At 41.7% G+C, this 63,838-nt stretch overlaps 1 protein-coding gene across 1 annotated transcript; it reads left to right on the forward strand.

Moving 5' to 3' along the window:
• The first annotated feature begins 213 nt into the window (after nucleotides 1-213).
• olfm3a (olfactomedin 3a) lies at nucleotides 214-29,746 on the forward strand. The gene is made up of 6 exons (XM_071414986.1): nucleotides 214-575; nucleotides 15,364-15,507; nucleotides 21,486-21,641; nucleotides 26,303-26,522; nucleotides 27,639-27,745; nucleotides 28,153-29,746. The coding sequence occupies exons 1-6, from the start codon at nucleotides 507-509 to the stop codon at nucleotides 28,828-28,830; spliced, it is 1,374 nt and encodes a 457-aa protein (XP_071271087.1). The 5' UTR covers nucleotides 214-506; the 3' UTR covers nucleotides 28,831-29,746.
• Nucleotides 29,747-63,838: the final 34,092 nt, after the last annotated feature.

Genomic DNA, 63,838 nt, shown 5'->3' on the forward strand with positions numbered 1-63,838 from the left:
ACAGTCAACGCACATATTGTCTTGCTACAAGTGGTGTCATGTTTTGGTAGTGAAAGCTCCAACACATACTAGCCTATCACAGAGGAAGGTGTGTGTTTTGTAACTGTTGCCTGTTCTAATCTGTTGCCTATTCTCCGGGCACTGCGTGGGGAGTGGCAGGTCTTGGCACTGATCAACATCAATAAAAAAGTATTCCCAACACCCACACCAAATGATGTCATATCCGTTGTGCGACTCCCCTACAGCCTCGTCCTGTCTCGTTCCCTGGCATAAACTTTTCTCTGTGGTGTCACTGGTGTGTGTTGATCAGACCGGCGCGTTGGCTCTGCTTCACACAAGAGTCTTCGGAGCGTTGGGAATGAACGCGGATCTATCCGTCTTGTTCCATTGGAGCGCTCTGAACGGCGGTGGGCACAGCCAATACAGGCAGCGACGCGGACGCATTCCTGCAACGAGGGCTGCGCGTGAATAAAGCGAGAAAAGTGCAACTGTTCCCGATAGACAGAATGCGTGCTCTATTTAGTGTCCTGTACCCGGTGATTTCAATCACGGTCTTCGGATTATATCCGTCAATGGTGAGTTTCCCTCATTATTTTTGTCATGCGGTCTTTGCATGTTTCAGTGTCTGTGTTTCAGGATCTGCTGTCTTGTTCACAATTGCACCTGTATTAACATAGCATTGTGTAATTGAGGTAAAGAAAATACATCAAAACTGTTGCAAATGAGTTGATGTCCTCAATTATGCATTCTGCGTTTAATGGCATTCGATTTGTTTTTGGCTTTGCCTGCAATAACTGGAGAAACAGTGTCTGAAAATATTCAAAATATGTGACCATTCATAATATGAGTAAGTCGAGAAAATCTTTGTTTTAGAGTGATTGAGAATTATGGAATAACTCGCATTTGAGTCTCCTGAATGTTTGGAGAAAACAGTAGGCTCAAGCAGTGCATCCCTTTATGATGTTATGCATCAGAGCGCACCGGAGACAAACTTTACAGTGATAAAAAAAGCTTACTGCGGTATTTAAATACATCTCAAGAATTGAGGCATATATCCATTATGTATGCTACATCTAAACCAATCAACTGCCACAGTTTATGTATCTAGCTTTCCGTGAATTCCACATTAGGCTGCTCTATTGTCATCCCTTTCCCAGAGCATTTTGTTAGTAAACAAATACTTGCTTTGATAGTGAATCTGTGTAGTCTATGGAAGCTGTTTTCTTGTTTTATGTCGCATCTAAACCTTCACACACCATTCCCCTTGGGGCGTATTCAAGTCTTGGATTTTAGGTAAAAGAGTGACAGTTTGTTTTATCCCCTTCATGGATCATCTCTGTTAAAACTTCGGGCGAATAAGAAACGCGCTTGAACTATCGGGCACATGTTTGCCTGATCCTGTCTGTATGATGATGATAGGTGTGGAACGGTGTGGAGCTGTCCACTACTTCGTAGTGCTGAAACCATTCCCTCAACAATAGGGGGCGCGGGCGGTGAGTTCTATTTCATGTCGATTCCTGATCTCATTGAAAAATATCTATATTTTCTGCATCTCTAGAGCACCAATTTAATTTTCAACTGAGACACGTCTATGTATTACTCCATACATACATGTATGTTCCCATTAAACTATCATTTTATTCATAGCCTAATACAAGTGACTGTTAACTTTTGGATAGATTAAGGTACTGTATATAAGCCTTACTCAAACAAACATTTTCTGAAATATGCACCATGGGCCACGTTTTAATATGCCACTTAATATGGGCCTGTATATTAGTAAAAAAAAACATGGCGGAATTTACAGCAGGCCTAGTTGAATCATTTGATCGCAATTTTGTGACAGTCAGACCATTCTTTACCAAACCTCTAGCATCATTAAACAACCCAGGGTAATTTGATGATCTTCACCATCCTATGGCACCCCGCAGTGTGCCTAAGTCGATCCCGACACCCACAGAGAATTAAATATAGGCCTAAATATATTCATTCCCTTGTGATTGTGCGCCAGGCAACTAATTGTAATGTCGCTGATAAGGGTTGACAGATTCATGATTAAAACGATGCTGGGGAATTTGTGTTTTGATTGCAAATGATATTACCCACCTGGAGGACATATCGATAGCGGGTGATGGGACTTGATTAAAGATTGAAGGGGGCTAATATGCACGAGCGATGCACGCACTTGCATAAACACACACACACACACACACACACACACACACACACACACACACACACACACACACACACACACACACACACACACACACACACACACACACACACACACACACACACACACACACACACACACACACACACACACACACACACACACACAGCTGTCAGTGTCTCTCCGTATGTCTCTGTTTTCAAATGTTAATTGACTTATTAGCTGCACAATGTATTGAGACTAGAATACATCTTATTTAGGTGTAAGGCTGAATGAGATACATGTCTCTCGTGGTACATTAAATCTGTAGATAGGATCAGATGATTGTGTTTTGTCCCTTGAATGTATTTATTAGATATGACATTGGGTTCCTTCATTACACCACAATGTGAGAACATTATTTCATTTGAAAATTGAATGTGCAACTACGAAGGGACAGAAACTTGCCAACAGATGGTGATATTTTCCACAAAAAAAATGGATTATCTTCTGTTCCCTCGTAGACATGAAATATTCATTGTTCAGTTCAGGAGGCTTGGCTTGGCAAAGACTTCCATTCAAGCTGAATATGAGATGAGGATGCAGTCGAACAGAGAGGACAGGATACACCCACCTTAGGGATGAAAACCCTTGACATGCATCTCTCTCAGTCTCTTTCTCATGTCTCTCTCTGTCTCTCTGTATATGTCTTTCTGTCGGTCTGTTTCTGCCTCTCTGTCTCTCTTGCTCCCCCACTCCTATCTCTCTGTGAGTCAGCACCACAGCTCTCCATTTTCTTCTGAATTAAAGATGACACGCCTAACGATGTGACAACAAATCAAAACAAACCCACAGCAACACAGCGACAACAGTGTAAACACAACCATTAGTTATAATACATGTCAGTTTTCTCTGGGTCCTTGTCTTCAAAGCTCAGGGGTATTGGATCGGAAATAAAGAAAATAGTGCATTAGTTTGTTACACTGGGGATGGTATGCACTTAGCGTTGTTTACTCTTTATCCATTTCTTAGCCCTCTTTGTATTAGAGTTCTAACAAGATGAGAGTGACAAGCTAGTTGGGAATTTACCCAACATCTTTCACTGTGATGCTTTTTGACAATGTGAAAACTGGCCCTAATCACTGCTGTCTTTGTAGTGTGTGATGATGTGTGTGGGGTTGTTGTTGAAAATAAAAATCAAGCAATGCAGGGGATCACAGAAAGACATGTAGTATCCCCTCAGTGTCTCCCACTACATCTATCCATATTACTATCCATATTACTATCCATATTACTATCCATATTACTATCCATATTACTATCCATATTACTATCCATATTACTATCCATATTACTATCCATATTACTATCCATATTACTATCCATATTACTCACACAATTAAATAGATATACACTCCAGTCCATTGACAAATATGTGAAAATGATCCAATTCAAGGAAGTGGTATCACTCTCTAAATTAAAAATGTCACTTAATTCGACATAAGACTTTCTTTAGATTGCAGCTGTACATCCATCTGTGCGATTATGACTCTACGGACAATTCCAGACACAAACAGTCATCACATTATTACGGACACAGGCAGTACGTTCAGACCACCACCGACATAGCTATCTTATGTCTCTCTTCTTCCACACCCCCACTGTCAGACTATCACAGGCATAGCTATCCCTCTCTTCTCTCCTCCGTCCCTCCGTCCCTTATTAATTACAGTAATTGTGGCCCTGAGGGGTGATGCAGACAGTCCCCATATCAGACACATATCACTGCACAACACACAGGAGAGTGTGTGTGTGTGTGTGTGTGTGTGTGTGTGTGTGTGTGTGTGTGTGTGTGTGTGTGTGTGTGTGTGTGTGTGTGTGTGTGTGTGTGTGTGTGTGTGTGTGTGTGTGTGTGTGTGTGTGTGTGTGTGTGTGTGTGGGTGCGTGTGCGTGTGCGATGCAGACAGTCCACATATCAGACACATATCACTGCACACTACCAAAGGCCTATAACAGAGAAGAATAGATTAAAAGTTTTGGTCTCAGTAGACTTCCACTGTGCAGTAACAGCAAGCAAGATAATTATGTGGCAGGCTTGTCAATAGCTATCACTCAATATCACTCAATATCTCTTTGTGTTTCTTGTTACCATCATCATTAAATGCCACTAAATGTTAGTTGATTGTTTCCGGAAGGTTTACGTAGGTTGAACGTCTGTATGTGTGCTGTCTAAATGTACTGTACCTATTTATCAAGAAGTACTGCAGGTATTATGCAAAATCCTAATCCATGCAGAAAAGGGCAGTAAATAGTTCAGCTAGGTAATAGGATAGGAAAATGTCTCCACTTACCTGATGCTAATTTGAAGAGTCGTAACATATCACTCCAGAGTGTTAATACCATTAGTCAATTTCAGTCCTTTTATTGATTATCTTGCTTGTAACACCATGGATGCAGCAAATCTTGATAATACATTCTTTCACTTTACGTAAACCAGCCCTTATAAACATAACCACATAATGAGCCTCTATGGATGAATGAATGAATGAATGAATGAATCTTTTATTTTAAAGTCAAATCACCTTATTGGCGACCCATCCCTTATGGGATCAATTGACACATTAACGAACATTACAATGGTGCGTACAACGAGACCTCTGGTGTACTGCACAGTGCGCACCGCGTTAAAATAATAACAAATATCAACATGATAACAAGTAATGTTAGCCAAGCAATAACAATAACCTTCAAGCCTTCAAACTAAGAGATAATATTTGATCGCTCGCTCATTATCTTCCATTCATTGTGATTAAGACAAACACTGTGGCTGGCTGTTTCAAGTGATCCATTGCAGTACATTCACAGCAGGAAGATGTGAGTGTGAGAAGGATAATGATGTGGAGTAAAAAGAGGATGTCCGTGGAAGAATGTTTGAGACTGTGTGCTGCAGTATCTCTTATACACTCTCTCTCCATATATTCTTCTCTCTCTCTTTCTCTTTCTTTCTTTCTTTCTTTCTTTCTTTCTTTCTTTCTCTCTCTCTCTCTCTCCCTCTCTCTCTCTCTCTCTCTCTCTCTCTTTCTCTCTCTCTCTCTATACTTCTCTCTTTCTCTCTCTCCATATATTCCTCTCTCTCTCTCTCCATATTTTTTCTCTCTCTCTCTTTCTCTCCGTATATATCTCTCTTTTTCTTTCTCTCTCTCTCTTTCTCTCTCTCCATATATTTCTCTTTCTCTCTCCATATACTTCTCTCTCTCCATATATTTTTCTCTTTCTTTCTCTCTCTCTCTTTCTTTCTCTCTCTCCATATATTGATCCCTCATTCTCTCTTTCTTTCTCTCTGCATATATTTCTCTCTTTTTCTCTCTCTCTTTTTCTCTCTTTCCATATATTTCTCTTTCTCTCTCTTTTTCTCTTTATCTCTCCATATACTTCTCTCTCTCTGCATATATTTTTCTCTTTCTCTCTCTCTCTCTTTCTTTCTCTCTTTCTCCATATATTTATCCCTCTCTCTCTCTCTCTCTTTCTTTCTCTCTGCATATATTTCTCTCTTTCTCTCTCACCATATATTTATCTTTCTTTCTTTCTCTATCTTTCTTTCTCTCTCTTTCTCTCTCCATATATTTTTCTCTCTCTTATGTTTCTCTCTCTCTCTTTCTCTCTGCATATATTTCTCTCTTTCTCTCTCACCATATATTTATCTTTCTTTCTTTCTCTATCTTTCTTTCTCTCTCTCTCTCTCCATATATTTCTCTCTTTCTCTCTCTCTCTTTCTTTCTCTCTCCATATATTTCTCTCTATTTCTCTCTCTCCATATATTTCTCTCTCTTTCTCTTTCTCTTTCTCTCTCTTTCTCTTTCTCTTTCTCTGTCTCTATATATTTCTCTCTCTCTCTCCAAATTTTCTTCACTCTCTCTCTCTCTCTCTCTCTCTCTCTCTCTCTCTCTCTCTCTCTCTCTCTCTCTCTCTCTCTCTTCTCTTTCTTTCTCTCTCTCTCTCAATGTCTCTCTCTCTCTCTCGTTGACTCACACACCTTCTTCCCCGTCAGCACCAACACCAATCAGTCATGAATCAAAGCCTCCCTAACATCTCTCTTCCCTGTATATCTCTCATGTTCGCAGTGCTACACTGGTTGTTGTTGTTATGTTTGCAGGTCACCATTTGTCATTTTGAACCGTGGCTGACTTAAATGTCTGTCTCTATCTAGTTATGGAGATCTGTGCAGGCACACACATACACACACACACACAGCAACTCCGACTTCATCTTATCCACCATTAGAGCAGAAATGTTAACTCGTTTAAGGAGTATGATCATCAATTCCAAGACAGACATGTGCATTCCACTTCAGTTGCTCACAATATCTCATAGGTTTTATAGAGACAGTTTGATCGATTTAAGGTAAATGAATAGCGATGTGGGCTATTTTGTTGGCTTGTTTGTTCATCATCCTTTATACTGATAGGCCAGAGCTAGTTTAGTTTGTCATACTGTGTGTGTGTGTGTGTGTGTGTGTGTGTGTGTGTGTGTGTGTGTGTGTGTGTGTGTGTGTGTGTGTGTGTGTGTGTGTGTGTGTGTGTGTGTGTGTGTGTGTGTGTGTGTGTGTGTGTGTGTGTGTGTGTTTGATGCACACAGTCCCAATATCAGACATGTGTGTGTGCATGTGTGGGTGTGGATGAACGTGTGTGTGTGTTCAATCATTTTATCTCGGTTGCATCGTAGGGTTAACTTCAGACCACTACAATTCTAACTGAATGGATCTCAACCTCACTATCAACTGTCTGTGCATTTGTTTTTACCCTGCTGCGGGCGGTTAGGTGTTGAAGTTAGCTCTGCTTCAGGACACGTCTTGCATATTAAAGCTCCATTCAAACTGTACATCAAAGCAACACGGTTATGGGACAGAGTTCACACAAGTTTCATGCACAGTATTAAAAAACATTAATAGCAACATTTTTGTCTCACATACAACACTGTACAGTGTACAGTACCTGTCCAGCCAATACACAGTACAATCAAAATCTAATACAATTTTATTTGTCGCATGCTTCGTAAACAACAGGTGTGGACTAACTTTGAAATGCTTACTTACGGGTCCTTCCCAACAATGTAGAGAGAAGAAAATAGAGAAATAATATAAATGTAAAACACGTAATAATAAAGTAATAGTAGATACACAATGAGTAATGATAACTAGGGGTACCAGTACCGAGTCCATGTGCAGGAGTATGAGGTAATTGAGGTATAAACACTACAAATACAAAGTATGTGGACACCCCTTCAAATGAGTGGATTTAGCTATTTCATCCACACCCGTTGCTGACAGGTGTAAAATTGAGCACACAGCCATGCAATCTCCAAAGACAGACATTGGCAGTAGAATGGCCTTACTGAAGAACTCATTGACTTTTAAAGTGGCACCGTCATCGGATGCCACCTTTCCAACAAGTCAGTTCGTCAGATTTATGCCCTACTAGAGCTGCCCTGGTCAACTGTAAGTGCTGTTATTGTGAAGTGGAAAGGTCTAGGTGCAACAACGGCTCAGCCGCGAAGTGGTAGGCCACACTAGCTCACAGAACTGGACCGGCGAGTGCTGAAGCGCGTAGAGCTTAAAAATCGTCTGTCCTCGCCTCGGTTGTGACAGTCACTACCGAGTTCCAAACTGCCTCTGGAAGCAACGTCAGTTCGTCAGGAGCTTCATACAATGGGTTTCCATGGCCAAGCAGCCGCACACAAGCCTAAGACCACCATGCGCTATGCCAAACGTCGGCTGTAGTGGTGTAAAGCTCGCCGCCATTAGACTCTGGAGCATTGGAAAAGCGTTCTCTGGAGTAATGAATCATGCTTCACCATGTGGCAGTCCGACGGACGAATCTGGGTTTGGCGAATGCCAGGACAACACTGCCTTTTCATGGTTCGGGCTAGGCCCCTTAGTGAAGGGAAATCTTAACGCTACAGCATACAATGACATTCCAGATGATTCTGTACTTCCAACTTTGTGGCAACAGTTTGAGGAAGGCCCTTTCCTGTTTCAGCATGACAATGTCCCCGTGCACAAAGTGAGGTCCATACAGAAATGGTTTGTCGAGATTGGTGTGGAAGGACTTGACTGGCCTGCTCAGAGCCCTGACCTCAACCCCGTGGAACACCTTTGGGATGAATTGGAACACTGACTGCGAGCCAGGCCTAATCGCCCAACATCAGTGCCCGACTTCACTAATGCTCTTGTGGCTGAATGGAAGCAAGTCCCTGCAGCAATGTTCCAACATCTAGTGGAAAGCCTTCCCAGAAGAGAGGAGGCTGTTATAGCAGCAAAGTGGGGACCAACTCCCTATTAATATTCATGATTATGGAATGAGATTTTCGAAGAGCAGGTGTCTACATAATTTTGGTCATGTAGTGTATGTACATATAACTAGGAATAAAGTAACAGATAATAAACAGTAGCAGCAGCAGATGTGATTATTCAAAAAAGTGCAAAGAGGGTGACTTTCAGCCTCCCGAGGAGGAAGATGCATTGTTGTGCCCTGTTGAACTCTGTGTTGGTGTGTTTGGCCCATGATAGATCATTAGTGATTTGGACACCGAGGAACTTGAAGCTTTCGACCCGCTAAACTACAGCCCCATTGATGTGAATGGAGGCATGCTCTGCCCTCCATTTAATGGTGTCCATGATCAGCTGCTTTGTCTTGCTGACGTTGAGGGAGAGGTTGTTGTCCTGGCACCACACTGCCAGGTCTCTGACCTCCTTCTATAGGTGTTCTCGTCGTCGGTGATCAGGCCTACCAACGTTGTGTCTTTGGCAAACTTAATGATGGCCATGCAGTCGTGGGTGAACAGGGAGTACAGGAGGGGACTAAGCACTCACTTCTGAGAGGCCCCTGTGTTGAGGGTCAGCATGGCAGATGTGTTGTTAGCTACTCTCACCACCTGGGGGTGTCCCGTCAGGAAGTCCAGTATCCAGTTGCAGAGGGAGGTGTTTAGTCCCAGGGTCCATAGCTTAGTGATGAGCTTGGAGAGTGCAATGGTGTTGAACGCTGAGCTGTATTCAATGAACAGCATTCTCACGTAGGTGTTCCTTTTGTCCAAGTGGGAAAGGGCAGTGTGAAGTGGAGTAAATATTGCGTCCTCTGTGGATCTGTTGGGGCGGTATGCGAATTGGAGTGGGTCCAGGGTGTCTGGGGTGTTTGGTGGTGTTGTGAGCCATGACCAACCTTTCAAACCATTTCATCGCTACAGAACTGAGTGCTACGGGGCGATAGTCATTTAGACAGGTTACCTTGGTGTTCTTGGGCACAGGGACTATGGTGGTCTGCTTGAAACATGTAGGTATTACAGACTGGGTCAGGGAGAGGTTAAAAATGTCAGTGAAGGCACTTGCCAGCTGGACAACGCATGCCCTGGGGCCTTGTGAATGTTAACCAGTTTTAAGGTCTTACTCACGTCAGCTATGGAGAGCATGATCACACAGCCGACCGGAACAGCTGGTGCTCTCACGCATGGTTCAGTGTTGCTTGCCACGAGGGGAGCATAGAGGGCATTTAGCTTGTCTTGTAGGCTCGCGTCACAGGGCATCTCTAGCCTTTAGGTCAGTGCGGATGTTGCCTGTAATCCATGGCTTCTGGTTGGGATATGTAGTACCCTCACTGTGGGGATGACGTTGTCAATGCACTTATTAATGAATCTTGGCCATGTTCTGTTATAATCTCCACCCGGCACAGCCAGAATAGGACTGGCCACCCCTCATAGCCTGGTTCCTCTCTAGGTTTCTTCCAAAGTTTTGGCCTTTCTAGGGAGTTTTTCCTAGCCACCGTGCTTCTACACCTGCATTGCTTGCTGTTTGGGGTTTTAGGCTGGGTTTCTGTACAGCACTTTGAGATATCAGCTGATGTAAGAAGGGCTATATAAATACATTTGATTTGATGAATCCAGTGACTGATGTGGTAAACTCTTCAATGCCATCGGATGAGTCCCAGAACATATAACAGTAGGTGCTAGCGAAACATTCCTATAGCTTTGCATCCGCTTCATCTGACCACTTCTGTATAGAGCCCATCACTGGTACTTCCTGTTTGAGTTTTTGCTTGTAAGCAGGAATCAGTAGGATAGAGTTATGGTCAAATTTACCAAATGGAGGGCGAGGGAGAGTTTTGTATGCATCTCTGTGTGTGGAGTAGAGGTGATCTAAAGTTTTCTCACAGGTGACAAGTTGGTAGAAATGAGAAAAAATGGATTTCAGTTTTCCTGCATTAACATTTTCTTGTTAGCATATGGCCCTATAGAGCTTGTTGTGTGTGGTCTTAGTTCCAGCATTGGTTTGTCGTGGTAAATAGACAGCTACGAAAATTATGGATGAAAACTCACTTGGTAAATAGTTTGGTCTACAGCTTATTATGAGGTATTCTATCTCAGACGAGCAGAACCTCGAGACTTCCTTAATATTGGAGATCGCGAACCAGCTGTTGATAACAAAGAAACACACACCACCCCCCTTGAGCTTACCCGACGCTGCCATTCTGTCCTTCCGATGCACAGAAAAACCAGCTAGAATATTATTCATGTCCTTGTTCAGCCGTTACCGAGAAACATAGGAGATTACAGTTCTCCAGGTCCCGTTGATGGGATAGTTTCGAACTGAGCTTTTACAGTTTGTTCTCCAGTGATTGTACATTCACGAATAGAACAGGTAGTAGAGGTGGATTATTTACTCCGTAGTTTCATCAGGGTACGCGCACGTCGGCCTCTGTATCGCTGTCTCTTTCTCTTCCGAGTGTTGGGGATTAGGGCCTATGGTTCCAGGTCTCTGTAAGTTAGATAGAGAAGCATCTGCTACAAGGCTACATTGGTTTCACACAGAGATACACTCCAAAGGCTGGTCATTAATCATTCTCACAAAATACCATTCAGTGGAGCCATGGAGCCATCCCCAGTGGACCAGCACTGTTTTACCCCCTGCACAAGCATCTGTGGTTGTGTATTTCTCTCCCCCTTCTCTCTTTCCCTCTCTCTCTCTATTTCTCTTTAACCTCCTCTCTCACAGTCGTTCTCACCACACATCTCATGTTTGACACTCTCTCCATTTTTTCTCTCTCTCTCTTTCTCTCTCTCTCTCTCTCCCTCTCTAACCCGCTCTCTCCCATACCTTCGCTCTCACCACACATCTCATGTGGTGAAATTTGAAATTGTGTTTTTTACATTGGATAAAAGCAGAGACTCAGAGCTAGAAAATTGTATATCATACACTGCAGTTGAGGAGCAATGGGAAGGTAATTCTGCTTTGAAAACTTCTTATGGAAAGGGGGCAGCATTTTCACGTTTGGATGAAAAGCGTGCCCAGAGTAAACGGCCTGCTACTGAGTCCCAGTTGCTAATATATGTATATCATTAGTGTTTTTCGATAGAAAACACTCTCAGTTTCTAAAACTGTTTGAATGATGTCTGAGTATAACAGAACTCATATGGCAGGCAAAAACCTGAGAAAAAATCTAACCAGGAAGTGGGAAATCTGAGGTTGGTCGTGTTTCAACTCAGCCCCTATTGAAGATACAGGGGGATATGGTTCATGTTGCACTTCCTAAGGCTTCCACTAGATGTCAACAGTCTTTAGAACCTTCTCTGATGCTTCTACTGTGAAGTGGGGCCGAATGAGAGGGGAACGAGTCAGAGGTCTGCCAGCAGCCACGAGCTGGTCATGTGCATTCACATGAGAGGTAGCTCCCGTTCCATTTGCTTTTCTGAAGACAAAGGAATTCTCTGGTTGGAACATTATTGAAGATTTATGTTAAAAACATTCTAAAGATTGATTCTATACTTAGTTTGACATGTTTCTACGACCTGTAATATAACTTTTTGGACTTTTCGTCCGTACTTTCCGCTGGACTTGCACGCGCGTCGTGAGTTTGGATTTGTTAACCAAACGCGCTAACAAAAGGAGGTATTTGGACATAAATGATGAACTTTATGGAACAAACCAAACATTTATTGTGGAACTGGGATTCCTGGGAGTGCATTCTGACGAAGATCATCAAAGGTAAGTTAATATTTATAATGCTATTTCTGACATGTTGACTCCAACATGGCGGATATCTTCTTGGGTTGTGTTGGTCTCTGAGTGCCGTACTCAGATTATTGCATGGTTTGCTTTATCCGTAAAGTTTTTTTGAAATCTGACACAGCGGTTGCATTAAGGAGAAGCATATCTTTAAATCTGTGAATAACACTTGTATCTTTTATCAAATTCACGGGATGTTTTGGAGGCAAAGCCAAATGTAAACTGAGGTATAAATATGAACTTGATCGAACAAAACATACATGTATTGTGTAACATGTTGTCCCGGGAGTGTCATCTGATGAAGAATATCAAAGGTTAGTGATTCATTTTATCAATATTTCAGCTTTTTGTGACTCCTCTCTTTGGTTGGAAAATCGCTGTATGCTTTCTGTGACTAGTTGCTGACCTAACATAATGATATGTTCTGCTTTCGCCGAAAAGCTTTTTTGATATCGAACACTGTGGTTGGATTAACGAGAATTTTATTGTTAAAATGGTGTCTAATACTTGTATGTTTGAGAAAATAGAATTATGAGATTTCTGTTGATTGAATTTGGCGCCCTGCAATTTCATTGGCTGTTGGCGAGACGTTTCGCCAGCGGAACGGGGTTATTAATATGCATATCCTAGCTTCTGGGCCTGAGTAGCAGGCAGTTTACTTTGGGTACGCTTTTCATCCGGATGTGAAAATGCTGCCCCCTAGCCCAAAGTTAATCAACTTCTAACCCCACTTTTGAGAAAATGGCCCGGGATTGTTTTTAGTATACACTCATCAAGCATCATTCACACCCTCTGAAGTCTTTTCCCCACCCATCTCTTTAAGGATTCACAGTGTAGTAACCAACCAAAGATTAACAACCAAGACTAAAAATTGTAAAGTAGTAGCAAAAGATAGTAATATAAATAAACTGTATATAGTCTTTGGTATATAGACTTTGGTGCAGGTCATGTTGTTCTTCACATTACCGTCTCTGGTAAACACACACGATATCAAATAAAATCTAAGTTGATTTGTCACATGCACAGGATACAGAAGGTGTAAACGGTAGAGTGAAATGGTTACTTGAATAGTGGAGTCTTTTGTTTAGACATTTAGCTAGCTATCTAAACAATGAGCCATAATCCAACTCTAATACCACATTCAAAACAACTGGGAACTAGGAAATCTCCAACTTCCGACTTCAGTGTGTTCAAAACAACTTGGAACTCAGAAAAAAACTAGCTCTGACTGGGAAAAATCGATTTATCGTTCATCCAACTCGGAATTCCAACTCGGGAACATGGGCCGCTTTCTAGTGCTCTGACTTTCTGACCTGAAAATCACTGACGTCATGATTTGACCTGGTATTTTTCAGAGTTCCCAGTTGTTTTGAACGTGGCAATACACCCATACATGAATCTGCAGGTAGCTAAAGCTAACCAACTAGGTTTTATATTAACTAGCTAACTAACATTAGGCTATAACTAGCAATGCACATGACTTCCTGAGATACTAATAATATTACTACACAGATCATACACGTAACATTAGCTAGCGAGCCAGCCAGCTAACATTAGCTAGCTAGCTAACAGTACACTTTTGAACTTGCAATGACTACTTTCTGACTAAATTAGAAATGTATAATACTGAAAATGTAGCTGGACTCTTACCTGCATACATGGATGAACGCTTCTCCCTCTCTGTCATGGATGCCATGGTTGCCCTTAATATAAAGATGTAATCCAGAGACAGGTGTTTTATACAACAGCCGTCTTTCTGTGTTCTCTTTTTGGACTCTCTCCGCATTTACCTAAATCAAGGATTTCCTAATTGTCTGATTCATTTTCAGTCAGAGAGAATCAGCATTGCACGATCATCCTCCAGAAAGTAGTCCATCACAAATGTTGTTGTTTTTAAGCTTGTCAATAGCTTTTTTTAAGCTTGTCAATAGCGCTATAAACTTCAGCGCAGCAACGTTGAGAGTAGAAGCAAAACGTTTTCAGTTCTTCATTATATCTTAACAAATAGTCGAAAGGATTATCCACACTCATTTTATAGAGAGATGCATGCTACACAACAGAACAATCCGAACTCATCTCTTGGCATGTCCAGCCCATCCATTATCTCAGCCAATCATAGCTAGCGGGAAGGTACTTGTATTTTTCCATGGATAAACCAACTAGGCTCATAATTTTCTTTGTATGTACAGATGGCATACACGTTTGTTATTAAGGCACATGAAAGTTCACATGTTCCAGAAGGCATTTCTGCAACAACAAGTTAAAATGCCTCTCCTGTGAAGTAGTGACGTGTGGCATACGCCAAGTTTCTTGAAATGGGTCACTCATGTTCGACTCTCCATCTCTCTCCCTTTCATTTTCTCTGTTCCTGGCTCTCTCTCTTTCTATCTCTCTCTCTCTGAAGTGAAACAGCAACAGAAATATGAGTTTATAGTTCAGCCTTGAATGGGAAGGTTGTCAGAGAGTTGCACTTTTAAAGGAATGGAGAAAAATAAAACACGTAGCGGTGTGATTGGCTGTATTCAAGGCTCTGGTTACAGAGGCAGAAAGAACTTGTTTGAATATAGAGTGGCCTTGATGACAGCTTTGCACACTATTGTCATTCTCTGAACCAGCTTCACCTGGAATGCAAAGGGTGGCTACTTTGAAAAATCTTAAATCTTAAATATATTTTGATTTGTTTAACACTTTTTTGCGTACTACATGATTCTACAAAAGTGTTATTTCATAGTTGTGATGTCTTCACTATTATTCTACAATGTAGAAAATAGTAAAAATAAAGAAAATCCCTTGAATGAGTAGGTGTGTCCAAACTTTTGAATGGTATTGTATATATCTGTCACTTTATATCAGTGGTTCCCAACCTTTTTCGGTTACTGTACAACCAACTGAATTTTGCTCTTCTGGAGTACCCCTGATGTACCCGCTCATGTGCATTTTGCCAGTAAGCCTATGGTCTCATGAGTCTTCTCAAGTACCACCTGTGGATAGGCCCCCCCAGGAGTCCTTGTTCCCCTGGTTGGAACCACTGCTTTCTATCACTAGCTATATGATAATCTAGCTACCAGCTCACATTGAAAAATGTTGTCTGTCGTCCAACGGCATTTACCCACATCAAGGATTCCCTTCACCAATATTTTCCTGTGTGTGCGTGTAGACAATTGGGCCTAAGGAGGGTTGGCAGGTGTACAGCTCTGCCCAGGATGCCGATGGTCGGTGTATCTGCACGGTGGTGGCACCTGAACAGAACCTCTGCTCCAGAGATGCCAAGGGAAGACAGCTCCGCCAGCTACTGGAGAAGGTACCCCGCAAACATGCATGCACTCATGCACTCACTCACTCACTCACTCACTCACTCAATCACACACACACACACACACACACACACACACACACACACACACACACACACACACACACACACACACACACACACACACACACACACACACACACACACACACACACACACACACACACACACACACACACACACACACACACACACACACACACACACACACACACACACTAATACAAACTACCCCTTAGTCTTTTTTATCGTCCTCCCTTTGTCTCTCTCCCTCTCTCTTTCTCTCTCGCTCACCTTTTCTCTCTCCCTCCCTTTCTCTCCCTCTCTCTTTCTCGTTCTCCCTCCGTCTCTCTCCCTCTCTCTTTCTCGTTCTCCCTCCGTCTGTCTCTCTCCCTCTCTCTTTCTCTCGGTCCTCTGCTTTCACCCTTTTAGCTCTTTCCAGGAATCAGCTGACCTTCATCGGATGTGTCAGATGAACACATAACACCTACCATAGAATGAACACACAACACCTACCATAGAATGAACACACAACACCTACTATACAATTAATATAGGTGTGTGTGTTCAAAACGGTGTGATTAGTAATGCTTATTTAGAACGTCCAGTTTTCATTGACACAACAGTCAGCATTTGAGCTGGCCATACTGTTTTTTCACAAAAGCATTTTGCACAAACACAGTCCTTACAAAGTTATGTCCTGAATGTGACCAGTTTATTTTTGGATGCAATGTTCAGACATTCACAGAAGTATCTACAGCATAACACAATCATCCAAACTGGAAAATGTGGGCTAAATTAGTCCTAGCACTAACTGAGGAAAGATTGATGTAACTCAAGGCAGAACATACCTCAATTCTGTTGTTAGAAAATAAAACTTGTTTGAAAATAATTAGAAATTGACAAGTTGAAACATACTGTAGCCTATTGATAATTAGCAAGCAGCGAGTGTTAACTGTCCTGTTGCGTAACAATCACATTTTGGAACAGTGAGTGCATTCTGACATCATGTGCATAAAACAACTCACGCTGGGGGCGACCGTTAGAGATATTTGGATCTCACGCATGAAAAGGTTAAAACAAAAACCTCAGAAACGACTTTCTATCCCTGGATTCAAACATGCAATGTTCGGCAAGATGCTTGCCCATCCTCCATCCCTGTCCACAACGCCCTAGCAAAACCGAAACCTACTTGAAGGTAACAGCGCTCACTGTTGCCCCTAGTGGACAGTTTCCAACTCATCTCCCGACATCCTCAGACATGGATGGACGTTGAATACTGACTTGTATTACAGGTGACCTGGCTGCAATTAACATACAACACCTACCATATAATTAACGCACAACACCTATCATAGAATCAACACACAACACCTAACATAGAATCACCTAGAAGCAAAGTTACAGCACTCGGCAACATCTTAGGAACACCTGTTGTGATAGGGTTAAAAGTCACGGTACACTACAAAGGGAGTTTTATCTTTTTACAGTGAAAGATCCCTTATAAAAGATGCTGTGTGTATTAAGTGCTGGAACCCAGTATACACAGTTATCTTCTTCACTCTGAAGTGATCTATCATACACATTACTGGACCTCTGCGATGCCAGCGCATAAGTAGAGTGATTTAAGAGAATGTCATTTATACCTGTGTGTGTGTGATGAATGGCTAGGTTGTTAATCATATGGGAGGAGAAGCTAATCGTATTATTAATATGCAGATGTAGGCATCATTTTGTATCTGTTGCTGTCTGTTGAGGAGGATCGTGTTGTTAACTTGTGATTCATGTTTTTCAATGCTTCAACATGGTATAAATATAAGAAAAGTAAGGCACAGATGGATAAATTCTTGAATATTATTATTTAATTTTTTTCAACATCCATTTCATGTGTAGGGATATATGTTTAAATAGAGTTTTCAAACAGGTCTGAATTCCAACTTTTCCTGAGATGTGTGTATGTACTTTCACATACATGACAGTTTTTTTTTTTTACAATCGCTAACATCCTTTTGTCCAATCTGTCGTCACATTTCCAAAACTCTAAACACAATTAGCACAACATCCATCTGTTGTACACCATCCCATTAACACAAGTCATGTTGTTTTCACAGAATATGCAGTCAATTAACAGGTTTCTAAAATGCTTATATTTTCTTTACATACAAGCTTACCCAATACCAAAATGATGGATCTTTCTTGTCTTATTTACAAATGCTTGCACACAGCATGCCAGAAATGAAAACCTAATGTTCAAAACCTTAAATATAGTATAAAGCCTCTACTTCTGCAACAACAGCAGCTCAAAAGCTGTATTGAAACAGCTGATAAGCATTTTTGAATGAACAGATCATTGAAACATTGAAATATCTGATTTACTGTAAGTTGTGTAAAATACACCAACCACAGCTGATTCCAATCTCAATCGGAGACATAGCAAGGTGTTTGGAGTTCTTTCAATTACATGGACATACACAGTTAAAAAGGGGACTCTTTGGATTGATTTTGTTCAATGTGGATACAGAACAACACAGAGGAGCAGAGAGAGAAAAAATAATGTCTGGACAAGGAAGAGGCGTAGTTGGACCAGGGAGAGAAGTAGCTGGACCAGGCAGAGGAGTAGTTGGACCATGACAAGGGAAAAGGAGAGGTAGGGGGAGAGGAGTAAGAATGCGTGGTGGTGTTCAAAGGAGAGTAAGAGCTGTTGTCACTGATGAAATAAGAGCCACCATCATAGACCATGTGATAAACCATGGTCTATCACTGAGAGAGACTGGTGAAAGAGTCCAGTCTAATAGCATGGTCTATCACTGAGAGAGACTGGTGAAAGAGTCCAGCCTAATTCCATGGTCTATCACTGAGAGAGGCTGGTGAAAGAGTCCAGTCTAATACCATGGTCTATCACTGAGAGAGGCTGGTGAAAGAGTCCAGCCTAATACCATGGTCTATCACTGAGAGACTGGTGAAAGAGTCCAGCCTAATACCATGGTCTATCATTGAGAGAGGCAGGTGAAAGAGTCCCGCCTAATACCATGGTCTATCACTGAGAGAGGCTGGTGAAAGAGTCCAGCCTAATACCATGGTCTATCACTGAGAGAGACTGGTGAAAGAGTCCAGCCTAATTCCATGGTCTATCACTGAGAGAGGCTGGTGAAAGAGTCAAACCTAATACCATGGTCTATCACTGAAGGAGACTGGTGAAAGAGTCCAGCCTAATACCATGGTCTATCACTGAGAGAGGCTGGTGAAAGAGTCCAGCCTAATACCTTGGTCTATCACTGAGAGAGGCTGGTGAAAGAGTCCAGCTTAATACCATGGTCTATCACTGAGAGAGGCTGGTGAAAGAGTTCAGCCTAATATCATGGTCTATCACTGAGAGAGGCTGGTGAAAGAGTCCAGCCTAATACCATGGTCTATCACTGAGAGACTGGTGAAAGAGTCCAGCCTAATACCATGGTCTATCACTGAGAGAGGCTGGTGAAAGAGTCCAGCCTAATACCATGGTCTATCACTGAGAGAGGCAGGTGAAAGAGTCCAGCCTAATACCATGGTCTATCACTGAGAGAGGCTAGTGAAAGAGTCCAGCCTAATCTCAGACGTTCAACCGTGGCTTCCATTATCTGGAATTTTCAACAAACCAACAGGTAAGTAATGCATTTCACAAAGGCTTCTTCTATCATTACTGTTGCTATGTCCCACAGTAACTGTAGGGCAGCAGCCCCAATGCAAATACATATGTTGTATTTTTATTCCTCTACAGGATGCAACGTCTTCCTCCCTCTGGGGGAAGAGGAAAGCTCCTCAGTGAAGACCAATAGCCATTGTAGGATTGGTCATTGCTGACAATGCAATAAAACTGAGAGAAATTCAAACCAGAATTGTAGAGGACAACCTGGTATTTCACAATGTGGAAAGCATCAGCCTGACTACCATTGCTTGCTCGGACTCTGACCAAACACAGAGTTCGAAAGAAACAGTTGTACACAGTTCCTTTTGAAAGAAACAGTGAGCGGGTCAAGGAACTCCGGCACCAATACGTCCAAGTATGATGTCTATCCAATATGTCTTGTTCTATAGTGAGTTTTACCTTATGCTACTCTACATGTAAACATGGGTTACAGTAGGACATACTGAAAAGCATTGACACATACTGTGTTTGATTTCTTTCAGAGAGTCATGGAGTTGGAGGCTAATCAGACCCCATGTGAAATCATTTATGTAGATGAGGCAGGGTTTAACCTGGCAAAACACGTCGGCGGGGAAGAAACATCATCGGGAAAAGGGCCACCGTTGATGTGTCGGGTCAGAGAGGAGCACATATCACAATGTGTGCTGCAGTCTCAAGTGCTGCTTTGGTCCTGCAGAAGTGCCAGATTGGTCCCTACAACAGTGAGCGCCTTCTTTTGTTATGAGATGACCTCCACCAACAACAGGTGCCAGAAGCAGAAAGGGAACAGGTGGGAGGAAACAGGAGGACATTTGTGATTGCATTGGACAATGTAGCATTCCACCATTCACATGCAATCACAAACTGGTTTGCAGCCCATCCAAGAATGGTTTCCCTTTTTCTCCCCCCTACTCACCTTTCTTCAACCCCATTGAGGAATTTTTTTCTGCCTGGAGGTGGAAAGGGTATGATCATCGGCCACATGACCAAATGTCCCTCCTGGATGCAATGGATGCCGGCTGCAGAGACATCTCAGCTGAAGACTGCCAGGGATGGATAAGGCAGGCCAAGCGTTTCTATCCAAGGTGCATAGCGAGAGACGACATAAGATGTGATGTGGACGAGAACATGTGGCCAAATGCTGAAGATCGTATAGATTAGAACAGGACTGTGCATTTTTGTGTTTTTGCCCTTCTGTGCCTTTTTTACTGTAAATGTGTTTTATTTGTACACATTTGGAACTGAAAGCCATGTATCTTGGATTTTTTGTTGATCACTGGCAGCAATTACATGTTGCTAATAACGCTTTTACTGCAGCAATTCTGTCACTTATTCTGTCACTTACTATTCTTTTGTACATTCTATAAAATAAAGATGACTCATTCACTTTTAGATAGTATGTTGCCAAAAATGCACACAATTGACACTCAACCAAAAAATGTAGAGTGGTTTACAGTAAAAGGAAACTGAATTATAAAGAACAATGGATTTCATATTGTCTATTGTCCGCAGGTTCTGAAACATGAAAAGTATTGCAGTTTTTGTAATGCCATCAACTGTTAGTATTTTGATAGTCGTTGTGTTATGATTGACTATATGTTCCTCTTGGATAGAAAACATGTGCTAGTGTTTTGACAGAATGATTAGATATTGAGTCGGGTTTGCCGTGTTTTGATAGAGTTAGTGTACGTAGAGAAAGTTTTTTTGCATTTTGAAATGTAGAGTTGGTATTTAATGAACAAAATTTGGTTTTGAGCAGAAAATGAACTATTTGACTAATTGTGTGACATAGGTGTGTTGCTGTGTTAAGAGTTTATCAAAAGTACCTTAACTATAGATAAACGCTTGTTAGCAATTATAAAGAAAAGACTGTAAGCCATGCTTTGTTGTCAATGGGAGAATGGGAATGTTACACCTAAATCCGAGTTAACATAAGGATCTCAAGTTAGGAGTCAGTTCAGGAGTCCGTGTTGGCCCAGACATGTTTGAGACGGTTGTATAGATTTGATTTAGCCTGGTCCCAGATATGTTTCTGCTGTCTTGCCAGCTCCTATGGTCATTGACATGCACAACACAAACAGATCTTGGACCAGGCAAGATGTGCTTGTCTTATTTGCTGTGGTCCAGGTGCAGAACATCTTTCAGATGGTTGTTGGACATGTGTTTGTCTTGTTTGTAAAACTATACTTACGATGATGGTATGTAACATTCATAAAGTATTCATAAAACTTTGATATCCATGACATGTATGTCTCTACATCTCTGTTACAACATATACAGTATTTACCCTACTCTGGTCCAGGTGCAGAACATGTCCCAGTCCATTGAGGTGTTGAACCTACGGACTCAGAGGGACTTCCAGTATGTCATGAAGATGGAGAATCAGATGAAAGGGCTCCGGACCAAGTTCAGACAGGTAGAAGATGACAGGAAGACTATTATGGCCAAGAACTTTCAGGTACAGAACATTAAAGCACCAGAATACATTGAAGGAAGAATACATCGAAGTACAGCACATTACAGCACTGAAATGCATTGAAGTACAGCACACGTGCTTCTACACCTGCATTGCTTGCTGTTTGGGGTTTTAGGCTGGGTTTCTGTACAGCACTTCGAGATATTAGCTGATGTACGAAGGGCTATATAAAATAAACTTGATTTGATTTGATTTGACATTACAGAACTAGAATACATTGACGTACAGAACATTACAGCACTAGAATACATTGACGTACAGAACATTACAGCAGTGAAATACATTGACGTACAGAACATTACAGAACTAGAATACATTGAAGTACAGAACATTACAGCACTAGAATACATTGAAGTACAGAACATTACAGAACTAGAATACATTGATGTACAGAACATTACAGCACTAGAATACATTGAAGTACAGAACATTACAGCAGTGAAATACATTGACGTACAGAACATTACAGAACTAGAATACATTGAAGTACAGAACATTACAGCACTAGAATACATTGAAGTACAGAACATTACAGAACTAGAATACATTGATGTACAGAACATTACAGCACTAGATACATTGAAGTACAGAACATTACAGCACTAGAATACATTGAAGTACAGAACATTACAGAACTAGAATACATTGAAGGAACAATACATTGATGTACAGAACATTACAGCACTAGAATACATTGAAGTACAGAACATTACAGCACTAGAATACATTGAAGTAAAGAACATTACAGCACTAGAATACATTGAAGTACAGAACATTACAGAACTAGAATACATTGAAGTACAGAACATTACAGCAGTGAAATACATTGAAGTAAAGAACATTACAGAACTAGAATACATTGAAGTACAGAACATTACAGAACTAGAATACATTGAAGGAAGAATACATTGATGTACAGAACATTACAGCACTAGAATACATTGAAGTACAGAACATTACAGAACTAGAATACATTGACGTACAGAACATTACAGCACTAGAATACATTGAAGGAAGAATACATTGATGTACAGAACATTACAGCACTAGAATACATTGAAGTACAGAACATTACAGAACTAGAATACATTGATGTACAGAACATTACAGCACTAGAATACATTGAAGTACAGAACATTACAGAACTAGAATACATTGAAGGAAGAATACATTGATGTACAGAACATTACAGCACTAGAATACATTGAAGTACAGAACATTACAGAACTAGAATACATTGATGTACAGAACATTACAGCACTAGAATACATTGAAGTACAGAACATTACAGAACTAGAATACATTGAAGGAACAATACATTGATGTACAGAGCATTACAGCACTAGAATACATTGAAGTACAGAACATTACAGAACTAGAATACATTGATGTACAGAACATTACAGAACTAGAATACATTGATGTACAGAACATTACAGAACTAGAATACATTGAAGGAAGAATACATTGATGTACAGAACATTACAGCACTAGAATACATTGATGTACAGAACATTACAGCAGTGAAATACATTGAAGTAAAGAACATTACAGAACTAGAATACATTGAAGTACAGAACATTACAGAACTAGAATACATTGAAGTACAGAACATTGCAGCACTAGAATACATTGAGGTACAGAACATTACAGCACTAGAATACATTGAAGTACAGAACGTTACAGCAGTGAAATACGTTGACGTACAGAACATTACAGCACTAGAATACATTGAAGTACAGAACATTGCAGCACCAGAATTACAGCACTAGCATACATTAAAGTACAGAACATTTTTTATAAACAGGCCCAGGTGTTTTTCCTGACCACATGACCTGACCAGAGATGTTTACTTACAATTTTAAACACACATAGGGAAATGTGTTAGATCAATTAAAAAATATACAGTACCAGTCAAAAGTTTGGACACACCTACTCATTCATAGTTTTTTCTTTATTTGTACTATTTTCTACATTGTAGAATAATAGTGAAGACATCAAAATTATGAAACAACACATATGGAATCATGTAATAACCAAAAAGGTGTTAAACAAATAAAAATGTTATATTTGAGATAATTCAAAGTAGCCACCCTTTGCCATGATGACAGCTTTGCCCACTCTTGGCATTCTCTCAGCCTGCTTCATGAGGTAGTCACCTGGAATGCATTTCAATTAACTGGTGTGCATTAAGAATGTCTTTCCTTCTTTGTTTGAGTGAGTCAGTTGTGTTGTGACAAGGTAGGAGTGGTATACAGAAGATAGCATATTATGGCAAGAACAGCTCAAGTAAGCAAAGAGAAACGACAGTCCATCATTACTTTAAGATATGAAGGTCAGTCAATGCGGAACATTTCAAGAACTTTGAAAGTTTCTTCAACTGCAGTCGCAAAAACAGATCAAGCGCTATGATGAAACTGGCTCTGATGAGGACCGCCACAGGAAAGGAAGACCCAGAGTTGCCTCTGCTGCAGAGGATAAGTTCATTAGAGTTACCAGCCTCAGAAATTGCAGCCCAAATAAATGCTTCACAGAGTTCAAGTAACAGACACATCTCAACATCAACTGTTCAGAGGAGACTGCGTGAATCAGGCCTTCATGATCGAATTTCTGCAAGGAAATCACAACTAAAGGACACCAATAAGAAGAAGAGACTTGCTTGGGGCAAGAAACACGAGCAATGGACATTAGACCGGTGGAAATCTGTCCTTTGGTCTGATGAGTCAAAATGTGAGATTTTGGGTCACAACCACCTTGTCTTTGTGAGACGCAGAGTAGGTGAACGGATGATCTCCATGTGTGGTTCCCACCGTGAAGCATTGAGGAGGAGGTGTGATGGTGTGGGGGTGCTTTGCTGGCGACACTGTCAGTGATTTATTTAGAATTCAACGCACACTTAACCAGCATGGCTACCACAGCATTCTGCAGCGATAAGCCATCACATCTGGTTTGCACTTAGTGGGACTATCATTTGTTTTTCAGCACGACAATCACCGTCCAGGCTGTGTAAGGGCTATTTGACCAAGAATGAGAGTGATAGAGTGCTGCATCAGATGATCTGGCCTCCACAATCACCCAACCTCAACCCAATTGAGATGGTTTGGGATGAGTTGGACAGCAGAGTGAAGGAAAAGCAGCCAACAAGTGCTCAGCATATGTGGGAACTCCTTCAAGACTGTTGGAAAAGCATTCCAGGTGAAGCTGGTTGAGAGAATGCCAAGAGTGTGCAAAGCTGTCATCAAGGCAAATCGTGACTACTTTGAAGAATCTAAAATCTAAAATATATTTGATTTGTTTATCACTACATGATTCCATATGTGTCATTCATAGTGTTGAAGTCTTCACTATTATTCTACAATGTAGAAAATTGTAAAAAATAAATAAATGGATGAGTAGGTGGGTCAACATTTTTTACTTGTACTGTATATACACAACTGTTCAAAAGTTTGGGGTCACTTAGAAATGTCCTTGTTTTTGAAAGAAAAACACATTTTGATGCTCCAAATACTCAACTAGTCTAAAGAAGGCCAGTTTTATTGCTTCTTTAATCAGCACAACAGTTGTCAGCTGTGCTAACAAAATTGCAAAAGGGTTTTCCGATGATCAATTAATGATAAACTTGGAACAGCTAACACAACGTGCCATTGGAACACAGGAGTGATGGTTGCTGATAATGGGCCTCTGTACGCCTATGTAAATATTCCATAAAAAATCAGCCGTTTCCAGCTACAATAGTCATTTACAACATTAACAATGTCTACACTGTATTTCTGATCAATTTGATGTTATTTTAATGGACAAATAATGTGCTTTTCTATCAAAAATGAGGAAATGTATAAGTGACCCCAAACTTTTGAACAGTAGTGTATGTACTTCTCCATGTACCCATATTTCACTTTATTTTCAACACCCCCTTTTTTCCTCTACTCCACTTTTCTTCTTCCCTATGGCTCAGCCTGGCCTCAGCCATACAAAGCATACTACATGCATTTATTTAGACCTCCAAGATGTATGATATGTACTAATGGTCTAGTTAATTTAAACAGAAACTAAGTAGGGAGGTTTGTCAGGGAGGATGGTTGGGCGTATATTGCGACTGTCTAGCAATACAAAGGTTCTGTGTTCGAGAAGCGTAGGGGACAAGTGTAACATCATAGCTAACCCTTCATCTAACCCTTATTCTAACCTTAACCCATTACACCTAACCAGCTACTTGAATTATCCTAACCTTTGCCGTTAGTTCTTCTAACCAATAACATAAATTCCCCCCTTAATTCTCCTTTGTTGTTACCACGCAACACGCAACCTGGTCTCAGAAAAATACAGATAATACTATACATCAATAAGTACATCAATCATCCAAGTAGTATGCTATCGTACCACCGGGTAAGACATATGATACTATAAATCCTCTAATTTCGATCTTAATGTAACATAATGTAACGAAATACAGTATATCATACTAAATGGACTGACAAATTTACGTACCAAATCCCACAACTTTCCTTGAGACAAGGTTGCATGGCTTCCTATCACTGCTCAGAAGGTGTGTTAAGCGTGCCTTAAGTGGTTTCTATCTCCCCTCTGGGATTTCTCTTAATCCAGGCCATTCTGTCTCTGTCCTGTGCCTGTCTCTGCTCCAGGAGCTTAAGGAGAAGATGGATGAGCTGCAGCCTCTGATCCCTGTGTTGGAGCAGTACAAGACAGACGCCCAGCTCATCTCCTCCTTTAAAGAGGAGATCAGAAACCTGTCCATGGTGCTCACAGCTATCCAGGAGGAGATGGGGGCATACGACTATGACGAGCTCTACCAGAGGGTGCTGAGACTGGACAGCAGGCTCCGCAACTGCATGGGCAAACTCAGTGAGTAGAACCAGATCAATATCAACTGCATGGGCAAACTCAGTGAGTAAAACCAGATCAATATCAACTGCATGGGCAAACTCAGTGAGTAGAACCAGATCAATATCAACTGCATGGGCAAACTCAGTGAGTAGAACCAGATCAATATCAACTGCATGGGCAAACTCAGTGAGTAGAACCAGATCAATATCAACTGCATGGGCAAACTCAGTGAGTAGAACCAGATCAATATCAACTGCATGGGCAAACTCAGTGAGTAGAACCAGATCAATATCAACTGCATGGGCAAACTCAGTGAGTAGAACCAGATCAATATCAACTGCATGGGCAAACTCAGTGAATCATCCGTTGTGTATTTATGGCTCACTCCACAATAACTGTATATGGAGAAAATCAAGAATTCCTCACATAAACAGTGTTGTATTCCACTGGGTTTGGAGACTCTGAAGAGACAAAATCAGGATGAGATCTTTTAATGAGATCAGTTTTACCTGCTGTATATAATCTACTATTTTACTCTACCTGATCTTAATGGGAAAAGGGATGAAAGGATCTGATTTATAAAAGGTAATGGCATAATGGAGATCAAAGATTGAGTATCTTGATATAAACATAATATTGAACAACATAAATAAATAACTGAGAGCTAAGCGTAGATAATATGATAGAATCTTTTATCACTGCAGTTTCCGTACTCAAGCACAGTTACACTGTAATATCCATAAACAAGAAAATGACTACATTCTTTCATCTGTGAATTAGTTGGAACCTCAAACACATTACTATGCATGTGCGTTTGCATACGGTGTTATGTGTGTGTTTGCATATTTCTGCAACTCTGCAATACCATGTGGGATACGCCAAGCAGTACTGTAAAGCCCAGTATTAGTAAACAGCTTTCGCATGTAGTCAATACCTACTGCCAATTGATTGAGTCCGATATGATTGCCTTAGGCCTTAGACTTGAGTGTATGTGTTTCTGCCAGCCTGGTTTTAATATGCACAGTGTTGTTGAGTAAACTCTCCGGTGGCACAGGCATGAAATTGGCTTGAGAAATCTATTTAGAAGAGGAGGAAAAAACAGTACATCTTATCGCTGCATTTCTTTATTAACAGCATGTGGGAAATTAATGAAAATCACTGGACCTGTAACAATAAAGACATCTGGCACCCGGTTTGGGGCATGGATGACTGATCCACAGGCCTCTCAGAGAAACAACAGGGTGAGTTATGGGATGGGAGTGGAGGAGGTGGAAGGTGGCTGGGCGTCTATGTTGGTGATAGCTCTTTCTCTGTGCGTGTCTCTGGTGGCTACATCTCGGTTTTGTTTTCAGAGTATAGGGCAGGATTTATAACAATAATCTAATATTGTCATGACCAAACATCATGGTGTTGATTTTCATATAAGGCTGTTTCTGGGGATATTTAATTGCTTCTCTGATGCAGAGTATAAATTAATTTGATTTATAAGGCATGTGAAGTGGTTCATATGTTATATTCATAAGGGAGATGGAGGAAAAGGTGACCTTTTTGTAAAGATATTGTTGCATGTTTATTCAGTCTGTGTTCAGTGTGATAGACATCAGTTTGTGGTTTCGACTAATTCCTGCTTCATCTTTCTTTGACATAGGTCTGGTACATGGACAGCTACACCAACAGTAAGATTGTCCGTGAGTACAAGACCATGGAAGACTTTGTGGCTAATGTGGTGTCTCGAACCTACAACCTTCCATTTAAATGGGAGGGAACTGGTCACGTGGTATACAATGGATCCCTGTACTACAACAAGTATCAGAGTAACATCATCGTGAAGTACAGTTTTGAGACGGGTCGGGTGCTGGCTCAGCGGGCTCTGGAGTACGCCGGCTTCCACAATACCTACCCCTACTCCTGGGGAGGATACTCCGACATCGATGTCATGGCCGACGAACTGGGCATGTGGGTGGTGTACGCAACCAATCAGAACGCGGGAAATATCGTCATCGCCCAGATGGACCCGGACACCCTAGAAGTCCAGAAGACATGGAACACGGAATATTCCAAACGGAATGCGGGGGAATCCTTTATGATCTGCGGAACACTCTACATCACCAACTCTCACCTGACGGGTGCTAAGGTTTACTACTCATACTCCACCAAGACCTCTAGCTATGAGTACACAGACATCCCCTTCCACAACCAGTACTTTCACATGTCCATGTTAGACTATAACGCCAGGGAGAGGGCGCTCTATGCCTGGAACAATGGACACCAGGTGCTGTTCAATGTCACTCTGTTCCACGTCATCAAAACCGAAGATGACTCCTAGAAGAGAAATGAGAACAAATGCCAGATGTCCTCATATGGATACCATACAAATGAGAACAACAACTCTCAAAGAGAAAGCACCATCGTTTGTGATATACAAGGGACCTTGTACTAACTCCCTTGTTCATATTTTTTCTTCTCCTCCCTAAAATGAACTGTGCTGTCTTTACATTGCCATTACTTGAAGAAATCACCTTTTTGTATTTTCTGGGCCAGAACACTTGAACACGGACAGAATGGCATTCCGTTTCCATTCTTCCTTTTTTAACTTCTTACATCGCTGCTGAAAAGACGACTTTACTGTATGGCCTTATTCACTGCTGTCTTTTGGATCTGTATCAGCCGAAGGCTCTAGATTGCTTTTGTGCATGAATGTCTGACATTTTGTCTGATGTAATTTATGATGATATATTAGCTACGTTTCTGTTCGAGACATGTCCTTTAGTTCTCACAGTGTTTGTGGTGATGTCTATTTAAAGTATTTAAACCGGGGAGGTTGAAGACCATCCCCTCCAGACTATTTGATGCCATGTAGGTAGAGGTCATTTATAACAAAGCAAAATGGACAGTCTTATCAACTTATTAAAAATATTGCAGTAACAATTTTATGTCTCTATGTGAGAGTTAAGTCCATATTTTTTTATAAAATACTGTATCATAAAAGCGTATCCATTTTTATTTGTCCATGTTTAATAAGGCAATACATACTCTTATAGTAACTGACATGAACCAATTCAGCACCAAATAAATCCTATGCTTTTATCTTGGTCTGAAGATGCTACATTTTGATATCTATTGTGCCTGTAACATTTTGTGAGAGATGTGTGACCAAAAATATAACTGAAAAAGGAAAATATCAGAGTAAAACATCAACATCTCTATGCCAAGATAAAAAATAAAGATAAAGCTGAAAGAAATCATATTATGAAGGCCCCATTTATGAAGGATGATGATGGTGGGGATGAAGGTGATGGCTTGCGAATATTGAAATTGTAATGTTTCCATTTCTGAGGCTTTTTCATCTGATGGGTTGAGGGCTATCCTTTGGCATTCCAATCAGGAAGTTCAGGAACAGGCAGAAAAAAGCTGCGATGATTCCCCTCTAGTCCCCACCCTCTGCATCCACTCATTAACTGTAGCTCGTATTCTGTCACCAATACTGATGGACACACACCATTTCTGACAAAAATCACAAATCTGTCTGGTTTTACAGTTTTACAGTAGTAGGCTTACCACTTGGCCATGAGACGGACTACGTAATTTACCACCTCTCTCCCTCCCCCTGCCCAAACAGTAAAGTGCCTACCACAATCACGAATCCTTATCGATTCCCCATCTAGAGTCCTCGGCTACACGTGTCACCCAGTGTGAGCATCACTTCTCCCCGCTGTCCCCGCTCCCACCGCACTCAAAGGAGAGAAAAAAATCCCCACACATCAGCAGGGCTGTATTAAATCAGAAATTGCTCTTCCAGAAAAGTTGATTAGCATAGATTTTCCCACCTTTTCCCTTCTCTATGTGTCTATGTCTGGTTCAGCGGGAGGGAGGGAGGGAGGGAGGGAGGGAGGGAGGGAGGGAGGGAGGGAGGGATGAATGGATGGATGGAGGGAGGGAGGGAGGGAGGGCTATCATTCACAGCGTTGAGATCGTAACGTCAAACGCTGTCAGTTTGACTGCTCATGTCTCTATCTGTGCTCATCAAGATACTCAGTAAAAAACATCACATATCAACATACTCTGTAAAAAACACCACGCATCAGCATACTCAGTAGAAAACATCACGCATCAAGATACTCAGAAAAAACACCACGCATCAAGATACTCAGAAAAAACACCACACATCAAGATACTCAGAGAAAACACCACACATCAAGATACTCAGAAAAAACACCACGCATCAAGATACTCAGAAAAAACACCACGCATCAAGGTACTCAGAAAAAACACCACGCATCAAGATACTCAGAAAAAACACCACGCATCAAGATACTCAGAAAAAACACCACACATCAAGATACTCAGAGAAAACACCACGCATCAAGATACTCCGAAAAAACACCACGCATCAAGATACTCAGAAAAAACACCACGCATCAAGATACTCAGTAAAAAACACCACGCATCAAGGTACTCAGAAAAAACACCACGCATCAAGATACTCAGAGAAAACACCACGCATCAAGATACTCAGTAGAAAACACTACGCATCAAGATACTCAGAAAAAACACCACGCATCAATATACTCAGTAAAAAAACACCACGCATCAAGATACTCAGAAAAAACACCACGCATCAAGATACTCCGAAAAAACACCACGCATCAAGATACTCAGAAAAAACACCACGCATCAAGAAACTCAGAAAAAACACCACGCATCAAGGTACTCAGAAAAAACACCACGCATCAAGATACTCAGAAAAAACACCACGCATCAAGATACTCAGTAAAAAACACCACGCATCAAGGTACTCAGAAAAAACACCACGCATCAAGATACTCAGAGAAAACACCACGCATCAAGATACTCAGAAAAAACACCACGCATCAAGATACTCAGTAAAAAAACACCACGCATCAAGATACTCCGAAAAAACACCACGCATCAAGATACTCAGAAAAAACACCACGCATCAATATACTCAGAAAAAAACACCACACATCAAGATACCCAGTAAAAAACGTGGACCGCTTCGCTGGGTGTTATATCTAGCGGGATCATTGAGTCGTTACTGTTCTCTCTGAGAAAATAGAGAGCAATCTATTGCATCTAAAGTTTGTCATTCTGTATGGGGTTGGATGGAAGCCTAAATTACCTATACTATAAATAAAAGCCATTGTCTGGATTGAGGCAAATACTACAAACCCACACTCACTAAATGGCACTCTGTTCCGCAATCACTTCCGTAATGATAGAACCCTTCCATTTGGGGAGAATTATCATTCATCTTTGATTAGTTGGATCACATATTGCTTTTCATCTGATTCTCGGAAATGAAGTTGAATAGATGCTACTTGGCAGATCAGATGTACAGATGGACTCTTTGCATATCCTCAGGTAACCTACCTGACAGACAAGAGACTTTGAAGCACTGTATGATAATGACAGAGCGAGGTAGACATCAAAATAAGATCTCCCCTAGCTGCCTCTCTTGTATCAACAACCCTCATCACAATTCTTGAGGCAACATAAATACATGTAGGTCTATCTGGCATCGGGCCATCTTATTGATGTATGCTGCCTGGCGTATACTCAAGTTGTTGACCACAGGGCAGGGTCTACTCCCGTATAGCCTCTCAATGGACAGACTTGGACTCGTCAGTATAAAAAATGCATGGTTACTGTATCTTATGATATGTCTTTATTTTTTTTCTCTCTACATGGACAAACAGTAGTAGTCTAAAGTGGGTCCTTCATTATGATTATGTAGTCCCTCTTCTAAGCCTGATTGGACAAACTTCCCGCCAGGACGATGTCGGGTGTGAGGAGAGTGTTGTGGAGAATATCAATTTGCATTTATCCGTTCATTTGGAGGTGCCTTTGCAGACGAGGCTTCGCCTGCTCGCTTGCTGTTCCATTTCAGCTAAATGAATAGTTCTCAGGAAAGAAAGTAATTTTGTTCACCGGCGGTAATGTCAATAGTCATACAGGCTTCATAATTCATCTTCAGAAGTCCTGATTCCACATTAGTGAGAGGGAGCAGAAGTTCTGATTCCACATCAGTGAGAGGGAGAAGTCCTGATTCCACATTAGTGAGAGGGAGCAGAAGTCCTGATTCCACATCAGTGAGAGGGACCAGAAGTCCTGATTCCACATCAGTGAGAGGGAGCAGAAGTCCTGATTCCACATCAGTGAGAGGGACCAGAAGTCCTGATTCCACATCAGTGAGAGGGAGCAGAAGTCCTGATCCCACATCAGTGAGAGGGAGCAGAAGTCCTGATCCCACATCAGGGAGAGGGAGAAGTCCTGATTCCACATCAGTGAGAGGGAGAAGTCCTGATTCCACATCAGTGAGAGGGAGAAGTCCTGATTCCACATCAGTGAGAGGGAGAAGTCCTGATTCCACATCAGTGAGAGGGAGCAGAAGTCCTGATTCCACATCAGTGAAAGGGAGAAGTCCTGATTCCACATCAGTGAGAGGGAGCAGAAGTCCCGATCCCACATCAGTGAGAGGGAGCAGAAGTCCCGATCCCACATCAGTGAGAGGGAGCAGAAGTCCTGATTCCACATCAGAGAGAGGGAGCAGAAGTCCTGATTCCACATCAGTGAGAGGGAGCAGAAGTCCTGATTCCACATCAGAGAGAGGGAGCAGAAGTCCTGATTCCACATCAGTGAGAGGGAGCAGAAGTCCTGATTCCACATCAGAGAGGGAGCCCAAGGAGTTGCTCCAGATGCTTCACAAGTTATCTACCACAATCTCTCCATAAAAGTTTGATGATAGATCTAGTAGCTTGAAGGACTCTTTCTGAAAACCCCTAGGAATCTTTTCCACTTTGCTTTATTCTTTTCAGTATGGTGTGCCCCACATTCACTAGCTTTGGGGCCTCGCCTCACAAATTGCTTCAAAAGTAGGGTTGCTAATGCTATTGGGGGAATAGAGTGATTTTATGAGCCTGTCATTTTCTTGAAAGGACAGAGGATATAGTGTGCTGGCCAACCAGCTGGTGGTGGTGAGGTCTGCTTTAATGACAAACCAGCCATTCCCTGATCTATAGAGAATCAAAACAAAAGGAAGAATCGAAAGATTCTTTGATAAAGGATAATCACATTCTGAATCCTCTTCTCATCCCCAAAGCCCTAACGTAATACACATTTTATTACTGGAACCAAGCACTGTGAGAGACGCCCACGAGTTTTCCCCCCTTTTCAAACTGCAACAACGCTATTAACTGTCTGGGTGCTGTAGTCTAGAGAAATCAAATGCTAAATCCTCTCTTTTTTTATCCAAAATACCTTCCCTTTCCCCGCCGTAGTAACCTGGGACTTTCAGAGCTACAGACAACAGCAGGGAAAATTACCCTCGCGGAGAGAAATGACCCGAATAGACTGAGGGTCTTTGTACTGTGTAATTACCATGTCATTTGGTGGAGTTGTGTGTCTGCTCTGACTTGACAGGCTGCTGGCATAATTGAGACGGGATATGAATACTGTCCACCTCTGACAGAAAGACGAGAGAAGAGCTGTTGGGAAGGAGAGGGAACAGAGGGGAGTAATGACATATCTCACGACATATAGGCAGGACATGAGTTACATATCACACTTCAACATATATATGTAATAGATTCATGACAAGGGTTTGGGTCGGTGTGTGTGTGTGTGTGTGTGTGTGTGTGTGTGTGTGTGTGTGTGTGTGTGTGTGTGTGTGTGTGTGTGTGTGTGTGTGTGTGTGTGTGTGTGTGTGTGTGTGTGTGTGTGTGTGTGTGTGTGTGTGTGTGTGTGTGTGTGTGTGTGTGTGTGTGATATTGTTTTTGCTGCGTTGACTTCACCATTAGCAGTTGAGAGAAACAAAGAGTTATCTGAAATACCCTTTTAGCCGAGGGCACAATCCAACACCCATTATAAAAGTAATTTTTGGTTGACCTAACGCTGATTTTCACCCATTAATTTGACCAAAAACAAGGGCAGCAGAGAGGCAGAAAGGCCAGTACAACGTCATGATTATTCTCCTGTCACCCCATATTCCGTAGCTGTGGTGTTCAGGCAATTGCAGCAATTCAATCACCAGCTAACCAAAGCAATTCAATCACACCACACCAGCTAGCCACAATCATTCAAAACTAAATCAACAGCAAGGCTGCATTTCATTTCATGTTGCAAAGCGGTTTGAAAATCCACCTCTGATTACCATATCAATCATAGGACCTTGTTAGTTTTCTTTCTGCTATCTAGACTAAGTTCGCTTGGGTTTGTGTTAGTGGTATTGTATGCTTTGTGACGCCTCCCTTTCAACCTAGTCTTGGTTAGGGGGGGGGGACTACTGTCTGCTGCACATATCAAGTTATGTTCTTTACTGACGTGTGAAGGAAAAGACGTCTTATGATATGATGAAAGAACTGAGCTTTCACTGTGAGGAAGAAAGACCTCTAACAAGAGGTTTCGCAATCCAAGCAATAACAACAATACCAATGTCCTGTTAGTGTTGTTATTAGTAGTACTGTAGTGCACCATTCTTTCTCGAACTGTCCATTATATCTTAGAGGCCGTTGTCGGTCTTCCTGTTAGCGAAGCGGTGCCTTGCCCTTGAGTGTGTGGTAGAGATACTATGTGATGAGAAGATGAATGTGTGTCCCCTCAGTAGGACAGCCAGGTGATGAGATTTACATCATTAAAGAGCCAGAGGGGAGAATGAATTAACCCAACACACACTGACTGGTCATAAATCACTGTCTGTACAGGCCATCTACACGCCAGTCACTCTAAAAATACGCAGACACCTATACCCAGAAGAGTCTTTTCGTTTCAGAGGGACGCTGTTTATCATGTAGGTTTATGGTTTAAATCAGTTATAAGCAGACCCAATAAAGTAGTCACCAATATTGTGAGGGGAAATAACAATATAGTCTATTCTACCATGGAGTTGACAGTTTCAGTTTCACATCTCAATCCCATTATAACAACAGGCCAATGCTGGCTAATTCATCCCATTTAGATGCATTAGATTTAAGAGCCTCTCTATTAAATAGAGTTTTATGAAATATTTTTTTCCTGCTTTGTATGGCTGTGGAGGGGTTGCTGGTAAGCACCTGGCACCAGTTCAGCAATAGGCTGATGTCAGAGAGGCTGGATACTTAGAAATACAATTACTAGAACCGAACATCCCCATTCAAGTCAAACTGTCGTGGTCCGAAGGGCTTTAATATAACCACTCTAGTTAGTATAATTCTATGCATCTAGCCTCTCTTTCTCTCTGTAATATAATTACTTGAAATATAATTTCTATAATTACCATAGTAATAGTAATTAATAGAATTACTAGAACAGACATTACCATGCAAGTCAAATTGCTATGGTCTGAGAGGCCCGTTCTATAAATTATATTTCTACGGCTGGATGGATGCTGGAGGAGGTCCAGCAGGCAGCGTCCAACGTTGATGATGTCAGGACGATTGCAGCCAGAGGGAAAATCAATGGCGGGTCATGAGAGGTTACTGGTGTCTGTTGAACAAGCTTGGATTCTACTAGCCACATATCTGTCTTTGTCTTGCTGTACATTGTACAACACTGTTAGCTGCTACTTGTTTTAACTTTAAATTTGACTTTCTCCAAACGTACGTTTCCACTTAGTTGATTGGAGGAGAGAAATACAGATATCACTATAATTAATCACAATATGACTACAAGGCTACGGCTAAACATATTTATCAGTTTTTCTTCTTACTGTTATAAAGTTGACCACACATGGGCTTTTCTCACCGGTATTTTCCTTACCTCTCTACTGCCTCTTGATGAAGATGTACTGCAGTACAGAGTAGTATCCTGTTAATGTAACTAACAAGCAGGTTATAAAGGTATGGCCATATAGATAAGACTACAGTGTGAGTTTGTTAACCTTTTGGCCATGGCTTTATCAGCAGAGTAATAGCAGCAGGGAGACAGAGTAATAACAGCAGGCAGACAGAGTAGTAGCAGCAGAGAGACAGAGTAGTAGCAGCAGAGAGACAGAGTAATAACAGCAGTGAGAGAGTGTAATAACAGCAGAGAGACAGAGTAGTAGCAGCAGAGAGACAGAGTAATAAAATCAGAGAGACAGAGTAATAGCAGCAGGGAGCCAGAGTAATAGCAGCAGGGAGGCATAGTAATAGCAGCAGTGAGACAGAGTAATAGCAGCAGGGAGGCATAGTAATAGCAGCAGGGAGACAGAATAGTAGCAGCAGGGAGACAGAGTAATAACAGCAGTGAGACAGAATAGTAGCAGCAGGGAGACAGAGTAATGACAGCAATAAATCAGAGAATTAGCAGCAGGGAGGCAAACTAATAACAGCAAAATAACAACGTAATAACAACAGGGAGGCAGAGATATATCAGCATGGAGACAGAGTAATAACAGCAAGGAGACACAATAACTGCAGGGAGACAGAGTAATAACAACATCCAGACAGAGTAATAACAGCAGGGAGACAGAGTAATAACAACATCCAGACAGAGTAATAACAGCAGGGAGACAGAGTAGTAGCAGCAGGGAGTCAAAGTAATAGCAGCAGGAGACAGAGTAATAACAGCAAGAAGATAGAGTATTAACAACAGGGAGGCAGAGTAATAGCAGCAAAAGAACAACGTAATAACAACAGGGAGACAGAGTTATATCAGCATGGAGACAGAGTAATAACAGTGTCATGACGTGGCCCTTTCTGGGTATATATCATGGCTTCCCCCTCACTCTCTCCTACACCCAGGTTCTGCTATCTCATGCCATAAATTCTTGGCGGAGACTCTCTCCCCCTGGTAATGCAGAGAGAGATACACAGAGAGAACAAAAGATTTCACGTGGCGAACTCCTAAATCCCCAAAATGTGAATTTGAAACAAAATGTCCACTTGTGAGAAGGTGGGAATGGTCCGTAGACACTTAAGGGACAGGTATGACGAGTGTGTTTCTTCTGGTGACCTCAGAGAGGACAGGAAACACACTACTGTTACGAGAATAAAAACCCTCCTGAGGAAATCCTCTTGAGACCACGCATACCTCGGTGTCAGCTGAGGTGCAACAGGTTTGAGTACGAAGACTGAGCGAACCCACAGCGTGAGCTGTGATTGCGAATAGTTTAGACTAAGCAAAGCTGTGATTGCGAATAATTATTGAATTCCTAACTATACCACGTGGAGCACTGGCTACACGGCTCGAAATGGTTATACTCTGAGACTATCAATCCCGACAGAATAAGAGCAAATCTTAGATACAAATCACTAGTCTGCAGCTAGAAATTATGTAAACCTGGGATGCTATTACCAACAACCACCGAAACATCTATTCTATGAGAACATTTCTGAATGGTACTCTGAAGTATCCATTCTAACCATGAAAGGCTTTGATCTTCAGGGAAGCAGAGAGAGAGAGCGAAAGAGACACGGATGAACTGACTCTCCAGCAGACGGACCGAATTCCAACAGAAAAGATCACGACACATGGGCATAAATATATATATTGATTACAATTATTCCCGAATGAGTGAGCATTCATGTGCAAAGGATTAGCCTTTCAATTAATATAATTATAGTAGTAATGTGTGTAGTGATCCCTCTGGTCTTTCAAGCTCTTGCTCAGTCCACACCCACTTCCCTTTGTCCACCAAGCCGTCATATTGGCTTAGCCCACTAGGGAATCTTCCCTTTCCTTGTTAGTAACGTATATCTACTGTTGTTTGTTTATGCCTTTATGTGATTATTTAGTTAGTTAGTTAGTAAATAAATGATTAAGCAGACAGAGTAATAGCAGCAGGGAGACGGGGTAATAGCAGCGTTGAGAAAGAGTAGTAGCAGCAGGGAGTCAGAGTAATAACAGCAGGGAGTCAAAGTAATAGCAGCAGGAATATAGAGTTTTAACAGCAGGGAAGCAGAGTAATAACAGCAATGAGCCACATTTGTAACTGCAGGGAGACAGGCAGACAACAGGCAGACAAAGTAATAACAGCAGGGAGTCAGAGTGATAACAGCAGGGAGTCAAGGTAATAGCAGGGAGACACATTCATAACATCAGGGAGACAGAGTAATAACAACAGGCAGACAGAGCAATAACAGCAGGGAGACAAAGTAATAACAGCAGGGAGACAGAGTAATAACAACAGGCAGACAGAGTAATAACAGCAGGGAGACAGAGTAATAACAGCAGGGAGACAGAGTAATAACTGCAGGGAGACAGACTAATAACAGCAGGGAGACAGAGTGATATCAACAGGGAGTCAAAGTAATAGCAGCAGGAGACAGAGTATTAACCGCAAGAAGATAGAGTATTAACAACAGGGAGACACAGTAATATTTACAGGGAAATAGAGTATTAACAACAGGGAGGCAGAGTAATAGCAGCAGGGAGACAAAGTGATAACTGCAAAAGGCCAAATGAATAACATCAGGCAGACAGAATAATAACAGCAGGGAGTCAGAGTGATAACAGCAGAGAGTCAAGGTAATAGCAGTAGGAGACAGAGTAATAACAGCAAGGAGACACATTAATAACAGCAGGGGGGCAGAGTAATAACAACAGGCAGACAGAGTAATAGCAGCAGGGAGACGGGGTAATAGCAGCAGGGAGACGGGGTAATAGCAGCGTTGAGAAAGAGTAGTAGCAGCAGTGAGTCAGAGTAATAACAGCAGGGAGTCAAAGTAATAGCAGCAGGAAGACAGAGTTTTAACAGCAGGGAAGCAGAGTTATAGCAGCAGGGAGGCAGAGTAATAACAGCAAGGAGCCACATTAGTAACTGCAGGGAGACAGAGTAATAACAACAGGCAGACAAAGTAATAACATTAGGGAGTCAGAGTGATAACAGCAGGGAGTCATGGTAATATCAGTAGGAGACAGAGTAATAACAGCATGGAGAAAGAGTAATAACTGCAGGGAGACAGAGTGATAACAGCAGGGAGACACATTCATAACAGCAGGGAGACAGAGTAATAACAACAGGCAGACAGAGCAATAGCAGCAGGGAGACAGAGTAATAGCAGCAATGAGACAGAGTAATATTTGCAGGGAGACAGAGTAATATTTGCAGGGAGACAGAGTAATATTTGCAGGGAGACAGAGGAATAGTAGCAGGGAGTCAGAGTAATAGAAGCAAGAAGACATCAATAGCAGCAGGGAGACAGAGTAATAACAGCAGGGAGACAGAGTAATATTTGTAGGCAGACAGAGTAATATTTGCAGGGAGACAGAGGAATAGTAGCAGGAGACAGAGTGTTAACAGCAAGAAGATAGAGTATTAACAACAGGGAGGCAGAGTAATAACTGCAAAAGGCCAAATGAATAACATCAGGCAGACAGAATAATAACAACAGGCAGACAGAGTAATAGCAGCAGGGAGACAGAGTAATAGCAGCAATGAGACAGAGTAATATTTGCAGGGAGACAGAGTAATATTTGCAGGGAGACAGAGTAATATTTGCAGGGAGACAGAGGAGTAGAAGCAAGAAGACATCAATAGCAGCAGGGAGACGGGGTAATAGCAGCGTTGAGAAAGAGTAGTAGCAGCAGTGAGTCAGAGTAATAACAGCAGGGAGTCAAAGTAATAGCAGCAGGAAGATAGAGTTTTAACAGCAGGGAAGCAGAGTTATAGCAGCAGGGAGACAGAGTAATAACAGCAAGGAGCCACATTAGTAACTGCAGGGAGACAGAGTAATAACAACAGGCAGACAAAGTAATAACATTAGGGAGTCAGAGTGATAACAGCAGGGAGTCATGGTAATATCAGTAGGAGACAGAGTAATAACAGCATGGAGAAAGAGTAATAACTGCAGGGAGACAGAGTGATAACAGCAGGGAGACACATTCATAACAGCAGGGAGACAGAGTAATAACAACAGGCAGACAGAGCAATAGCAGCAGGGAGACAGAGTAATAACAGCAATGAGACAGAGTAATAACAGGAAGGATCCACATTAGTAACTGCAGGGAGACAGAGTAATAACAGGAAGGATCCACATTAGTAACTGCAGGCAGTTGTTAATAACAGCAGGGAGGCAAAGTAATAACAGCAAGGAGACAGACCGATAACAGCAGGGAGTCAGAGTGATAACAGCAGGGTGTCAAATTAATAGCAGCAGGAGACAGTGTAATAACAGCAAGACGATAGATTATTAACAACAGGGAGACAGAGTGATAACAGCAGGGAGACAGAGGGATAACAGAAGGGAGACAGAGTGATAACAGCAGGGAGACAGAGTGATAACAGCAGGCAGACAGAGTGATAACAGCAGGGAGACAGAGTGATAACAGCAGGCAGACAGAGTGATAACAGCAGGCCGACAAAGTGATAACAGCAGGGAGACACATTAATAACAACAGGGAGGCAGAGTAAGAGCAGCAGGGAACCACATTCATATATGCAGTGAGAAATTAATAACATTAGGCCGACAGAGTAATAACAGCAGTCATACAGAGTAATAACAGCAGGGAGACAGAGTAATAACATTAGGCAGACAGAGTAATAACAGCAGTCATACAGAGTAATAACAGCAGGGAGACAGGGAGAGTAATAACAGCAATAAATCAGAGTAATTGTAGCGGGGTGCGTACTGGCGGCAGAGAAGTCAGGCGCAGGAGAGCGAAAACTGATTTACAACGGTGTCGTTTAATAAACATAAAACCACCGTAAACAGAACAATCAATGAATGGGTCAAACAAAACCCGGTAACCACCAGCATAACGTACACAAGCACTACAAGAAACAATTCCGGACAAGGACATGGGGGGGAACAGAGGGTTAAATACACAACATGTAATTGATGGAATTGAAACCAGGTGTGAGGGAAGACAAGACAAAACCAATGGAAAATGAAAAGTGGACGTCGACGGTGACGTTGACCGCCGAACGCCGCCCGAACTAGGACGGGGATCGACTTCGGCGGAAGTCGTGACAGTAATAGTAGCAGGGAGCCAGAGTAATAGCAGCAGGGAGCCAGAGTAATAGCATTAATAATGAAATCTGACTCAATATATTCTGCCGCTCCACTCCGCTTGGCATTCAACACACACATTCTCCGGATGTGACACTTTTCGGAATAAATTAATCATTCCAGCTGTTATTTACATTCCATATATCAGAGTTGTTTAAATGAAATTGTTCTCATAAATCTCTGTTTTAATATTGGATCCTGTCCAGTTCGGGACAGAGTAATATTTGATAACCACCTCCTCCTCTCTCCCTTTAACTCACCCCTCCTCCCTCTCCTCTCTTCCTTCACCTCACACCCCTTCTCATGTCTTCATCCACCTGACCCCGCCATAACTTCAGCTTGCTGTCTGGAGGATAGCTAGCCACTCTTGTCATCTTTGTTTTGCTTGGCATTGCTCTAATACTCTTATCCGGCCAACCTTGTATCCTTTTATGCGATAGTGGCTATTTCTTTCATGAGAGGCTCACTTTACAAATGCCTCCGTTGATAATGTTGGAAACTAAACACATCTAAATAACCTCAGAGGGAAACACTATAAATGTAAATTGGGCCAGATGCAAATATGTACTCTACCCTACCGTCACCATTTAAATAAAAAAAGCGTACTCTGTATTTTTCTTAATTGGAAAAGAGATCATGGCCTGGGCTGCTTCTATTAAATTGGTTGGAATCAAAAAAGGCTGGGGTGGTGGTGGTGGAGAACATGAAAGAGACTCCCAAAGCAGAGAGCACCTTAATTTCTTCTTCGTCTGCTGTTGCTGGAGCTGTAGAGACACTGTTTAGTGCTCTAGACGGGCAGACTTAGGATGCAGCGCCCATCCGTTCCACATTATATTGTGAGCATTATGAAATACATTGGAATTATATTGTGCAGTGGAGTTCTTAGGGAACAATCCTGCATCTTCTTCTGCATCTAATTTCAGCAGCAAGCAAACCTTGTCCTTAATATGTGCAATTAAAATGACTTAAAAGATTTAACAATCCTTTCATGCTAATGTAGGATAAAGAGTTGAAGACGATTGTAAACCTATTAATGGGATCCTCTGATCATGATTTTCAAGTTGCCCATTCTCTTTTCTTGAGGTTTATTTTCTGCGTTTGATATCATTTTGTACACAGACCACATCACATAACTGACTCAGACCTTGTGAAATGACTAACAAAGCCAATGCCAGGCCGATGAAGAAAACAGATATAAATGTGTTCTGATAAGAGGTGCATTTCACAGGCATATCACTGTCTGACAATACCACTCCTCCATTGGGCTGACTCTTCCCAAGACCTGGAGGTCTGGCATGGACCTCCAGCTATCCTCCAGCTACCCCACGTCCCCACATCACAGACATGTAATTAGAGACAACAGCCTCTTTTCGGTCTCTGGATGTCAGAGGCAGGAAGAGCTGTGGCTGAGCGAAGCCAAGACTGAGGAAGGGAGGGATGAAGGGAGGTAGGGATGGTTGGAAGGGAGTGATGGTTGGGAGGAACGGAGGGAGGGATGGTTGGGAGGGAGGGAGGGAGGGAAGGAAGGAAGGAGGAACAGCTAGCCTGCCTGTCTTTCCAAAACACCATTTCATAATCCTCCCTCCTTCCATTGGCAATTTTTTATTAAAGTGCAGCTGCTCTTGAGAATGTCACTTGGGGTAAAGCTATGGTGACTGGTGTGTGTGTATGTGTGCATAATAATAATAACAATTTGGTTGGTGCTTATATTTGTCCTATTTCACACACATGGAAATGTGTTTTGTTGTTGTTGCATATCCCAACTCTCCCTGAGACACCCTCAGAGAATGGAACCTTTTTTTGTTGTTGGGTTGGCCGGTCGACATTGACACACACACTAAATATTTTAATGTACAAATTTTTAAAAATGAGAGTTTACATTTGCGCATTTTCTCTGTTATACTAATCTATACTGAGCCTTAGGCTCAACAGTGGGCAACTGCCAGCCCCCGGTTTTCTGATAGGCTGAGCTGAAATCACGCAAACTCAGATTCAAAGTCAAACGCAGTATCAGCAAAGGGACCTGCAATCATGGATTGTAAAAAAACCAGAAAGGGTACCTATAAATGTAGAAAAGCACATTCTACATTGTCACCTCACTGAAAACTATTTTTTAGGCAGCTAAAACCATGATTTGGTCAAACAGTGCAATACCTTCATGATTCCTGTAATGAAAATGTCTGCCCTGTGCCTGTGCCCTGGCTGGGGCCTGCCGCTATGATGAGCGAGCCACTCCTCTCCCCCCATACGATCAACAGAAAAATGCTTTCTGATCATATAACATTTAAAAAATGCAATTGCGGGGGGAAAATACAGCTTAGGAAGCTGTCCCTGTCGAAGAGAGGATGTTCTCAGCTTTCTGTAGGTATAATTTGTATTTCTCGACTCTTAATATTCATCTCAATAGCAACTATTTTACAACAAAGATACATGATGTGGCTTTGAGATATTGAGCAGTGCATATGCAAAATATGCAAAAAAAGGGCAAAGGTCTATAGGTCTCAAATGCTACATACAATACATGGCTACTAGCAGTGGTTATTATATTTAGCAATCTAGTCAATGTGTTTTGCCTTTCCACTTCCTCAGTTGTTGAACCCCAAATTCATTTGCCTATGATATTAGTTAGTGCATATAAAGACGTAAGTAATTAATCTGTATTGAACAGAAAATACATTTAGGAAATTCTGGAGGCTTTAGTCTAATTGTCAAACCAAAATCCATGACAATGAATCATGCAGTCCTGCTTTTACATGTTAGATGAAACAACTTCTTTCTTGAATATGTCAGTTGTCTATTTATTAAACTTCTTAATTAATTATGAATTACTTTATAAGATGATCTTGGTCTGACTAAATCATGGGCTGGTGCCACCAACTGTAAAAGTTAGTAGCAGTGGCACCATTGACACCAGGGGGAAATGTTAGTTTGGAGCCCTGTAACAGGAAGACCAGGAACCGATATCACAGGAACGCCAAAAAGATCATCAAGGGCATCAACCACCCGAACCTTGGCCTGTTCACCCTGCTATCATCCAGAAGGCGAGGTGAATAAAAGCTGGGACCGAGAGACTGAAAAACAGCTTCTATCTCAAGGCCATCGGACTGTCAAATAGCCATCACTAGCCAGTACCCTGGGTGAAGGCCGAACATGGAACACTGGTCACTTAAATAATGTTGTAACGATGTGCGCTGGGAGTCGGGAAGCAAGTTCAGGGAGTGAGTGTTTTAATAGATAAACACAACATAATAAAAAAATAAGAATCACGAATAACGAATAACGCACAGACATAACACAGGAACAGAAACAACAATGCCTGGGGAAGGAACCAAAGGGAGTGATAGGGAAGGTAATCAAGGAAGTGATGGAGTCCAGGTGAGTCTGATGATGCGCAGGTGCGCGTAACGATGGTGACAGGTGTGCACCATAACGAGCAGACTGGTGACCTAGAGGCCAGAGAAGGAGCACACGTGACAAATGTTTACATACTGTTCTACTCATGTCATATATACAGTTGATGTTGGAAGTTTACATACACCTTAGTCAAATAGATTAAAACTCAGTTTTTCACAATTCCTGACATTTAATCCTAGTAAAAATTCCCTGTCTTACATCAGTTAGGATCACCACTTTATTTTAAGAATGTGAAATGTAGAGAGAATGATTTATAGTAGAGAGTAGAGAGAATGATTTATTTCAGCTTTAATTTCTTTCATCACATTCCCAGTGGGTCAGAAGTTTACATACACTCAATTAGTATTTGGTAGCATTGCCTTTAAATTGTGTAAATTGGGTCAAACGTTTCGGGTAGCCTTCCACAAGCTTCCCACAATAAGTTGGGTGAATTTTGGCCCATTCCTCCTAACAGAGCTGGTGTAACGGAGTCAGGTTTGTAGGCCTCCTTGCTCGCACACGCTTTTTCAGTTCTGCCCACAAGTGTTCTATAAGATTGAGGTCAGGGCTTTGTGATGGCCACTCCAATACCTTGACTTTGTTGTCCTTAAGCCATTTTGCCACAACGTTGGAAGTATGCTTGGGGTCATTGTACATTTGGAAGACCCATTTGCGACCAAGCATTAACTTCCTGACTGATGTCTTGAGATGTTGCTTCAATATATCCACATAATTTTCCTCCCTCATGATGCCATCTATTTTGTGAAGTGCACCAGTCCCTCCTGCAGCAAAGCACCCCCACAACATGATGCTGCCACCCCCGTGCTTCACAGTTGGGATGGTGTTCTTCAGCTTGCAAGCCTCCCCCTTTTTCCTCCAAAGATAACGATGGTCATCATGACCCAACAGTTCTATTTTTGTTTCATCAGACCAGAGGACATTTCTCCAAAAAGTACGATCTTTTCTTTTTGTCCCCATGTGCAGTTGCATCCCGTAGTCTGGCTTTTTTTAAGGTGGTTTTGGAGCAGTGGCTTCTTCCTTGCTGAGCAGCCCTTCAGGTTATGTCGATACAGGACTCGTTTTACTGTGGATATTGATACTTTTGTACCTGTTTCTTCCAGCATCTTCACAAGGTCCTTTGCTGTTGTTCTGGGATTGATTTGCACTTTTTGCACCAAAGTACGTTCATCTCTAGGAGACAGAATGCGTCTCATTCCTGAGCAGTATGACGGCTGTGTGGTCCCATGGTGTTTATACTTGCGTACAATTGTTTGTGCAGATGAACGTGGTACCTTCAGGCATTTGGAAATTGCTCCCAAGGACGAACCAGACTTGTGGCGGTCTACAATTTGTTTTCTGAGGTCTTGGCTGATTTCTTTTGATTTTCCCATGATGTCAAGCAAAGGGGCACTGAGTTTGGAGGTAGGCCTTGAAATACATCCACAGGTACACCTTCAATTCACTCAAATTATATAAATTAGCCTATCAGAAGCTTTATCATTTTCTGGAATCTTCCAAGCTGTTTAAAGGCATAGTCAACTGAGTTTATGTAAACATCTGACCCACTACAATTGTTGGAAAAATGACTTGTGTCATGCACAAAGTAGATGTCCTAACTGACTTGCCAAAACTATAGTTTGTTAACAAGGAATTTGTGGAGTGGTTGAGAAACAAGTTTTAATGGCTCCAACCTAAGTGTATGTAAACTTCCGACTTCAACTGTATATACTGTATTCTGGTCAATGCCATCCTATTTAATTATTGCTCTATATATACTATTCTATCCTACATATTGTACAGATATAATAACTATTCTATCCACATACTGTCCATAATGTCTATAATGTCTATACATCCCATCACATATATATTTATACTCCAGACTTTGACATTGCTCATCCTAATATTTCTATATGTCTTAATTCCATTCTTCTACTTTTAGATCTGTGTGTATTGTTGTGAATTGTTAGATATTACTGTACTGCTGGAGCGAGGAACACAAGAATTTTGCTACACCCACAATAACATCTGCTAAATATGTGTATGCGACCAATAACATTTGATTTGATTTGATTTAGTAATTAACACTTACGGTAGGTATTGATTTAGGGGAACACATATGACAGGAACTAATTTGCATATAGCTTAAGTCGTTAGCTTGGCTTTTATAACGTATACATCTTAAGCAGACAGGCAGGCAGACAGACAGACAGACAGAGAACAAGAAGCACAGAGTGACAGCAGAGAAGATGCCGAGACAGGCAGATGGCACAACAAGGAGGCAAACAAAATGGCTAGAGCAGAAGCCCATTTACAGTGGTGAGTTGTATCTCCACTGTGTGGCTGGTGGCCCTCCAGAGGGGGGGAGGACGCAGTGATGTGGGCTTTTGTGGATAAAATGTAATGGCCGGATGCTTGTCCCAGTCCGCCCCTGAGTGTCATAGAGTGAGTGAGTGCTTTAGGCAGCAGTAGAATAAGAATAGAAAACATTAAGTCAATTAAGGCAGGTAAACTGCAGCAGAGGTAAACAAGTAAATGTATCCCAACACACAGAGAGAGACTTCTCCTCAGGCCATTTATTTGAAAATCTGGGCCCGTAATCATGTTTGCTCTCTACCGCATCCATTAGCCCAATATAATTACTCTCTATCAGTCTGTGACTATGCAGCTGCTGGTTCAATATGACTGAAATACATTAACTCATCTGTGGATCTGCATCCCAAATGGCAGCCTATTCCCTATATAGTGCACTACTTTTGACTAGAACTACGTTTGGTCAGAGAACTTTGGGCACTGGTCTGAGCCCTACGGGCCCTGATCAAAAGTAGTGCACTATGTATGGAATAGGGTGCCAGTTGGGAAGCTGCCAGGGTCTGTGTAGTTAAAGCAGAATGCCTTGTCTTCAATAAGACAACTTGTGAGGAAGGAATGAGGATTTCTTGGTTGCCATGACATTTAGGGAACAGAGTCAACGAGGGAGGGAGAGGGGTAAAGATGGAGGAACATCATTATTGTCCTTGTTTGCTCCGGCTCCTTATCTTCCACCAACAGACTCGGCGGTACGTGTGTGTGTGTGTGTGTGTGTGTGTGTGTGTGTGTGTGTGTGTGTGTGTGTGTGTGTGTGTGTGTGTGTGTGTGTGTGTGTGTGTGTGTGTGTGTGTGTGTGTGTGTGTGTGTGTGTGTGTGTGTGTGTGTGTGTGTGTGTGTGTGTGTGTACGCACGTGCTGCCGGCTGTGTGCAAGTGTGAGTTCCCATGCACACTAAATATAACAACAAAAACTCTTCAATTTCACTTCATTACATTGTGCCCTACAGCAAATAAATAGTTCAATAATACAGCTTCACTTCATTCAATTACCATTAAATCCATTTCCCAACGCAGGTAAATTATAAAGGACAATTAATATGATCCCACTGTCACATCAAGCTCTATAGGACTTAATCATCATTAGTACAGGGAGTCACTACATAGAATTAAAAAGTGGTGTTCACCTCATGGCAATTAATTTCCTCTCGAAGCATGGTAAATGAAATCAATTTAGGCAAAGTTACGAGACCATTAATGGTGAGTGGGTAAAAAACAATGTGAGTAAATATCACCATCAACAACAAGGTTCAGCGGTTTTGATTACAAAGCAATTCAATTAAGCCACCCTGGTGTCCCCATCAGCAAGAGACATGAGAACAGGATTTATAGATACTCATGAATTATATATTATCTTCATGTGAGCTTGGGAGCTACTTGATCATGTTTTGGTTTTATTTCGAATAGGCCCGCCTCTTGTCTCAAAGCATATAAATCACCTACTGCACTGGTCCATCCATGAAACAAACGCTAGCTAAATATGATTACACAGATCAAAGACCTCACGTCGTCACAGACTGCACGGCTCTTATTCTGGGCTACCTTTTCAGTCACGGCACAGGGAAGTAGGTTTGCAGAGGAGATGTCTACAGTATATAGGAGAAAATGATCGAACATGTCCCTGATTTGCCATCTATATTTTAAAAGTGTTCATACATCAAAGAGAGAAATACCATTCATTTGCAAGTCCCTTGGCAGCCAGTCAGCCGGTGTGCCACCTAGCCTGCTTACTAGTGGTTTGCCACAAAGTAAAATTGATGGAAACTAATGGCTGATCTCCCGGTGACTCTTACCAAGCGATAACAATCCCTTCTGGGGCACAAAGAGGTCATTTGGCCCACGGCAAGGATGAGATAGGTCTGCCTTATGCATACCAGAGTGATCCTCCCCTCCTCTCTCTCTGGATCTACATCTAGGGGGTAGGGGATAATGTTGATTTGAGAATCAGGGTTCATCTAGACCACACGGAGGATGAAAGACACTCAGGTCACAGGTTCCTCACCAAACGTGAGTAGATACGGAAAAGTGATTGGCAAACAAGAGGTTAATTGATGTGGCCCTGGCTTGAGCACCATTGTTTCATTTAAATGTCACCACGTTATTCATACGCTCATGTGTCGCTTATGTGACTTATAAGCAACAATACAACATTGAAATAAATGATCACTTTGACCAACGACTATGAAAGACCCCTCAGGTAGCCTAGTGGTTAGAGTGTTGGGCCAATAACCGAAAGGTTGCTGGATTGAATCCCCGAGCTGACAAGGTAAAAATCTGTCATTCTGCCCCTTAACAAGGCAGTTAACCCACTGTTCCCTGGTAGGCTGTCATTGTAAATAAGAATTTGTTCTTAACTGACTTGCCTAGTTAAAAAAAAAAATATATATGTTTTAGACCCATACATGCATACAACTTTGGGGTCCCACTTCAGTTTCCGTTTAAACTTTCATTCTAAGCGTCCATTCCATGGCTATTCTCTTTGTTAAAGGACTTCGTCTTTTTCCTCCTCAAGCAGCCAGTCTTTAATATTCACAGCCAGTTGATGTCAAGGAGATGAGTGTTGAACACAGTGACAGGGCGTCAGCAACAAGAGCCCAGTCTGATAAACTCCCTATCCCCACAGAGATATGATTGCCCTTTCATCTGCTGATGCAAAAAACCCTACAGTGTGTGTCACTGCTTTGAGCTAGCTGCTCCACTCGCTGAATAAACCATGGAAGATTCTAGTTGAGCCTGTGTGGAGGCATTTTCTGTCATCACCGGGGACGTCCTCCTAGAATCAAACAACCCCGCTAGCACTGAACTGCCCCGGGCTATTATATATATATATGTGACTTTTATTGTTACAAACAGGGGAGAAGTGGCAATGCTGAGGACAGCAGTCATGTGAGTGGAATTAGATCCAGAATGCACCTGTGTACTGTGAAGGCTACAGGTATATCCAGCGTTTGAACCAGCCATGGGGTTGGGGTTGGTTAGCAATTAGCATGCTAGCCTTTGCAATCTGAGGGCAGATCAAATTTCAAAGAAATAAGTTGCCAGAACATTCTTCATTACTCAGCAGAACCCTGTAGAGTTTCGACCCGTCAGTATGTGAAGGGAAGTTCAATGGCCTGAAGCTTTTCTCTATGAAACAGAGAAGAGAGAGTGCAATAGGTAAACAGAGACAGAGGAATAGTTATATGTGATTTATAAAGGTACTGTGGTGGAGGTGTAATTTGGAGAAACATGATTTGAGAAATGGATGATGTAATTCATGGCAATCTTAAGAGCATTTAAGCGTTAAGAAGAGAAGTGATGTAAAGTTCATCGGAAGGCGTTTCCAACAGGAATAACTTTTTGAGGTTTATACAGAATGACTGTTCTGGGAAAAATATTTAGAGGCAATAAACGAAAGCAATAAAATGGATAGATGTGGAATAAAATAGACTAGACTGAAAGTCTTAGTTGTTCCAAAAGTAGCTACCCCCCTTATGCATTTATTCTGTTTGCAAAATGGCTGCCGTGCATGCATCACCCATGTGCTGCCTTTACAAAAGAGGTTCCTAACATTAAGGGTCTTTCCAGGTTAAATAAAGATTGAATCCAATTGAAGTGTTGGCAGATGGGCTGTTTGTCCATTCAATGTAAAGCACTTTGAGAGCTAACCCACTGGGCACATCAATTGAAAGTCTATTCCACATTGGTTCAATGTAATTTCATTAATTCAACCAGTGCTATATATACATGATATCCATCATGAGAAATACCACTTCTACTACACAGTAGTCCGGGCATGGACAAAAACCAAATAACCTGACAGGGTGAATCAGACGGCCATTACCGAGAAATAGTTTCCACCTCAGTATATGTTTTTAAACTGGGGTGAAACTCTTTCTCTGCAATAGCTGTCTGATTCACCCACACTACATTTCTGAAAAGGAAAAATAATAACACCGTACCTTTTGCAAAGTGGCCAAAGGTCCTTTCAGGCCATGCTTTCCCAGAAATAATGATGTTCTTGGATTTAGGCCACTTCACTTTCTGTTCATTTTCTTCAAGTCATTTCAGGAAACACTGAAATTGCACTATGCCTCTGTCTCTTTTTCTGCTGTCGGGGTGAAAACTGTCCAATCGGGTGCCCTGGTCACCCCGGAAGTCACGACCATCAGTCCATTATTATTGATTAAGAAATTAAGTTAATGAGTTTATTGTATTGGTGGCAAGGCAGAGGCTGAGTAGAGACAATTGTTTTTATTGCAATATCAGCTATTTCCTTTCATGTTGCTCTCAGTGACATTACCATGAGGCTGCAATTAAGGGTAAGATTCTATCAAACTCTCACTAGCTGACATCCACATAATGGTTGTTTTGGTGGTGCCGGAGGTGGTACTGCGTTGTCAAATCCCCAAGCGTTGCCTTATCGTGGACACTGCTATTGGATGCAACGAAACCACACCCGACTTTATATCCGACAAATCGGATGCAGGCGTGTTAGAAGTTCACGCAGCCACGTTACAAGTAAAAACATTTGAATACATGATGTTCTATTGTCTACACCTCAATTACACTTAGGATATAAATCCCCTGTCCAAATGAACATCAGAACATAACTGTTTCTATTAACGATAGAACCTACACTTTTTCTACTAGTTAGGGGTAATAAGGAACGGAGTGGTTGGTGACACACAAGAGGAGGAGCTCACCAATTTATCAGCTCACACCTCCAACACTGCGAGTTAATGCTCAATTTGATTGAACCCTTCGTGAAAATATTGGCCTTCTGTGTGTGCCAGCCAGCAGTCACCACCAAAAGGAATTATTGGAAAATAGAAACAAATACTTTCCCTCTAATACACTGACCTGGTTTCCCCCGCTTTAATTCAATGAACGATCTTTCCATTTCTGTCAACCCATGAGATTTCTGCCATCCTTCCTGATAATGGAGCTATTCTTTTCTTTGCCCAAGGCTTGCTTTATTTTGGTTCAGACAGTGAGCTGGGTGGTAAAGGTCCTTCGATGAATGACTTGGTAGAGAGAGATAGTGCAGAATTAGATTGAACAACATATGGCCTCTGAAGGAAATAAAAGGTTAGCAAACTTTTACATATAAGCCTCACTGGAATGCTTGTTTGAATGTGAATGTGTCGTCCTCTCCACATGGCCTGGCGGTAGGTTTAGGTAAGGAGAGGGATACCAGGATTAAAGGGATACTTTGGGATTTTGGCAGCATGCTACACATACCCATAGACTTTGAGTCATTGGGCTAATGCTAGTTAGCAGTGGCTCGCAAAACACCCTCTAACTTCCTTCATACTGTACACAGAGACATACAAATGGTGTCCACAAGTTCATCTGACTCTGGGGAAGTAGATAAAATCCCAAAGTATCCCTTTAAGGTTATGGACCCTAATCCTAATCCTAATCTTAGCTTCATGTCCTCATCCCAACTAGGGTTAGGGTAAGGTTCAGGGTTTGAGTTGTGACGAAGGTTAGTGTTGAGCCGGGATGTGGACATAAAGCTAAGGTGAGGGTTGAGACAGTCTAACCAAGAGTTCATGTCCAGGTGGTTTACATTTGACCCAACCAAAGATCACCTTTCCATCAGACTGGTGTCCACCCACCCTCTGCTTTTGTTCAGCCTGATAGGTTATTCAAACTTTCCCACCTGGATAAGAGAAATACCTATGTAAGAATGTTGTACATTGACTACAGGTCAGCCTTCAACACCATAGTGCCCTCCAAGCTCACAATTAAGCTCAGGGCCCTGGGTCTGAACCCTTCCCTGTGCAACTGGGTCCTGGACTTCCTGACGGGCCGACCCCAGGTGGTGAAGGTAGGCAACGAGACCTCCGCCACGCTGATCCTCAACATGGAGGCCCCACAGGGGTGCGTGCTCAGCCCCCTCATGTACTCCCTATTCACTCATGACCGTGTGGCCACGCACGACTCCAACTCAATCATCAAGTTTGACGACTCAGCAGAGGTAGGCCTGATTACCAACAATAACGAGTTCCTACAGGGAGGAGGTGAGAGCCCTGGCGAAGTGGTGCAGGAAAATAATCTCTCCCTCAACGTCAATAAAACGAAGGAGCTGATCGTGGACTACAGGAGACAGCAGAGAGAGCACTGTTTCATGAGCTGAAATAAAAGATCCCAGAAATTGTCCATATGCAGAAAACGCTTATTTCTCTCAGATTTTGTGCACAAATTTGTTTACATCCCTGTTAGTGAGCTTTTCTCCTTTGTCAAGATAATACATCAACGTGACAGGTGTAGCATATCAAGAATCTGATTAAACAGCATGATCATTACACAGGTGCCCCTTGTGCTGGGGACAATAAAAGGCCACTCTAAAATGTTCAGTTTTGTCACACAACACAATGCTGCAGATATCTCAAGTTTTGAGGGAGCGGCAATTGGCATGCTGACTGCAGGAATGTACACCAGAGCTGTTGCCAGAGAATTTAATGTTTATATCTCTACCATAAACCGCCTTTAATGTCGTTTTAGAGAATTTGGCAGTACGTCCAACCGGCCTCACAACCACAGACCATGTGTATGGCGTCGTGTGGGCGAGCGGTTTGCAGATGTCAACTTTGTGAACAGAGTGCCCCATGGTGGCGGTGGGGATATGGTATGGGCAGGCATACACTACGGACAACAAACACAAATTGCATTTTATCGATGGCAATATGAATGAACAGAAATGTTGTGACGAGATCTTGAGGCCCATTGGGAGGCCCATTTTTTTTTAAAGGTATCTATGACCAACAGAAGCATATCTGTATTCCCAGTCATGTGAAATTCATAGATTAGGGCATAATGAATTTATTTAAATTGACTGATTTCCGGGTATGAACTGTAACTCAGTAAAATCTTTGAAATTGTTGCATGTTTTTGTTCAGTATGTTTGACTTTTGACCTTTAAGGTTTCTTCCTCTCCACATGGCCAAACAGTCAATACAGTATACAGAATGTCTATATCTCCCCCTGCTGGCAAGAAATCATACTAATCCATGTACCACCTGAGTTAGCAGGTTTAAAAACTGAATAGAGCAGACAAGTGACAATGAAAAAGCATTTAATTATGATAAGTGAAAAACTTTTTAATTTTAAAGCAATAGCTTGCAGATTGGTGTGATTCCTGTTCTTATCATGCCGGTACATTTGTTTTCCAGTCTTAACCAATCCTTTCAACCCGTAAATGGAGAATGCCTCCCGGCAAAATGCAGTATATGATTGAAGAGCTCTGTGGGGTTTCCTTTGCGCACACACGCACACACACACACACACACACACACACACACACACACACACACACACACACACACACACACACACACACACACACACACACACACACACACACACACACACACACACACACACACACACACACACACACACACACACACACACCCTCACACCCTCACATGTGAGAAGTGCATTGTCCACTTATAAGGGTCCCCTCACACCACTGTTCTGTCTCTGGGGAACACTATGATAAAACACTGGTGTGATCCACCAGTAGAAACATATCATGATCAGAATGCTAACCCAGTTCTCTGACCTAGTCAAAAAATACATCCTGCAGGCAATCATGACATTCTGCTCCCTCTGCAGTGGGTCGATTGTATTTAGCCATAGCCTCAGGTTCCCTTCATCTAAATTCCCCAACTTCAACACTTCCAGGCCTGCTCCTGCTCATTGATAAGCAAAGGAGGGAGAACTAAGGTCTTAGACAGACTGCTACTCCCTGACACCCGGCGAGGACTGAGGATGATACCGGCTGAAAAGACAATGACTACCTCGCCGACCTTGGAGAGACGTGTCTATTACCGTGACGCCCAGTGCCTCTCAAACTTCTGATCATGAGAAGCAGTTGCCATGGTGAGGCTCGGATCGCTACGTAACATAAACTCCAGGGTGACCTTCCCTAATGGCCGACGACCTTCTATCTCTGTGTTAAAAGGCCATTGATCCTGCCCCCTAACGCTATTGAGATTCACATGCAAATGGTTACTAATAATTGGGATAAAATGATAAGGTCTTCTAAGGTGGGTTAAATGAAAAGGGTCTCTATTGAAGGGTTCTACTTTCAGACTGGAGAGAGAGAGAGAGAGAGTGTGTGTGTGTGTGAGAGAGCGACTCTTACTCATGTATTAGTAATCACCCCTTCTCCTCTCCTCTGTCTGACTTAATGGCAACAGGTTCAACATGTGCATGGACCTGTGTGTCCTGCTGAGAACAAGGAGAATGACTTGAACATTCATGACTCTTTCTTAACCCATGCAGATCACTTCTAGTACCATCACAGTGGAGCATACACTTTGAGTGGCTCAATCAAATCATATTATTTTATCAAATATAGTGAAGTGCTGATTGATATGCAAGAAAAGTTTTCAACAAGCAACAGATCTAGCCTAATACCGTGCGAATGCAAATCACATCTCATATTGCCGTATAACGCCCTGATCAACGTGTATTTTTGTATAATGAAATTGCATATGAAATGTATGATATAGCATTGTGAAAAGCAGCGAGACATAATTATCAAAACATCAGAATGCCTACACATTATACTGTAGTTCTACTGAGAACCACTGTCCTCTCTCTCCAGTAGAGGGCAGTCTACTCCCATGGGGAATGTGCCTGGTGCCTGCAGCTCAGCCTTAAAGGTGGTATCCGCAGTAGGGGGAAACAGCGCCACTGGCCACTCCACCACTGCTGTACCCTTGATACTGTTTTTGTTGCCGAGGTAAAGAGCGTCGCTCAGCACTGTAAAAAAAAATTTGCAATACATATTGTGCTGTTCTATCACGTGTGCAATGCTGTCAGAGGGAAAAACTCACTCACTCTCTCTCTCTCTCTCTCTCTCTCTCTCTCTCTCTCTCTCTCTCTCTCTCTCTCTCTCTCTCTCTCTCTCTCTCTCTCTCTCTTTCTCTCTCTGTCTGTCTGTCTCTCTCTCCCTCACTCTCTTTCCCTCTCTCGCTCTCAAGTGTTCTCTTCCCTCAGCCCTTGAGCATTCTCCCCGGCCCATGACAGATCTGAGCTGACTGGATGGCGGAGGCATTATGATGATGGTTCTACTGATCCTCTCCCCTCCAACAGCCTAAGTGAAATCTCTGCCACATTGCTTACACCTGTCCCATTGTCTTAGTTCTGGGAGGAAGAAGCATCAAGTTCATCACAAACTTCTTATCTTTCTGTAACATGGGTGGCTCTCATCAGGCCTGGCTCCCATCAGAGGAGAAAAAAAGTAGTGTGCTGTAATGCCAGTGACTGAGGGTGGCACCAGAAAGTCACTACAGATGGAGAGAAAGATATATAGAGAGAGGGACAGAGAGAGAGAGACAGGCAGAAAGAGAGAGAGACAGAGAGAATAGTGAATAGTAATAATAGTGAAGGTGTAAACTTGGCAGTAGAAAATCTTAACAGTATATTTGACCTCTTAGCTTCCCTATCAAATCTAAAAATCTCAAATAGAAAACTGAAGAAAATGAACAACAATGACAAATGGTTTGATAAAGAATGCAAAAATCTAAGAAATAAATTGAGAAACCTGTCCAACCAAAAACATAGAGACCCGGAAAACCTGAGTCTACGCCTTCACTATGGTGAATCACTAAAACAATACAGAAATACACTACGGAAAAAGAAGGAACAGGACGTCAGAAATCAGCTCAATGTAATTGAAGACTCCATAGACTCTAACCAATTCTGGGAAAATTGGAAAACACTAAACAAACAACAACACGAAGAATTATCTATCCAAAATGGAGATGTATGGGTAAACCACTTCTCCAATCTGTTTGGCTCTATAACAAATAATAAAGAGCAAAAACATATACATGATCAAATACAAATCCTAGAATCAACTATTAAAGACTACCAGAACCCACTGGATTCTCCAATTACCTTGAATGAGTTACAGGACAAAATAAAAACCCTCCAACCCAAAAAGGCCTGTGGTGTTGATGGTATCCTTAATGAAATGATCAAATATACAGACAACAAATTCCAATTGGCTATACTAAAACTCTTTAACATCGTCCTTAGCTCTGGCATCTTCCCCAATATTTGGAACCAAGGACTGATCACCCCAATCCACAAAAGTGGAGACAAATTTGACCCCAATAACTACCGTGGAATATGCGTCAACAGTAACCTTGGGAAAATCCTCTGCATTATCATTAACAGCAGACTCGTACATTTCCTCAATGAAAACAATGTACTGAGCAAATGTCAAATTGGCTTTTTACCAAATTACCGTACAACAGACCATGTATTCACCCTACACACCCTAATTGACAACCAAACAAACCAAAACAAAGGCAAAGTCTTCTCATGCTTTGTTGATTTCAAAAAAGCCTTCGACTCAATTTGGCATGAGGGTCTGCTATACAAATTGATGGAAAGTGGTGTTGGGGGTAAAACATACGACATTATAAAATCCATGTACACAAACAACAAGTGTGCGGTTAAAATTGGCAAAAAACACACACATTTCTTCACACAGGGTCGTGGGGTGAGACAGGGATGCAGCTTAAGCCCCACCATCTTCAACATATATATCAACGAATTGGCGCGGGCACTAGAACAGTCTGCAGCACCCGGTCTCACCCTACTAGAATCCGAAGTCAAATGTCTAATGTTTGCTGATGATCTGGTGCTTCTGTCACCAACCAAGGAGGGCCTACAGCAGCACCTAGATCTTCTGCACAGATTCTGTCAGACCTGGGCCCTGACAGTAAATATCAGTAAGACCAAAATAATGGTGTTCCAAAAAAGGTCCAGTCACCAGGACCACAAATTCCATCTAGACACCGTTGCCCTAGAGCACACAAAAAACTATACATAACTCGGCCTAAACATCAGCACCACAGGTAACTTCCACAAAGCTGTGAACGATCTGAGAGACAAGGCAAGAAGGGCCTTCTATGCCATCAAAAGGAACATAAATTTCAACATACCAATTAGGATCTGGCTAAAAATACTTGAATCAGTCATAGAGCCCATTGCCCTTTATGGTTGTGAGGTCTGGGGTCCGCTCACCAACCAAGATTTCACAAAATGGGACAAACACCAAATTGAGACTCTGCATGCAGAATTCTGCAAAAATATCCTCCGTGTACAACGTAGAACACCAAATAATGCATGCAGAGCAGAATTAGGCCGATACCCACTAATTATCAAAATCCAGAAAAGAGCCGTTAAATTCTACAACCACCTAAAAGGAAGCGATTCCCAAACCTTCCATAACAAAGCCATCACCTACAGAGAGATGAACCTGGAGAAGAGTCCCCTAAGCAAGCTGGTCCTAGGGCTCTGTTCACAAACACAAACACACCCCACAGAGCCCCAGGACAACAGCACAATTAGACCCAACCAAATCATGAGAAAACAAAAAGATAATTACTTGACACATTGGAAAGAATTAACAAAAAAACAGAGCAAACTAGAATGCTATTTGGCCCTAAACAGAGAGTACACAGTGGCAGAATACCTGACCACTGTGACTGACCCAAACTTAAGGAAAGCTTTGACTATGTACAGACTCAGTGAGCATAGCCTTGCTATTGAGAAAGGCCGCCGTAGGCAGACATGGCTCTCAAGAGAAGACAGGCTATGTGCTCACTGCCCACAAAATGAGGTGGAAACTGAGCTGCACTTCCTAACCTCCTGCCCAATGTATGACCATATTAGAGAGACATATTTCCCTCAGATTACACAGATCCACAAAGAATTTGAAAACAAATCCAATTTTGATAAACTCCCATATCTACTGGGAGAAATTCCACAGTGTGCCATCACAGCAGCAAGATTTGTGACCTGTTGCCACAAGAAAAGGGCAACCAGTGAAGAACAAACACCATTGTAAATACAACCCATATTTATGCTTATTTATTTTAACTTGTGTGCTTTAACCATTTGTACATTGTTACAACACTGTATATATATAATATAACATTTGTAATGTCTTTATTGTTTTGAAACTTCTGTATGTGTAATGTTTACTGTTAATTTGTATTGTTTATTTCACTTTTGTATAATATCTACCTCACTTGCTTTGGCAATGTTAACACATGTTTCCCATGCCAATAAAGCCCCTTGAATTGAAATTGAATTGAGAGAGAGAGAGAGAGAGAGAGAGAGAGAGAGAGAGAGAGAGAGAGAGAGAGAGAGAGAGAGAGAGAGAGAGAGAGAGAGAGAGAGAGAGAGAGAGAGAGAGAGAGAGAGAGAGACAGAAACAGAAACATGGTGCAGAGGTGATGTTTCCACTGGCTGTCCACTAGGTTATAGGGAGATAATCATACCATCCACTAAATTAAAAGGAATCAAACAGGGCAGAGACTCAGGGGGAATGCTAATATGGTATAAATCTGAACTAATTAATTCAATCGAATTGATCAAAACAGGAGAATTCTTTATCTGGTTAAAAATCAACAAGGAGGCTATCTTGACAGATAAAAACGTCTTCCTCTGTGCCACATACATTCCCCCCTCAGAGTCACCCTACTTCAACGAAGAGAGCTTCTCCATTCTAGAGGGAGAGATTAGTCACTTTCAGGCCCAAGGCAACGTACTGGTCTGTGGAGACCTGAATGCTAGAATAGCAGAAGAACAAGACACTATTAACAGTCATGGGGATAAACACCTACCAGGAAGCAATAACCTTTCCCTCCCCACATACCCCCACAGAAACAACTATGACAAAGTGAAAAACAAAAATGGATTACAGCTCCTGAGGCTCTGTCGAACACTGGGTCTGTACATAGTCAATGGCAGGCTGAGAGGAGACTCTTTTGGTAGGTACACCTACAGCTCATCCCTTGGCAGCAGCACTGTAGACTACTTCCTCACCGACCTAAACCCAGAGTCTCTCAGAGCCTTCACAGTCAGCCCACTAACACCTCTCTCAGACCACAGTAAAATCACAGTGTATCTGAGAAGAGCAGAACCCAACCATGAAGCATCATGGCCCAATAAACTACATGGTACTAAACAAGCCTATAGATGGAGTGCAAACAGTACAGACATCTACCAAAAAGCAATTAGTAGCCAAAAAATACAATCTCTCCTGGACAACTTTTTAGCCTTAACATTCTCCTTCAGCAATGAAGGTGTAAATTTGGCCGTTAGGAACATAAACTTTATATTTGACAAATTAGCCTCCTTGGCTAATCTAAAGAAGCATAAGAGCAAACCAAAAATAACAGATAATGAAAAATGGTTTGATAATGATTGCAAAAATCTAAGAAAGTCATTGAGAAATATATCTAATCAAAAACACAGAGAACCAGACAACAAAAATATACGCCTTCAATATGGGGAAACACTGAAGCAATACAAACGCACCCTAAGAACAAAAAAGGAACAGCACATTAGAAATCAGCTGGATGGAATTGAGGAATCCATAGAATCAAACCACTTCTGGGAGAATTGGAATAAATTAAACAAACCTCATCATGAGGAGTTGGCTATCCAAAATGGGGATATGTGGAGAAATCACTTTGCAAACCTCTACAGCAATATAACAAAGAGCCCAGAACAAAAAGATATACAAGAAAAATTACAAATCCTTGAATTAGCAGTCAAAGACTATCAGAATCCTGTGGATACCCCAATTACAGAAGAAGAATTATTGGAAAAAATATGCAATCTCCAACCCAAAAAGGCCTGTGGTGCTGATGGGATCTTAAATGAAATGATCAAATATACAGACCACAAATTCAAATTGGCTATACTCAAACTCTTCAACATTATCCTCACTGCAGGTATTTTCCCCGATATTTGGAACCAGGGACTGATCACACCAATCTATAAAAATGGAGACAAATTTGACCCAAATAATTACAGAGGAATATGCGTTAACAGCAACTTGGGGAAAATTCTCTGCAGTATTATAAATAGCAGACTACATAATTTCCTTGACGAACACAACGTCCTGAGCAGAAGCCAGATTGGATTTCTAAAAAATTATCGTACAACTGACCACATTTACACCCTCCACACTCTAATTGATAAACAAGTTAACCAAAACAAAGGCAAAATCTACTCGTGTTTTGTAGATTTCAAGAAAGCATTTGATTCAATTTGGCACGAAGGTCTTTTTTATAAACTAATAGAAAGTGGTATTGGAGGGAAAACATATGATTTTATTAAATCAATGTACACTAAAAACAAATGTGCGGTTAAAATTGGCAACAAGCAAACAGACTTCTTCTCTCAGGGGCGGGGAGTGAAACAGGGCTGCCCAATAAGTCCAACATTATTTAACATCTACATTAATGAATTGGCAAAAACATTAGAAGAATCGGCAGCACCTGGTATCACCCTACACAACACTGAAATCAAGTGTCTGCTGTACGCAGATGACCTGGTGCTGCTGTCTCCCACTAAAGAGGGGTTACAGCAACACCTAGATCATCTTCACAGGTTCTGTCAGACTTGGGCTCTGACCGTTAACCTAAAAAAAACAAATATAATGATATTCCAAAAAAGGTCCGGAAATAAGGATGACAAATATAAATTCTATTTGGACACAGTTCTATTAGAACACACCAAAAACTACACATATCTAGGACTAAATATCAGCAACACAGGTAGCTTTCACATGGCTGTGAATGAGCTGAGAGACAAAGCAAGAAGAGCATTCTATGCCATTAAAAGGAACATCAAAATTGAAATTCCAATTAGAATCTGGCTCAAAATTTTTCAATCAGTTATAGAACCAATTGCTCTATATGGCAGTGAGGTATGGGGTCCACTCTCTAATAATGAATTTACTAAATGGGACAAACATCCAATTGAAGTATTGCATGCAGAGTTTTGCAAGACTGTATTGCAAGTACAAAGACAAACTCCAAATAACGCATGTAGGGCAGAATTGGGCCAATATCCCCTCCTCATTCGAATAGAAAAAAGAGCCATCAAATTTTACAACCATCTAAAAACAAGTGACCCAAAAACATTCCATCACACAGCTCTACAATGTCAAGAGATGAAACCAGAGAAGAGTCCCCTCAGCCAGCTGGTTCTGAGGCTCAGTTCACCAACCCAAACCAACCCCACAGAGCCTCAGGACAGCCCTCAGAAAATCTGGCCCAACCAAATCATCACAAAACAAAAAGAAAAATATATAACCTATTGGAAAGACACCACAAAAAATCAAAGTAAACTTCAATGCTATTTGGCTCTAAACAGACAGTACATGGTGGCAGACTATCTGACCACTGTGACTGATAGAAAACTGAGGAAAACATTGACTAGGTACAGACTCAGTGAGCACAGTCTGGCTATAGAGACCGGTCGTCACAGACAAACCTGGCTGCCCAGAGAGGACAGGCTGTGCTCACTCTGCTCCAGGGGAGAGGTAGAGACAGAAGTGCATTTCCTACTACACTGTGACAAATACTCAGACCTAAGAGCATATTTCTTTCCCAAAATTATAATTCAATACAAAGAATTTGAAACTATAAAAGATGAAGAAAAATTCAAATATTTATTGGGTGAAAAGCCAAAATGTGCAGTTTTGGCAGCCAAATATGTGTCCTCCTGCCACAGCCTAAGGGACAGCCAGTGAAAAATGCAAAGTAATGTTGATAATATTTCCCATTTAGCTTAGTTTTGTTTTGTCTTTCGTACCAGGTCATGTGTCTTCTCAGTCATGTTGACACTGGTCTACTACTGTTGCTTTAATGTATTGTTGTTCTGATTAATATTGTTGTTGTAGCTGTTATTAATGGTAATCCCATGTCCACTACTACTATTATTATTACTGTTAGTCCCACCATTTATTTATATATAAATATATATATATATTTTGTGTATATATATACATATATATTTTATTTAAATTTTTCGATATGTATACTTTGACAATGTAAGTAATAATAACTTGCCATGTCAATAAAGTCAATTGAATTGAATTGAATTGAGAGAGAGAGAGAGAGAGAGAGACAGACAGACACGTGGAGATAGAGAGATCTTCAAAACAGCTTTCCCCCTAACCTACACAGATGTGTTTTAGATTGAAATATCAAAATGTTAAAGCTTCATAACATAACTTCATAACATCGTAAATAACACAGCTACAGAGTTGGTTACTATGAGAACCATATCCTAAGCACATGACATTAAGCCCCCTGATCACCACCTGTCTGTTGGCATGTCATGCATTTGGTTGGCCCTGGCATAGAGGCTGCTAACAAGACATACAGAAGAAACTCCCCTCTAGCCAAGCATGCACCCCAACCCACTGCCTAATAATAACTGGTATGCTGTGGTGGACTGGAGGAGGAACCACAGCGAGAGAGAGAGGAGAGGAAGAGTACGGAAACCTAAAGCATGGGAAAGCATGTGAAGCCATAAACACCTCGAAGAAGGGGCCCGCATGGCCGGTCGGTCTTCCCTGGTGTTTCGCAAGAACCCCTTAATATAAAGAGGGAACCCGAGAACGGGGAAACACAGAGTATTAGTATCTCAGAGACCTGCTATCAGAACACTGCTCCGATTGGTTAGACACAGAAATATTGCTTTTGTAATTGATTCTTTGGCAGACACTGCGGTTTAGTGGGAACAATAGGTTGAAACAGGCATGCACAGTGCAAGAGTTCACATCATTTACTGTGCTGGGGCTTTATAATTGCTATCTATTTATATCC

This window comes from Salvelinus alpinus, chromosome 8 (assembly GCF_045679555.1).
Source record: "Salvelinus alpinus chromosome 8, SLU_Salpinus.1, whole genome shotgun sequence".
In the NCBI taxonomy this organism is placed as follows: domain Eukaryota; kingdom Metazoa; phylum Chordata; class Actinopteri; order Salmoniformes; family Salmonidae; genus Salvelinus; species Salvelinus alpinus.

Coding starts and splice junctions, on each gene's coding strand:
- olfm3a (XM_071414986.1), top strand. CDS start 507: ATGCGTGCTCTATTTAGTGTCCTGTACCCGGTGATTTCAATCACGGTC. Junction 15,508..21,485: donor TCCGCCAGCTACTGGAGAAG/GTACCCCGCAAA, acceptor ACTCTGGTCCAG/GTGCAGAACATGTCCCAGTC. Junction 21,642..26,302: donor TTATGGCCAAGAACTTTCAG/GTACAGAACATT, acceptor TCTCTGCTCCAG/GAGCTTAAGGAGAAGATGGA.